At 34.2% G+C, this 72,089-nt stretch overlaps 1 protein-coding gene and 1 non-coding gene across 4 annotated transcripts; both read right to left on the bottom strand.

The window, feature by feature from the left end:
- Positions 1 to 26,442: 26,442 nt before the first annotated feature.
- Positions 26,443 to 30,909, bottom strand: LOC108483940 (protein FAR1-RELATED SEQUENCE 6-like). Of its 3 annotated transcripts, XM_053029970.1 has the most exons (4): positions 30,589 to 30,909; positions 29,104 to 29,300; positions 26,879 to 28,567; positions 26,586 to 26,789 (listed from the first exon to the last, which is right to left on the bottom strand). In XM_053029970.1, exons 3-4 carry the CDS (start codon positions 28,520 to 28,522, stop codon positions 26,769 to 26,771), a joined length of 1,665 nt encoding a protein of 554 aa, XP_052885930.1. In that variant the 5' UTR covers positions 28,523 to 28,567; positions 29,104 to 29,300; positions 30,589 to 30,909; the 3' UTR covers positions 26,586 to 26,768. The 3 variants fall into 3 exon arrangements, with proteins under 3 accessions (XP_017642983.1, XP_017642982.1, XP_052885930.1); XM_017787494.2 differs by having other exon boundaries at positions 26,443 to 28,567; positions 30,589 to 30,905; XM_017787493.2 differs by having other exon boundaries at positions 26,443 to 28,522; positions 30,589 to 30,904.
- A 27,697-nt stretch (positions 30,910 to 58,606) lies between these two features.
- On the bottom strand, positions 58,607 to 58,711 carry LOC128294713 (small nucleolar RNA R71). The gene has a single exon (XR_008285020.1). It is a non-coding gene; the product is annotated as a small nucleolar RNA R71 (small nucleolar RNA).
- Between the last annotated feature and the right edge of the window lie 13,378 nt (positions 58,712 to 72,089).

Here is a 72,089-nt window from a genome sequence, read left to right as displayed (position 1 = left end):
GGATAATATAGTAAAATATGTATTATGTATAATAAAATAAAATAAAACAAAGTCAAAAATTAGCTTTAATATCACCATCTTTGTCAAAATTGAAGTGGAAAGAAAATAATTCATGGCTATTTAGGATTCGACTACTATCAAGCTCAATTGTAAGTTCATTTTTATCGGTTTTTGATGATTTCTATGTTTTTGTGATCGTTGCTTCATATAATATCTAGCCCGTACCCTAATTTCTAAAATTGTTGATCATTTTGTGAAATGCCATTGATGAGTGCTTGAGCTCTTGAATGTTTGATGATGGAAAATGAATAATTGTTAACAGTTTTACATGTTTTGTAAAGTGATTTTTAGTGAAATTGCATAAAAATGACTAATTTGTGAAAAGTGTAAAATGTGTAGTTAAATTGTGAAACAAATGAAAGATATGGGCTTATATTAATTAAGGGAATATTCAGCCAAGCATGTGTATAAGAAAATTTTGTGTATTTTGTGTATTTATGAAATAGGGACTAAAATGAATAAATGTGTAACTTTAGGGGCTAAAGTGCAAAAATTCTCAAATATGTGTCTGTGGATGAAATTGAATGTGTTGATGAATAAAAGGGTTAATTTTGAATGTATTTAGATCAAGAAAAGAGGATATCAGATTTGAATCGAGGTAAATCAAAAGTTGTCGATTAGTCTTTTCGGTCCGTTCGTCTCTGTACGAAGTAAGTTCATATGAAAATAAATGTATTTTAATTGAATTATTCATAATTTTATGATATTGTAATGAATAGCCATGGAAGATGAATATGTGAAATTGAGAAAACATTGATTGAATTATGGCCTCTGAAAGCCCCGTATCGAACCATAGGAATAGTTAAGATTCATATGTCATGACATAGGATTCCGGTATGTGATTTTGTGTAAGACCACGTCTGGGATGTTGGCATCGATTTGAGATTTACGTGTAAAACCATGTTTGGGACATTGGCATCGTATTTGATTTCGTGTAAGACCCTGTCTGGGACAGTGGCATTGATATTTGATAACATGTAAGACCACGTCTGGGACGTTGGCATTGTACGAGTTTACGAGCTATCTGAGTATCCTTATCAATTCCAAACGGTTAAACAGGCAGTATCAAGAATGGAATAAAAATGTGAATGAGTGTCCGATTTAGGTACGTATGAAATGTATATGTTATTCAAGAATGAAATGTGAGTATGTGTATAAATAATGACATGTGAATTTCATATGAATGAATGGTGGTTAAAAGCAAGTGCATTAAGAACAAGTGAGTTAGATGTGAATTATGAAACTTGTTTATGAAATTTGCTATGGATTCCATGGATAAATTGGCTTATATTTATCTTATGTGTTAAGTTTATTTGTATATAGTTTACTAAGCTTTTGAAAGCTTACTTTGCGTGTGTTTTTCATTATTTTATAGATTATCAAAGCTACCATGAACTCGGGGATCGTCAAGGATTGTCGTCACACTATCGAACATTATTTTGGTACTTTTGAAGTTGTAAATGTTAATATATAACATGTATAGGCTAGTAATGTTATGATATGTGTTATGTGTTATGTGTATTTATTGCCATGTGATATGGTATAAATACGATTGAGACTATGGAATTGGTTTTGGTATAGACTTTGTGATGGAGAAAGGTTATAATTGATATATATATATATGGTATTGGGTGAATTGCCATCTTGATATGATTTGGTAGTTAAATTGGTATGCTTTGATATGAAATTGAGTATGAAATTCATTGGTGATATTGTGGATTGAATTATGCATGTTTGGGTATGGTTTTGGTTGCTATTTGGTCATGAATTATGCTTTGGATGATGCTTGTAGAGATGACCCTTTTTGGGTGGCATGTTGTCCTTATAAATGGCCTATTTTTGTCCGTACGGGCGTGTGTCTCAGCCGTGTGCGACGCACAGTTATGTTATACGACCGTGTCCCTTGGGGTACCCTTTGATTTAAAGTCAGTTTACCCTACAATTTTGACATGGCCTAGGCACATGGGCGTGTCTATTGGCTGTGTGTGGCACACGGGCTGGCACATGGGTGTGTGGCCGGCCGTGTGACCCAAGTCAGTAACCTCCCTAATTTTCCCACGGCCATGGCACACGAGCGTGTCCTCGGCCGTGTGGTGCAAGTCAGTATGTATGCCCTGTTTTCACATGGCTTGTGACATGGGTGTGTCTGGTAGCCTTGTGAAGCACACAGCCCGTTCACACGGGCGTGTGACCTTTATATCTTTGAAAATTTTCTATGTTTCCAAAAGTTTGTGAATGTTATTATTTTAGTCCTGAACCCCTTCTAAGCATGTTTTAAGGTCTCATAGGACCTTGCAAGGGACAATGTGATTGATATGAATAAATGTGTGATTATAATTGTATGAATGTAAGTGAATCGTGTGTGATTTCCAGTAATGCCTCGTAAGCTTATTTCGATATCGGATATGGGTTAGGGGTGTTACAATAAACATTTAAATAGCCTTAAATTAACTTAATTTTTAACGAGTTTTTCAAGTCTGAAGGACTTCTACCAATACTTAGGTGGACAATTATCGGTAGAACTCAAGATGGAAAACCTTGAAAAGGCTACATAATTCTACTGGTAGAACTCCCAGTTCTACCGATACAACCCGGACTTCTATTTGTGGAATGCATTCCAATGTGCAAGGTAGTTTTGGCTTGAAATCTCTACTGATACCCTGGTATGATCTATCGATATAACCAGAGTTCTATCGATACCTTAAGGACTTCTTCCGAGACAAGTCAAGGTAGTAGCAAAAGTTCATCCTCTTCTTCACTTCTATTGATACTCTGCTAGGTTTTACTGATACCAGTTGAATCTCTCAGATTTTTACTGGTACAAAAGGACCTCTACTGATACAACGAGCCCAACTATCATATATTAGAAGAATTTCTACCGATACAAGTCCCCTTCTACCGATACAACGAAGTTGCAAACTGTATTTAATGCTAGTTTTTATGGCTATAACGACTCTATTTTGTTTTTAACGGCTACAAATGTCCACAAGGTTGTTAGAGGATCTAAATACAAGGTCAAGGCTCCTCATTAAAAATATAAAACAAGTGCCTAAATTCCAATAACTTAATTTTCAATCTTTTTTAATCTTTTACTAAATATTTTTTTTACACACTTGTAGGTTAAGTTTTTTATCATTCTTTCAAGTTTTGTAACTTTATGTAAGAGTACTTAATTTTTTATTATATACCTTTTAGATTTATCATCTTATTCATCATTATTTCCTCTCATTTGTGAGGTGGTACTTAAGGTTTTAAGTAGAAAACCTTAAGGGGAAGTGATTCTATCTTACCTTTAAAAAGATAGGAATTTTTAAGGTTAAACTTTAAAGGTTCAAATCTAGTGGATTTAGGAAATCCTTAGTTGTGGAAAGCTAAGGTAGTGAAGGTAGGCCATTGAGGCCAAACCACTATAAATACTTGAGTCATTTTATTTTTCCCATTTCTCGAAAATGTTTTAATTCATCAATTCACCCTCTCTTGATGTATTTTAATCTCAACAATTAGTATCAGAGCTAGAACTCTAGAGACGATTTTACCATTAAGAGAAAAGATGTTCAAGATATCCAAGATGGAATCCATAAGTCAAGAAATTTACTTCATGGCATTAGAACAAAATTCCACCATAAGGGCATTCCACCATGAGACCTCTTTTATTCAATGGCACCAACTACTCATATTGAAGAATAAGAATGAAGCTATTCATCCAAGCTAACGACTATGAAGTTTTGAGGATAATTACAAATGTGTCATCTTTTCCAATAAAAAGGTTGAAGATGTTATTGTCCCAAAGGAAGAGAGTGAATGGGATGATAATGATATAAAAAGGTGCAATTAAATGCAAAATTCATGCACATTTTATTTTGTGCTCTTGGTCCAAGTGAGTACAATAGAGTCTCCTTATGTGACAATGTAAAAGAAATATAGGATAAGCTTTAAGTAACCCATGAAGGGACAAGTAGATTTAAGGATTCCAAGATAAGCGTTCTCACCCTTGAGTATGAGTTGTTTAAGGCAAAATCGAAAGAAGGAATCAAAAAGATGTCCAATCGCTTCACCCACATCATCAATGGTCTCAAAGTTCTTAGGGAGATATATCCCAACAATGAGATGGTGAATAAGATGTTGAATAGTCTCTCAAAGTCTTGGGAACCTAAAGTGACGATAATAGAAGAAACAAAGGATCTCAACTTACTCTTACTTGATGAGCTTATCAGTTCCTTGTTGACATATAAAATGAAGATCAACCACAATGCACAAGAAATCAAAGAAGCTCCAAAGAAAGTGGGAGTTCCCTTCAAATCAACAACTTGTGAGAAGGATGAAGGCTCTAGTAATGATGAGGAGGGGGAGGAGGAGATGACTATGTTTGCAAAGAAATTCAAAAAATTCATGAAGTTCAACAAAGCCGAAAGATTTCGAAGAAGAGACATCATCAAAGGTGAACCAAGCAAAAAAGAAAATAAGTCAATCATTTTCTATGAGTGCAAAAAGTCGAGTCACATTAAATTTGATTACCCACAATTGAAGAAAAAAGGGGCATTAAAACAAAATAAGAAAGCCATGATGGCAACTTGGAGCTATAACGATTCATCCGATAGTGATGAGGACAATGAAGTTGCTAACCTATGTTTTATGGTTATTGAAAAACCAAAGGTAATCCTAAATTCTAGTGAATTAAATGAATATACATTTGAAGAATTACAAGATGCCTTTAATGAATTAGCTATAGATTTTGAGACTATGATCTCCAAATATAAGAAAATGATTTCAAAATTAAATGAGGAAAATAACTCTCTAATCATAGCTAAAGAGGAAATAGAAAAGAAATTTAATGATATACAAGCTCAAATTGATGATTTGAACAAAAACTAAATGATATGCTTGAATATCAAAGAGCCTTCTTTGACAAGAGTGACTTAGGTTTTGTAAATCTACAAAAAAAAAAGAAATTTTAAAAATTTCTTTGAAAACCCAAGCTATATTTATGATGCCTCACTCTCATGCACAAATTGCCACAAAAAGGGGCATGATAAACAAGTATGTTATTTAAGGAAGCTCACATCTAGGAGCACACTCAATAAGAGTGTATGGATTCCAAAAGAATTAAACACATCTCACAACAAGGATGCTTTAAAAAAGTGGATTCCTAAGGGGAAAAAATTGTTAAGACTAATGCTAATGGACCCAAGAAAGTTTGGGTACCAAAATCCAAAGTTTAACTTTGTGTTTGTAGGAAGAAGAGCATTGCTTCAAGGCAAGCAACTCTAAGAACAACTCATGATACCTTGATAATGGATGCTTTAGACACATGACCAGTGACAAAAGCCATTTCATGGAACTAATGCTAAAGAATGGAGGAGAAGTTACATTTGAAGATAACTCCAAAGGGCTTATTGAAGGTATTGGTTCTATAGGTATAAATTCTTCCACTCTCATTAAAAATGTGCTTTATGTCAATGGTATTAAGCATAACCTCCTTAGTATTAGTCAGCTTTGTAACAAGGGAGTCAAAGTAATATTTAAGTCTAATAGGTGCAAAGCTGTAGATATTGTAAATAATAGGACTCTTTTTGTAGGCCATAGGGTAGGTAATATTTTTATGGTGCATCTTGATGACATATCTTCCTCTAATATTTACTTTATGGCTAATAATGAAAATGTATGTTGGCTATGGCATATAAGATTAGGCTATGCAAGCATGAGTGTTACTTCAAAGCTTATTAAAAATAAACTTGTTGGCATGCCTAACTTTCCTATTGACTTTGATAAAGTATGTGATGCATGTGCTAAAGGTAAACATAGGAGAGCATCTTTTAGATCTGAAAATATAGTTTCTACATCTAGAGTAATTCAACTTATTCATATTGAAATTTTTGGACCCACTAAAACTATGAGTTTAGGAGGTAAACAATATGGATTTGTTATTGTTGATGATTATTCTAGACAACATGGGTTTTCTTCTTGTTTTCAAATGATGAAGCTTTAGAAAAAATTATTACTTTTTGTAAAATGATTCAAAACCAAGTGGGATATTCAATTTCAAATGTAAGAAGTGATCATGGAAAAGAGTTTAAAAACCTTGGCTTTGATAATTTTTGTAATGAACATGATATTAGTCACAATTTTTTGACACCTAGAACCCCTCAACAAAATGGAGTTGTTAAGAGGAAAAATAGGACTTTAGAGGAAATGGTTAAATCATGTTATGTGAAAATAATTTACCAAGATATTTTTGGGCAGAAGCCATAAACAGTTCTTGTTATATTATAAATAGAGTTATGGTTAGACATATTTTAAAGAAAACTCCTTATGAACTTTTTAAAGGAATAAAATCTAACATAAGCCATTTTCATCCTTTTGGTTGCAAATGTTTTGTTTTGAATAATAGAAAATAAAATTTAGGAAAATTTGATGCCAAAAGTGATGAAGGTATTTTTCTTAGATATTCCACAAATTCTAAAGCTTATAGAATTTTTAACAAAAGAACCCTTGTTGTAGAAGAATGTATACATGTTATTTTTATGAATCTAAATCTCATTTTAGAAAAGAATCTATCGATTTTGACAATGTAGAAATATATCAAGTTGAGCAGAATCAAACATCACATAAAGTTTAAGGCATAAATGAGTTGGTTCAAGAACTTAAAATTGATGAACTTCAAGAACCAACTCGTGTTGAAAGAGAATCTAGACACCTAAGAGAGCTTTCATATGTTAAGGATGGACACATCATTGGTGATCCATCTAAAGGGGTAATTACTAGATCTTCTATTAGAAATACTTGTAATTATGTTTCCTTCATTTCTTGTATAGAACCTAAAAACATTGATGTTGCTTTAAATGATGAATTTTGGATAATGGCTATGCAAGAAGAATTAAATCAATTTGAAAAAAAGGATAATGGCTATGCAAGAAGAATTAAATCAATTTGAAAAAAAAATCAAGTATGGAATTTAGTTGATAGACCTAGAAAATCATCCAACTATAGGAACTAAATAAGGCTTTAGAAATAAAATTGATGAAAATGGTAACATTGTTAGAAACAAGGCTAGATTAGTTGCCAAAGGATATAGCCAAGAGGAAGGTATAGACTATGATGAAACTTATGCACTGATAGCTAGGTTAGAAGCCATTAGGACATTAATTGTTTTTGCATGTTCAAACAATTTCAAACTTTTTCAAATGAATGTCAAAACTGCATTTTTAAATGGTTTCATAAATGAAGAAGTTTATGTTGAACAACCTCCTAGTGTTGAAAATCCAGATTTTCCAAATCATGTTTTCAAATTTTCCAAAGCTCTATATGGTATGAAGCAAGCTCCTAGAGCTTGGTATGAAAGGCTTTCCAAATTTTTAATTGAAAATGGCTTTAGAAGAGGCAAAGTAGGCACCACATTGTTCATAAAAACTAAAGACAAAAACATTTTAGTAGTACAAATTTATGTTGATCATATTATATTTGGTGTTACTAATGAACTTCTTTGTCAAGAATTTTCTAAGATTATGCAAGGTGAAATTGAGATAAGCATATGGGTGAGCCCAACTTTTTTTGGGGTTCCAAATCAAGCAAACTAAAAATGGCATCTTCATCAATCAAGCCAAATACATCAAGGAAATACTCAAGAATTTTAAAATGGAGGACTTGAAGCCTCAATCAACACCAATGAGTATTCCTATGACAACCTATTTTTCAATGAAATCAGAATAGTGGTTTCAAGGCCACAAATCTGGCCCAAAAATAAAATTTATTTTTATTATATTATATGGTATGTATTATGATAGACATGTTGTGTGAAAAATTTGATACGAAAATTTTATCGATTAAGTGTTTAATTACGAGAAGGACTAAATCCCATATAATGTGAAAGTTGAATTATTAGTAGCTATAAGGATTAAATAGCTATGGAATTCAAATCTAGAGGTCCTTATATGGCAATTAGACCATTAAAGAAAAGTATGTAAATTTTTGGTGACTCATCCATGGAAAACTTAGAAAAGAGTATGGATTAAATTGGAAATTGAAATAGTTAATTAATTAAAAGATGATAAAAAGAAAATATCTTCTTATTTTTTCATCTTCAAACCCAAAATTTTATGGAAACCCTAGAAGAGAGAGAATAAACTCTCAAGGCTTAATTGGGTAAGTTTCCTTGTCCTTTTTTTAGTGATTTTGGTATTTTTGAAACCAAGATAACTTAATCTATCTATTTGGGGGATTAATTTGAAAAGTTATCAAAGTATGAAAAATAGGTCATGGATGCATATGCTAAAAATTAGAAATTTATGGTAGAAAATGAAAGGTTGTTGATAGATAAACAACTTTTACAAAGTAATTTTTGATGAAAACATGATTTAGAGACTAAAATGTAAACTTGTGAAATTGAAGAAAAATTTTGAATTTTTATGAATACATGTGCTGTAAATTTTGTAATAGGATTTTTGTTAGGCTTGGAAGAGGGAGTAAATTGCACAAGTTTCATTTTTCGAGCCTAGGGATGAAATTGGAATTTATGAAAAAATTAGGGGCAAAATGGTAATTTTGCCTAGGACATAAATTGAGTTCAAATAAATATGAAATATGTGAAATTGATGATTAAAGCTATTTATATAGATTCAAACAACACAAATTCGAGGTTAGACCGAGGAAAAAAAGGTTTCGAATTAGTAGATTTTATACGTGAACAAGTGTCGAGGTAAGTTCGTGTAACTTAATCAAGCATGTAAATATGTTAAATTGAATGTTGTGTTTGTATGGTATGTGACTTATATCGATGTACATTGTTTGAATGCTATAATGAAAAATTGAATACATGCTTGAAATGGTGAAAAAAGGTTAAGTCCCAATTGAATATTGAATTCCAATAAATACATGCGCTTTCCCGAAACAAATAAGGTCCTGCATTTGTTGCGGAAGGGATTTAGCTCAGACGAGTAATCTTATTGACCTTGTTATAGAAAATATTTAGCCCGATGGGTAATCCAGATATAATACCTCTCGAGTATACATTATGATTAGGGTTTAGCCTGGACTGGTAATCCTAATTGAACTCTTTTAAGCATACGTTATATAAAGGATTTAGCCTGGACTGGTAATCTTGTTATATGATATGTGGCTCGAGAGTGTATTGCTTAATTATGTGCCTTAATGGGTACCCTATAAGAATTAATGGATTATGGAACCGTACACCCTGAGTGTACTACTTGAGTATCCATCGAAATTTCAATGATTCAATGGACATAAAACTCTTGACATGGTATGAGAATTATGAGATGAAATGATAATGACTAGAAAAGAAATATTGCATGATGAGCTCATCTATGTTTACTTGATTATTATAAGGATTTTTTATGACTAACATGTTTGATTGAATGCATGTGTTTAGGCAATATTACTAATGGATGGTAAGCATGATGTTGTATGCTTAGATTTAATAAACGGGATTGGTAAGTTTAGTTTCCGTTATACGAACTTACTAAGCATGTAATGCTTACTCCATTTTATTTTTCCTTGTTTTATAGTGCTCGGAAGCTCGTGAAGGCTGGAAGATCATTGGAGCATCGTCACACTATCAACTAGTTATTTTGGGTATACTTAGTAAAATCATTTTGGTATAATGGCATGTATAGGACAACTTGGCAATTAATGGCATGAAAATGATGTTTTGTAACCTAGCCATTGGAATGGCTAGTAATGGCTTATTTTGGTATGATTAAGTAGGTTATTATGATATGTTCATATGTGATATGTTAAGGTTAATGCCTAAGTTAATCCAAGGTAAGTTTATAAACACATATGCATCAATGGTATGCCATGATGAATGATGGAATTGTTTAATTTGAATGCTTGGATTGGTTGGTATTGGAAGTGTGTTTTAAGTGCAGGTCTTGGGTGAAATTTTGGGTAAGAAATGAAGCTAGAAATGGTTTCATTTTGTCCATAAGGGCAGACACACGGGCGTGTGTCTAAATCGTGTGCGACACACGGCCTGGTAACATGGGCATGTGGTTAGGCCGTGTGTCCCCTGCACCTTAATTTTGAGAAGCAGAATGCTCAGAATTGAGCACACAGGTAGAGACACAGGCGTCTGTCTCAGCCGTGTGTGCTACATGGCCTAGAACACAGGCATGTGTCTTGGCCCTGTGAAACCTACACCTAATTTCGAATTAAATTAATTAACCACATGGTCTAGCACATGGGCGTGTGGCATGGCCATGTGCACAAGTCAGAGAGTTACACGGGGTTGAACACGGCTTCTAGCATGGGCGTGCCCTAGGGTCACACGGGCATCTCCCTTGGGCCACACACGCGTGTGAGCCCTACACCTTGGAAATTTTTTTGAAATTTTGCAAAAATTCTTACAGCTCCTGATTAAGTCCCGATTTGATTTTAATGCTCGTATTGGGCCTCAATGGTCTAATTAAGGGACGTTTTGAATGATCCCGATTAATAAATAGTAATTTACATAAATTATTTGTATAATATTCTGAAAGTTCCGTGTAACTGCCTGATTTGGGACTTAGTCAGAACAGTAGTTTCGAGAACACAAATCCAAAGTTAGAGAAACTATTTTATTATTTTTAATATTATTTTATATGTTATAGCATGATTATATAGGTGCATGAAAATTTTGGTGAATTAATTTTAGAGATTATGAGCCCAATTGTGAAAAAAGACTAAATCCCATAAAGTGCAAAAGTCCTATTTTGATAGCTAAATGTGTTAAATAGCTAGAGAACCAAAATTGGGGGTCTTTAAAGGGCAAATAGACCCTTGGATAAGTGATGGCCGGCCATAGGAGACAAAAGATAGAGAAAGTCAAAGTTAGGTAGAAATTTGGTAATTTATTTGAACAAAATGAAATAAAATAAAGAGGAAAAGATATCATCTTTTTCTTACCCTCTTCACCACTGAATATACTAGCAAAAATAGGGGTGTTACATTTAGTGGTATCAGAGCTATGGTTTAGTCGGTTCTAGGACTAACTTAACGTGAGTACGAGTCTAGCTATACATGCCATAATTGTATATTGATAGTATGACGGCTCCTGATGAGATAAATTGTGTTTTTATTTATATAGTAAATGGATCCTGACGTAGCTACGGCATATGATATGGAGAGTAATGTGTCAACTCCCGCTGAAGGGACCGCGCCATAGATAGTGGGCCCGTGACAATGAGTTAGGGCGGAGGAGCTAAAGAAGCTTACCTCCACATGATGGACGTGTGGTATTCGGAGTTCATTCATGTGAATTCGAATACTTCACCTCCCACACCTCCCCAAATTCCTCAATCCTTTCATATAGCTCCTCAAGGAGAAGAGATAGCTAGGAGAGAGAAACCTCTAGTGGACAACATCCGTAAACAAGGGGCCGAGAAATTCCAGGTGAATACTGATGATGACCTAGAGACAGCAGAGTTTTGGCTAGAAATTACCATTAGATTATTTGATGAGCTATCATGCACACTCGAAGAGTGCATGAAGTACATAGTGTCACTCCTGCGAGATTCAGCTTATCAATGGTGGAACACTCTCGTGTCAGTCGTACTGAGAGAGCGAGTAACTTGGGGATTCTTTCAGGAAGAATTCTGAAAGAAGTACATTAGTCAGAGGTTCATCGACCAAAAGAAAAAAAAATTCTCAAACTAAAGCAAGGCTAAATGACAGTAACAGAGTATGAGCATGAGTTCGTGAGGCTCAGCAAATATGCTAGGGAATGCATATCTATCGAAGTCATAATGTGCAAAATATTTGAAGACGGATTGAATAAAGACATCCGATTATTAGTTGGCATCTTAGAATTGAGGGAATTTGTGGTGCTCGTAGAGAGAGCATGTAAGGTCGAGGAATTGGCCAAAGAGAAGAGAAAAGCTGACATCGAGTCCTAAGACTCAAGGAAAAGACAGATGGGGAAATCATATCATTCCTCATCTAAAAGATCGAAGGAATTCACTACCTGATCGAATGCTTCAATGGAGTTCTCAGGTAGAAAGAAGAATAAGCAGCACACAGCGTCTAAGGCCCAAACCATTTCCATTGCAAGTGTTGGTAGTGCTTGGTCAAGTAGGCAGGAGTATTCACAGTATGGTAGGCGTCATTTCGGCGAGTGCCGAGGGAATGAAAGAGGTTACGTTAAATGTAGATCTTTAGACCACTTCATCCGAAACTGCCCTAATTTAGCTGAGAAAGAGAAAAAGCAGGATGAGAGAGCGAGTAATGCTCCTTCGAGGGGTAGACCATAAAAGAACTTGGGCAATAGGGCTAGCAGCAGAGGTGCTCCTAGAGATGCTGTTGTGAGGTCCGAGGGCCAAGCACCTGCAAGGACTTATGCCATTAGCACTCTCGAAGAGGCATTTTCACTAGATGTGATTACAGGTACTTTTTCTCTTCATGATATTTCTGTTGTTGCTTTAATTGATCCGGGGTCTACCCATTCTTATGTATGCATGAAATTAGTACCCAGTGTGAATATGTTTGTTGAGTCTACCGAATTTGTGATAAAAGTGTCAAACCCGTTAGATAGGCATGTGATAGTTGATAAAATGTGTAGAGATTGTCCTTTGATGATTAGAGGTCATTATTTTTTGAATAGACTCTACTACTACCGTTTGATGAATTTGATTTAATTCTTAGCATAGATTGGTTGATTGCTCATTACGTGATAGTGAATTATGGTAGCAAGTTTATTGAAATGAAATGTGAGGATGGGGATATCATTCGGGTTGAATCAGGTGAACCGAATAACTCATCAGTACTGATCTTGTCTTTGACTGCCAAGAAATATTTGAGAAAAGGGTATGAGTCCTACCTAGCATTTGTGTTGAGCACCAAAGAGTCTGAAGTGAAAATTGAGACAGTGCATGTGGTATGCGAGTACCCGGATGTATTTCCGGATGAGTTTCCCGGGTTGCCTCCAACCAAAGAAGTTGAGTTTGGTAACGAGTTGGCCACTGGTACGGCACCTATCTCGATCGCTCCGTATAGGTTGGCTCTGATGAAATTAAAAGAGTTGAAAGTACAGTTGCAAGAACTAACTGATAAGGGTTTTTCAAGATCGAGTTTTTCCCCATGGGGTGCTCGGTACTTTTTGTGGAGAAGAAAGACGGGTTGATGAGGTTATGTATAGATTACAGATAGCTCAACAAGGTGACTGTGAAGAACAAGCATCTTTTGCCAAGAATAGATGATCTGTTTGATTAGTTGAAGGGAGCTATTATGTCTTCTAAGATAGACTTAAGGTCAGGCTACTACCAGTTAAGGGTTAAGGAGCAAGATGTACTGAAAACTACTTTTCGGGCGAGGTATGGCCACTATGAGTTCCTCGTCGTGCCCTTTGGCTTAACAAATGCCCCGACGATTTTTATGGACTTAATGAATCGTATTTTTCGACTGTACTTAGATAAGTTCGTAGTCATCTTTATCGATGACATATTGATTTACTCACGTGATGAGAGTGAGCATGCGGAGCATTTGAGAACGGTTTTACAAACTTTGAAAGATAAGCAATTATACGTCAAGTTCAGTAAGAGTGAATTTTGGCTTAAAGAGGTCAGATTCCTCAAACACATTGTGTCAGGTGATCGGAATAGAGTTGACCCGAGTAAGATCTCGACTATCGTTGAGTGGAAACTGCCGAGGAATGTGACAGAGGTTCGAAGCTTTCTGGGTTTAGCTGGGTACTACAGAAGATTTATGAATGGATTCTTCATGATAGCTACTCTGATGACAAGGTTTTTACAAAAGGAGTCAAGTTTGAATTGACGGAAAAGTGCCAACAGAGTTTTAAGAAACTAAAGATCTTGTTGATCGAAGCCCCAGTTCTAATGCAACTAAAATCGGGAAAAGAGTTTGTGGTGTATAGTAATGCATCCTTGAATAGGTTAGGATGCGTGCTCATACAAAAAAGCAAGGTGATAGCCTACACCTCGAGACAGCTAAAACCATAAGAGAAAAACTACCCGACGCACGATTTAGAGTTGGCTGCCATTGTGTTCACGTTAAAGATTTGGAGACACCATTTGTATGGTGAGAGATGCCGAGTGTTCACCGACCATAAAGCCTCAAGTATTTGATGACTCAGAAAGAGTTGAATTTATGGCAACGAAGGTGGCTAGAGTTGATAAAGGATTACGAGTTGGTGATTGACTACCACCCCGAAAAGGCTAATGTAGTAGTCGATGCATCGAGTAGGAAATCATTGTTCGCCTTGAGGGCTATGAATACTCAATTGACCGTGATTGATGATGGCTCGATTCTAGCTGAGATGACATCTAGACTTACATTCCTTCAAGAGATTTGTGAGGCTCAGAAAGGTGATAGGGACTTGTAAGCTAAAATGACTCAGTGTGAGATGAGAAATGAATCAGAGTTTAGTATTGGTACCGACGGTTGTATGATGTACCGAGACAAAATTTGTGTACCCAAGGATAATGAGCTCATTTAGAAGGTTTTACGAAAGGCACATAGTGGCTGTTTGTCTATTCACTCGAGTAGTGTGAAAATGTACAATGACTTGAAGAAAATGTACTGGTGGTCAGGGATGAAAAGAGACATTTCACAGTTCGTTTCTAAGTGTTTAATTTGTCAACAAGTGAAAGCTGAACATCAAGGACCTTTGGGTTTGCTTCAACCCGTAATGGTTCCTGAGTGGAAATGGGACTGGGTAACCATGGATTTTGTATCGAGGTTACCTTTAACGCCAAAGAAAAAGGATACCGTTTGGGTTGTTGTCGATAGGCTTACAAAGTCGACACATTTTATACCAGTGCGTACTGACTATTCCCTTGAGAAATTGGTCGATATATATGTTTCTGAGTTCGTGAGACTTCATAGAATGCCCCTGTCAATTATTTTGGATAAGGACCCAATGTTTACCTTGAGGTTTTGAAAGAAGTTGCAAGAAGCTTTGGGGACAAAGTTGAATTTTAGCACAGCTTTCCACCAGTAAACCGACGGTTAGTCAGAAAGAGTAATTCAGATATTGGAAAACATGTTACGGTGTTGTGTTCTCGAGTTTCAAGGCAGTTAGGAAAGGTATTTACCACTGGTCGAATTCGCCTATAACAACAGTTATCAATCAAGTCTGAAAATGGCGCCTTATGAGGCATTGTATGGGCGTATGTGCCAAACGCCTTTATATTGGACTGAGATGAGAGAGAATCAGATTCACGAGGTCGATTTAGTCAGAGAGACCGAAGAGAAAGTTAAAGTGATTCATGACTGTTTGAAGGCCGCTTCAAATAGACAGAAACCCTACGCAGATTTGAAACAGAAAGAGATCAAGTTTCAAGTCGGGGATAAAGTGTTTTTGAAAGTATCCCCGTAGAAGAAGGTTCTCCGATTCGGAAGGAAAGGCAAATTAAGTCCACGATTTATTGGACCTTATGAGGTGACTGAGAGAATTAGACCAGAGCATACCGATTGGCTTTGCCCTCAGAGTTAGAAAAGATTCACGACGTATTTCATGTGTCCATGTTACGTCGATATAGATCGGATCCTTCGCATGTGATTTTGTCGACTAAGGTTGAGATTCAGCCAGATATGACTTATGGCGAAGAGTCGGTTAGGATTTTGGCTCGGGAGATTAAGTAATTGAAGAATAAAAGCATAACACTTGTTAAATTATTATGGCATAGACATGGGGTCGAAGAAGCCACATGGGAATTCGAGGAGACCATAAGAGATCAATACCCGAATCTATTCACTAGTAAGATTTTCAGGGATGAAAAATCCTTAAGGGAGGAGAATTGTAACAGCCTGATTTTGGGCTTAGTCAAAACAGTGGTTTTGAGACCACAAGTTCGAAGTTAGAGAAACTATTTTATTATTTTTAATATTATTTTATGTGTTATAGCATGATTATATGGGTGCATGAAAATTTTGGTGAATTAATTTGACCAAAATGAAATAAAATAAAGAGGAAAAAGATATCATCTTTTTCTCACCCTCTTCACCACTGAAAATACCAGCAAAAATAGGGGTTGAAGCTTGAAAAATTGTAGCCACTCTTTACCTTCACAAGTAAGTGATTTTGATAGTTTTTCTTGATGATTTTTGTATTTTTGGGACCCCTTATAGCATGAGCTTTCAAATGATGGAACTATGTTGCAAAATGGTTAAAATTTTAGGGTTTTTCCATGATAGTAAACATGTTGATTTCTAAAATTTTATGCAAGAAAATGAATCATGGTTTTAAATAAACAACTTTTGTGAAGTAGCTTTCATGAAAACCCTAGCCAGGGATCATTTTGCATAAGTTGTGAAATAGATGTTCCATGTATGTAATAATGAGAATTGTGGGCTGCTTCTAGTATAAAAAGTAGTCGGCTAGGCTTGGTTAGTGAGAAAATGTGATAAAAATCGATTTTCGGACCTAGGCGTAAAATGGTCATTTTGTGGAAGTTTAGGGGCGAAATGGTCATTTTGTCCAATTATGAATTTTCTAGTGTCTAGATTAATATGCTAATGAAATGAATGAATTTCTATAATTTTAGATCAAGAATTACAAAATCTGGGCCTAGACTGGGGAAAAACAAAGCTAGTGGACTAAGCCGAACTAGTCACCTACATTTTGTATACCGAGGTAAGTTGTATGTAAATAATACAACTACATTGTTATTATATATGTTTGAATTGATATAGCATAAATTGCTTGTTTGTGGAAATAATTATGTATGATGAATATTGAGATAGTAGAACTCCCATTTCAACCTTAGGAAATAAATCGGATATTCATGCCATGACATTCGGGTTATTTGTATGCTAGTGTAAGACATGTCTGGGACATGCATCGGCCACATTATGAGAGCCAATGTAAGACCATGTCTGGGACATGGCATTGGTGGGACATGCATCGGCCTCAAGATGTAAGCCAGTGTAAGACATATCTGGGACATGTATCGGCTACGAGATGTGTCAGTGTAAGACCATGTCTGGGATGTGGCATTGGCACCTATAGAGGTGCCAGTGTAAGACCATGTCTAGGACATGGCATCGGTATGGATATGTGAGAGCTAGTATAAGACCATGTCTAGGACATGGCGTCGGCCTCGATTTCGATAGTCAGTGTAAGACCATGTCTGGGACATGGCATCGACTTGATGGATGAACCAATATAAGACCATGTCTGGGACATGGCAACGGTATTATACCCTATGTTTGAGGCTTAGTGAATATCCGATAGCAATCCAAATGGTTTAATGGTGAGAGTTACAATTTAAGTTAAATGAGAAAAGCATAACCATGTTGTGAGTGGTACAGGTACATATTTGAAATGTATGAGATGTGAGCTCAATATATGCTATGTGAATTGTATTGGACAGTGATCAGTAAGTTGTGCTTATGCCTACTTTTGTATTATGAGCATGATGATGAATGGTAAAGTTGTTGTTATATTTATTTGCATGCAACTTTCTAAGCTTTATGCTTACTCCCTCTCTTTTCCATTTTCTTATAGTGCCACCTAATTAGCTCGAGGATCATTGGACGTCGGAGGCATCGATCACACTATCAACTGAAGCACTTGGTATAGTTGGATTTATTATTTTGGATATGGCATGTATAGGGCTTAGACTTTTGAGTTTTGTGTCAATGTTAATTTGGCCAAATGTGTTAGCTTGGGATGAATCCCTTCATTTTGTATAAAGCCTTGGATAATGGCTAATGTTCATTATTGATATATGCAAATGATGATATTTTCATGGATGAGTATATTGCACGAATGAGATAATGTCTTGTGCAGATTTGTCATGTTAGATGATATGTAGGTTAGTGCAAGTAAGGGTGGTAAAAAAGCTTGGTAAATAGCCTTATTTTATCCACATGGGTAGACATACGGGTATGTGTCTAGGCCGTCTATGACACACAGTTAGCCCCATGGGCGTGTTATCCGACCGTGTATCCCTTGCACGTTAAATTGACAAGTTAGTATGCATGGTAGTAAACAAACGGGCAGAGACACGGCCATGTGTCTCAGTCGTGTGAAGGGCAAAGCCTGGCACACGAGCGTGTGCCTTGGCCGTGTGACCTTTAAGGATTGCTAACGTTAGAATCAAAATGTCAAGATTTTCGAACACGGGCTAAGACACGAGCATGTCGAGGCCGTGTGAAGGACACGGGACATGGACACGGGTGTGTGCCAGGCCGTGTGGAAACCCCTATAGGTTTGAATTGAAAAATAAATTTACACGGGTAAGGGACACGAGCGTGTCCTTAGGTGCTTAGGCCGTGTGTGCCACACAGGCCAACAACACGACCATGTTCAAGTTCCATACGAGCATGTTGCCCTCTTACACGGGCGTGTGCCCTGTTTCAAAGGTCATTTTCTAAAGTTGGTTTAAGGACCCGAGTTGGTCCCGAATGGTTTTCCAATGGATGTTTAGGGCTCGTAGGCCATATTAAAGAAGTTTAGACCAAGTTTGAAAAAGTTTTAAATTTTAACGGGCTCGTATGATCTGACTTAGTACATGTGTATGTGATTTGTGAACGTTAATGCCTCGTACTTGGTATCGACGTCAAACGCGGGTAAGGGGTGTTGCATTTCAGAACATGTCAATTCTTAGGAAACATACTTATTTCTTGGTTCTCTAAGAAACAAAATAGTGTAGATTTGTCCACAACTGAAGCGGAATATGTTGCCGTAGGTAGCTATTGTACTCAAATTCTTGGATGAAGCAACAATTAGTTGACTATGGAATTGATATGGATCACATTCCTATAAGGTGTGATAACATTAGTACTATTTGCTTAACCAAAAATCTCATCCAACACTCTAGAACAAAGCACATAGAGATAAGACACCACTTCATTAGTGATCATGTTAAAAAAGGAGACATAGTTTTAGAGTTTGTAAATACTTTGCATCAACTAGCCGATATTTTTACAAAGCCTTTAGATAAGGAGAGATTTTGGACAATTAGGGGAGATTTAGGACTAATGAACATGCCTTCGTAATCTTCTTGTATAATCTTTTTGACATTCTTGGACACTCGTGTTGTTTTATGCATGCTTTGCGTACATTACTTGATTGTACTCGTAAACTTGTAAATTACTTATTTCTCTTTATTCTCACATGTTTGAAATGTTGTTAATATGTGATATAATTAAGTTATATAGTATTTTAAATCATAGATCAAAATTTGAGTATGTTAGTAAATGTATTTTCCACCTTTTGATTACTTTCAAGCATGTTTTTACTTGAATTTCTTGTAGATATCTGTTTGAACATAGTATTATATGATTTTACATGTGTTATCTATTTTTTTTTGTACCTTTTTCCATGTTTTTTTTTCATTTTCTGATTAGTTGTTTCAGTAGTACATAGGGATGTATCAGTAGAATTGTGCTTAAGTGGTAGTTTTGGGTTTGTGTTCATGAGATATTAGTAGAAGTCTTGTCGACTTCTATCGGCAGAAGTGGGAAAGTTTCGGTAAATGCAGGCATATATATACCCAGCAACATTTTTTTTACAATATTATCTTCTTCCTAAAGCCCCACCCCTAATTTTTAGTCCCCACCTCTCCAACACCCCACATTCTACCGTTTTTCCTCTTTTTTTTTCTTTACTTAATCTTGTCTCCCACGTGCTTCCACTTTATTTTCAACAAGATTTCCACCAAAGTCTCCACATTTCCCATATTTTTAAAGTAAACCCTAAAATTTCATTTTTTATTTCAAAATCATACTAGCTTTAGAATACAACTTTTTATAAATATATTGTTTTAAATTGAACATATATAACTTTTACATATATACATATTTTTGTTCTTGTACATATTTTAGATATATATACGTATCAAATAAAAAATTACTTTGATTTCCACCAAAGTCTCCACATTTCCCATATTTTTAAGGTAAACCCTAAAATCTCATTTTTATTTCAAAATCATACTAGCTTTAGAAGACAACTTTTATAAATATATTATTTTAAATTGAACATATATAACTTTTACATATATACATATTTTCAGTTCTTGTACATATTTTAGATCTATATACGTATCAAATAAAAAATTACTTTCAGTTTGCCCTTTTCTTTTTCATAATTCATCATATGCATCAAATTTTTTTCAAAATTGCATCTACTGTTATTAGGGATATAAATTGTTCGTATTACTGTTTTCTTCTGCAGGTACAGTTTTTAAACCAACCCTTTAACCCTTAGTCTACCCATCCTTTAGATAAAATGCCTCTCGTACATCCTGTAAGCGTCCCGCACCTATACGTGCTAGAGGTGAGTCATCTTCCGCTCCCTTAGATCATCCTTCGATAATTGAATGTTTAGAGGATAGTGATGCCCTCAAAAAATTTTAACACCTATTTTGCAACACGTGCTGTTCAAATATCTAGTCCCGTTGATCTAAACTCTTTAGCAAATACCCTTCAATTCAAATACCTCGACCAACTCCGCTATAGGGATTGGCTTGATTGTCTCCAAGTTAAGGGTCCTTGCTATGACAACCTTGTTTGGGCTTTTTACTCCAATACCAAACTTAAACACGACCCGAACACCTATCTAGTTCAATCTATTACTTCTTCTGTCATAGGCCAAGAGATTACTATCTCGGTCGAATCTCTCTCTATTTTTCTTTCTATCACCAATGAGGGTGAAGAACATCATAACGGCCCATACGATACTTCCTTAACTAGGCCCAATCTTTATGTAGGAAACAACATGGACCTTCATGATCGTATCCTCCATCTTATATTCACTTGGATCGTTGCCTCTACTAATAAACATTTCTGTTTTCGCCACACCGATTATTGGATGTGGCATTGCTTTAGAACCAACCATCCCCTTAACTTAGCCTCCACTATTTTTCTAAACCATCTCGAGATTGTTAGGCTACCATTGTCTAGCAAAAAAACCTTACGTTACGGTATGTTCCTCTCTCATATCTTTCGTACCCTTAGAATAAATGTAAGTACAGACCTCGATTGTGCCATAAACTCCTTTATCGATATATCGATCGTGCATAGTTGCAACTAGAAGCTTGATGATAAAGGGAAATTGGGTTCACAAGTTCGATCGACAATCCTCGGTGGCTCAAGCTTCGATGATTCCACCGGTCGCTTCACAAACATCCGATGATCCTACGTCTCTGTATGAGGCTTATCCAGCTCTCCTCGCTCCGTCATCCCAGTGCATAGCACGTTTACTCGAGGTGATCAATGGGCTGTCGTTGCAAGTCGATGCATGTTTTAATGCATTGACTACCCATTTCAATGATCGTTACAATCAATTAGACAAGCGCATCAATTAGTTGGCCTCTCAGTTTCCCCCGCCATCAGATGATTACGACTTCACTTCTTGGTTGATTTTTATATGCTTTTTGGTTGGATTATATCACTGTTTTGGGTTGTTTGGTTGTTTTTCTTTGGATATTTGTGATATTTATATTGGTTGCATATTTGGTTGCTTTGAGATGTTTTCTTTTTTCATTGCCTTTGGATGCTTTTATTTCAAATATACTGCCATTTTTTTTTGTTATTCTATCTACTTGTTTACATGCTTCATTTTTCTTTTGTTTCTATTTTTTTTTATTATTCTTATGTCTCCATATGTTTAGGTTGTGTGCACTTATTCCTTTATTTTTTCAACCATGCATTCTTTTTTATATTACAAAAAGAGGAAGAAAAATACAGAATTTGCATAATATAATTTTCAACTTAAACTCAAAAGCAAAATTCTCCTTAGTTGAAAATTAAAACAATTTCTTTCAACTTAATCTTAAAGCCAAATTCTTTAAGTTGGAAATTTAAATGAAATGATGTCTAAAAATTTTTTCAAAAAGGGAGCTTATTTTGAAAATAATGTTTAAGATAGGGGGAGTTAGCAAATTTTTTCAAAATATTTTTGTTATATCAAAAAGGGAGAGATTGTTAGCTCTAGTTTTTCAAGTATTTTGATATAACAAAAAGTATATTAAAAATCCCTTACTTAAATTTGCAAAAAATTATTTATAAGTCATTAAATTTGTTTTCAAAGTGTTGGGCAAGATAAACATTTAAAAACCCTAAACTTAACTTAAATTTTAATGATTTTTTCAAGTTTGAAGGACTTCTACTGATACTTAGGTGGACAAGTATAGGTAGAACTCAAGATGGAAAGACCTTGAAAAGACTACATAATTCTATTGGTAGAAATAGGAGTTCTATTGATACAACCCGGACTTTTATCGATAGAACGCACTCTAGTGTGCAAGGTAGTTTTGGTCTAGAATCTCTACTGATACCCTGGTCCAATCTATTGATACAAATAGAGTTCTACCGATACCTTAAGGACTACACCGAGACAAGCCCAGGTAGTAGCCAAAGTTTAGCCTCCCCTACACTTCTACCGATAATCTGTTGGGTTCTACCGATACCAGTAGAAACTCTTAGAGTTCTACTGGTACAAGAGGACCTCTACCAATACAATGAGCCCAACTGTCATATTTTGGAAGGACTTCTACCTATACAAGTCCCTTTCTACCGATACAACGAAGCTGCAGACTATATTTCATGCTAGTTTTTATGGTTGCAATGACTCTATTTTGTTTCTAACAACTACAAATGTCCATAAGGTTGTTAGATGATTTAAATATAATGTTAAGGCTCCTCATTAAAAATATAGAAACAAGTTCCTAAATTCCAAGAACTCAATTTTCAATCTTTCTTAATCTTTTGCTAAATATTTCTTGTACATACTTGTGGGTTAAGTTTTCTATCATTCTTTCAAGTGTTGTAACTTTGTGTGAGAGTGCTTAATTGTTGATTATCTACCTTTTAGAAATATCATCTTATCCATCATTATTTCCTCTCATTTATAAGGTGTTACTTAAGGTTTTGGGTAGAAATCCTTAAGGGGAAATGATTCTATCTTACTTTTGAAAAGATAGGAATTTGTAGGGTTAAACATTGTCCTTAAAGGTTCAAATCTAGTGGACTTGGGAAATCCTTAGTTGAGGAAAGCTAAGGTAGTTGATGTAGGTAATTGAGGCCAAACTACTATAAATACTTGAGTCGTTTTATTTTTGTCATTTCTCGAAAATGTTTTAATACACCAATTCACCCCCCTGTTGGTGTATTTTGATCTCAATAAGAACGATCTAGCAGCATTAATTAGTATTGACGAAATTAGGTTGATACATGGTTGGTACTCCAAGGATTGGCAAGTTAAGTTTTGATACATTCAAAGGGATAGCAATAAAGTTGCTAACTATTTAGCTAAAGTGGATGGAGACAAAGTTAATTGTTTGGTTATTCTTGAAGATCCACCTCATTCTGTGAGAGGTCTACTGGAAGAGGATATCTGTCAATCAATAATGGATGATGATAGAAGATGTTAAGTCTATTTATTTAGACATGATTTAATTTATTCTTGTACCAAAAAAAAAAAGTTACATGTAAAAGAAAATTGATGATTAATGTAACTGAATGTTTAAATCATTAAAACAAACCTTTAATGATTCTTAAAACTCAAAAAAAAAAAAACCTTCAAAAACAAATATTATATCCTATTAATCCTATTTACTTAAATAATAACACTCAAAATCATAACCTAGTTTTTACTTATTTGCCCCTATTTACTCACCTAAGGGTTGAAAATACCTTTGACTACTTAAATCATACTTTCTAATATTTGCACACAAGTAGCAAAAAAAATCCTAGGACAACCCACTTTCGTTTCTTTTGATATGGTGAAAGAAGCCTTTCATTTCTTTATACAGTTACAAAGCACTCATTCTTGATATAATAACAATATAGGTTTGCAAAGACCGGGTAAGAGATTTGCAACGATATGGATTGGGGGTTGAAAAGGGGTTCAGTGGAAAAGACGAGATTTTTTTTTTTTTAATATTTTTCAAAAGAATTTTGGATTACAAAAAAGATTTTATATTTTAAAAATTTCTAAATATTAATGATTTTTTTTTCAAAAAATATAAATGATTTAAAAATATTTTTTAAAATTAAAAGTTTTGGTCCTACCAGGTGTCAAATAATCATTGGGCAAGACTTTTTATAAAGAATTATAAAAAAGTTGTTAATTTTGTTTTAAAAAATGTTTGTCACGTATCAATCACGGGTTGATTGCGACATTAACATTCTGCAATGGAGTGGGGTAAATTAGTTGATAGAATGATTGTAAAGTTGCCAAAATGAAAAAAAAAAACATATTAACCTTAATATATATATATTATATACATATATACATCAATTATGTAATAACTTAAAATTTTTAATGTTAGAATTCATATCGTACGATTATCGAGTACTAAAATCTTGAATATGTTGGTTAAGATAAATTATTTATTAATTAAATACGATATCTAGAAAGACTTTGGGAATTGAATTGAAGTATTTTAATAATTTGATTTTTCATTATTATCTGAAAATTTGATTTCAAAATCAAATTACTTAAATTGAGTTGAACGAAAATTTTAAATTGAGAAGTTTACAAGGCAAATAGGATATTCATTGAGTAATTAATTAAATAAGTTGTTAAATATGGTAAAGGGACTACATTGGAAGATGATTAAACTAGAGAGAATTTGGAGGGAGGTTGGGCAAGTCCTTATTATGTTAATAAACCATGTCCCAATGAGTAAATTACCCACCATTAATTTATGCTAGTGGGTTAAGTCACCCTTTACCGTTGATTTCCATTAACATTTCCATGGAAGAAATGTAACCAATTTGATTGTGATAATTATTAGATTAAATTAATTAATACCTATTAAGGATTTATAAATAGAAATTTTCTTATCCAACGTTAATTAGATAAATATAATTTTTTATCTTATGTGTCATTAAATGGAATTTTCCACATGTCAACTAAGAAAACTATTATATGTAAGCGTAATTTGTTATACTTAATTCTTGAATGTAATTTATATTATTTTGTGATTTATATAAAAAATTAATTTTAAATTTAATTTATAATTTAAAATATTTTATTATTATTAAAAATTTTTAATGATTGATGAGATTTGAATCTAAGTCAATTACATTAATAAAATTTTGAATTTACTATTCAACCAAAGTTTTATTTTATTATATTTTATATATTTTTATTTTAATATGTATAATTTATTATCTCCATTAGTTGTATATCTACTATTTATGAAGCCTATAACTAAGTAGGTGTTACCCTCAACCGGTCATTAATAGTCGAAATTACAAAATATCCTTTCATAATTAAAAAAAGTTATAATATTTAAGAGTATTTTAGTATCTTCATTTTAACAAAAACTAATTAAAACATGCATATTATTGGATTTGAAATCGCACCAATTGAATTACTAAAACATTAAATTTACCACTCAATTAAAACTTTATTTTTATATATTTTATACGTTTTTGTTTTAGTATACAATTTATTATCTCCATCGAATTAGTTTCAAACCATATGTTTAATTATTTATTGAATGTTACTTTTAAACAAAAATTTGTGTTTTAAATATATGGTTTCCACACACATACAGTGTGATAGAATTTTAGTATTAATAATGTTATTAATTGATTTGATGTCATAAGTCTACTCCATAATAACTTACAATTGAATATAACACCATGATAAACAATTGTAGTACATTTAATATTATTAATCTAATATATTTTTGTGTTTAAATTTAGTTTTACTCACAATTGAATCTAATTTTTTATTTTAATATAATGCATATTTCATGTGCTATTATGATTAATTAGTTTTAAACTATATGTTTCATTATTTGTTGTATTTTATTTTTAACATTTATCTATATTTTAAATCTACTATTGTGTGTGATAGGATTTCTAATTATTATTAATAGTGATAAGAAAACCATATTTAAAATTTAATTTAAAAACAGAACTCAATTTAAATATATATAAAAAAAACAGAAAGTATTTTGTAACTTAAATAATTATCTCAAAACTGAAATTTTCATATATATATATATATATATATGCTCTTGTAGCATTTTTATATAATAAATATATATAATATATATAGTTACATTTGAACATAACACGAATACTCAATATTGTTTACCTCATATTTTCTAACTCTAATCAGTTTTCGAAAAGTTCAATTACCTTGCAAAATTTTAGTTTTAAAAATCAAATTGAATCTGAATAAAATATTAAATCGAATCTAATTCCATTGGATATCAATGTTTTTAAAATCTTTAGAACATAATTTTTAAGTTATTATTACTGATTTATATATAAATTTTTATTTTTATTTTATAACAATTTAAAAATTAAATTAAAAGAATAGATTTAACTAATTATCCAACAGAATGAACCGAACCGAACCGAACCAAACCAAATACTACTCGTTTGTGTAGGCTATTAGTAATCCAACTGCTTAGCCAAAATCTGTGCAAGGCATTATTTGGAGACTTACAATATACATACATAGAGTTTATAATTACAACAAAAAACTTGCATTTCTTGCTAATTAATAGTTTAAAACATTTGATGGTACACTTTGTTATACTAAGCTGTCATCTACAAGATTAAATTTGTTTAATAATTCCTGCAATTCATGCAGTGCGATCTTATACTGTTCCTCAGATTGTGCTCCACCTTCTACAATCGGTACTGCATAGTTATGAAAGTGACTTTGCCGATCAACCGGGCTATACACATCAATGTCAGTGGAGCCTCGATCGACATGCTGAAACTTGAAATCTTTACACCAACGACGCAGTATGTAGCGCGAGGGAACTTCTTCAACACCATTATAATTAAGAACGTTCAAAGCATGCCTGCATAAATAACCTTTGTAGTTGAATAAACTGCATATGCATCGGATATCGACCTGATTAGTCTCAAACAAAACTTCGTAACTCCTAACCTCCTTCTCATTTCCTTCGATTTCGACTCTTTCTTTAACAATGTATGTTACTATTGGCCCGTTTGCAGTCACCTGCCTTGTGTTGAAGCAAGAGTACATCCCCTCAACTTCGGATTGGAACTTATCGAAGATTTCTTTTGTGTACGCTTTAGAGAGCTGGACCTCGAAATTGCATCTTGTTTTTAATTCAAAGCTTGAGTTTTTTGACTGCACATCTGCTGTGGCTTCTTTTAGGTGTTTCCTATAAAGAGCTAAATCATACTTGTCAACAAATTCCTTGAAAGATGTATGCTTATGTACATAACCATCGAAAAATGCATTTAAACTCTCGTTTTCTCGAATTGGGATCATTCCGGAAAAAAATGTATCCTTTAGGTAAACCGGTACCCATTGCTTCCTTTCTTCGTACAAAGTTTGGAGCCACTTGTTATCGCCAAGTCCGTGCTTCTTGATCATTTCGGTCCAGGAAGTTTCGAACTCGATTATCTTTAAGGAGTTATAGACAGCTTTATTCAACTGCCTTTTGATTTCTTCAAATCCTCTCAATCCTCCCAACTTCTCTGGAACTCTCTGCATGATATACCACAAACAAAAACAATGACGAGCCTTCGGGAAAACCTCGGAAACAGCAATTTGCAAGGGTTTGCACTGGTCCGTAACAATAACCTGTGGTTGGTGCCCTAGCATGCATTTAAGCCATGCTCTAAAAATCCAGACAAAGTACTCCACTGACTTGTGTCCAAGGAAGCCACATCCCAATAACACTGATTGCCCGTGATGGTTCACTCCGACAAAAGAAATCAAGGGTAGTTCATATTTACTTGTCAAGCATGTTGTGTCAATTGCAACGGTGTCGGAAAAATAACCATAAGCGGCCCTGGACCTAGCATCTGCCCAGAAGACATTCTTCAACCGACTGTCGTCATCAAAATCCATCAAGTAAAAGAAATTCGGATTAGTCAACTTCATGCGACAGAAGAAATTATAAACAGCATATGCGTCGCCCTCTTTAAGTTCCAGATGTTTAGAGTGATCTGGTTGATGAATACCCTCTCTTTCAGAAACATTTGAGAATCCATTAGACACAGCATCCATGGCAGCAGTTCGATATAACTTGATGGTATGTATTTCTGTTACAGGTTCTGCTGGCGGTCGTGCCTTTCTGGCTGCAAGAATCATTTTCTTATGGGACTTGTAAAACCTTTTGATCTGTGGACTCACCTGGTGATTGTGTTCAAGCTCGACTTCAACTATTCTCCACCTTTTAGAGTCCACAAGCCTAATGACTACCATTGCAGGACAACCGGTTCTTGTTTCGGGTCTCGGGTTGTTGGCTTCACTCTTTTTCTTAAAACCTGCACTACTGCAGCTAAGTTTTGCTCTATAGCGCTCTTTCTTTTTGGTTCTAAACCACGAATTGCTAACTCTGATGCCAAAACCCTGTTCCTTAGCATAGATATTGTAATAGTCATAAGCTTCGTCGAAAGAATCGAACTCCAAACCAATGGTCGGCAGAGGTGGTTCTTTCTTTGAATGTTTTGAACCAGTTTCATCATCATGTTCCACGGCACTGCAGTCTCCCTCAACCTCATACTCATCAACCATATCAAATACCGGCTCGCTATTGAGGCAAACTTCTTCCATCTGGAAAGAAAATGTACAAAATTAAGAAGCTCAACACAGACGATCCTGTATTAAGCATCACAGAAAGCAAAAGCACAATAAAATCCCAGTTCATTCAGCAACATGTAAGAAAATAACTTAAAACGCAATGAAACGGTATTGTATGTGCTCACAAACTACAAAGAATAAATAATAAAGTACACAAAAAACACAAAGCTTAACACTATTACAATAAACATACTGATGAAAACATAATAAGAATATTAGACAAAGCTAACCAAGAAAATCAACTATATCTAACTGTTCTACTTGGACTGAACATGAAATAAAACTGAAAATCCAACTTAATCTTGGAGACTGGACCGATTTGAATGAGCTCGACTCATTGAAGAATATCATTTCCTTATCAATAAATGCTAAAATCCAGTCACGCGTAGAACTACAAGGAATGCTAAAGACTTAGATCCCAGCAAAGAAAGTGCTCAATGGTTCAGTGGAATACTCAATGGTTTCTTTTCAAGGTACATAACATACAGAACAAATAAGGAAGTGCTCAGGCTGAATGCAAACAAGGGAGGAAAAGCTAAACCATGTAATCATACCTTCAACTCAAACTATACTGCTGTTCTTCATATTGTCCATGACAAAGAATCACCTTCATCAGCTTTCCCATCAAACAATAATCGAGCAAATGATTCTGAAGCACTGAGAAGCCCATGGATTATCTACTTACAGGACAAGGTGACAAGCTTCCCCTCTAGCATAGTTTAACCCCTATAGCGCCTACAGCATCCTTTCACTGGAAAAAGAAAACGTAACCTTAACTCGTGCAGCAACCAATAAATCATAACAAACTAGCCACACCATAGGGTATTATAATCATATAGGTAAAATGCAAGACCTTATTAACGAGAAAATTTCACAAATGAAGTAGAATGGCCTTCCATAAGAGCAGCAACAAAAGAATAGAAAAATACAGAGCACTTAAATTTAGAAAAAATCCTTGCTACCAAAAAAAGAAGAAAGTAAGAGACTCCCCACATTCTAATTCCTTTAGAGGAAAAACTTTTGTCATGACCTGAACCAGCTTGATGATCGTGTCATGAGGACACAAACCAGAGTTCTGCAGAGTGCATTCCTTCGCGTGTGAGGACATGGGTTAGAATCTGCGGAGACACAAACCATGAAAGACCTATGCATATCCAGAGAAGATAATTCTGGATTATGCATCGCGGACCAACGAGACAAGTGGAATAATGACTTACGACTCAGTGGAATCGTGACAATTGGCAACCAAAATTCTGTAGAATGCTTTCCTTTGTGTGTGACGGTCTGGGTTTGAATCTAATAAATATACACCTAAGAGTGAAGGTACCCAAAGAGACAGTTCCGGAGCATACATCACAATGCAGACCAACGAGCTGGGTGGAATTGGTACTGAACTTAAAAGTCCGAAACTAGTATGAAAATGCATTTCCAAGAAATAAAACTACAGATGAATCCGAACATATAAATGGACCATAAAATCCATGCAATAATCCAGTAATACTATGTAAATTATCAGTAAGAAATCACCAAACAAGAACCTCGTTAATCTATAAAGCACAAAGGCGATCGCAACAAAACAAAAAGGAATTATGATCATTAAATACTTGATTATATAAAATTGTTACGACCCAAAGCAAGTAAACTGAATTTCCTGCACCTGTATTAATCTAATTTCTTTTTGTCAAAGATTAAATTACTAATTTTAATTATAAAGTTAAAAGAGTTTTGAGCATCATAAATGATTTATTTTCCGTTTGGTTGCTGAGAAAACGTCATTGTTTCGTACCTTTGCCACACTGTTAGTACTCAGTAGTAATTAAAAAAAATCCAAATTTTAAATTATAAAAAAAATGTATCGAAAATTTTCAAGCTTAATCGCTTGATTACTTATAAGTTTTTTACTTCATTTTAGAAACCAAACAAAAAAAAGAAGTTCCAAATCGCTGGAAACCCTAAGTCAACGTGATTGAAATTTTAAGCGAAAAGGAAAATCAAAATTGACGTTTTGATGAGTTGAAAATCGTAGATGATGATCTTACGATGATTCGTGGGGCTGAGGTGAGTCAGACGAGGAGACTCGGGGGGGCGAGGCGCTGAGTCCGCTCACTCACTGCTTTTAGAATTTGGCGTTGGGGAAAGGAAAATTGCGAGTCTCACACCGGGGATTACAGAGGTTTCGTAGATCTATCGGACTCGATGAGTTGACACGTGGGAACTTTCTCTTTTTCATGGTTAAGAAACTACAATGTATTGCGTGCACTGTGCTGCTGGGAGTTTGGTGACAACTTATGCTTAGATTAGATGGGCTACATGGCCGATATTTTTACATATGGTGAGATTGATTAATGAGATTAGAAACAATGGTTGTGTCTGTGCTTGGATTTAAACTTAGTTATAGCAATAAGGTGAGAATAAAAATAATTTATAAAAATATTTTATTAAAATTATATATAATAAAAAAATTTAAATTATTTTATTTTTACAAAATTATTAAAAATATGTGAATTTATAAATTTATTTAATAAAATATTAAAATGTATCTTCTAATATTTTATTATAAATATTTTAATGAATTATATAATCAATTTAAATTATTAATTAGATAAAATGATAATTTTTAAATTATTTTATAGTTAATAATTTTTTATAACAATGATAAATATTATTTTCACAAATAATAATATTATACTTGGATTAAATTTTAAAATATCGATCGGATGATTTTTAATACAAAAAGAATATAATAACATAAGACATAACAAGTTTCATTAATATTAGAAATTCGGTTACGATACAAAATGTATTTATAAAGACGAATTCATTAAACCAGTTACAATGGTTTCCCTTAACATCACGATTTTCAGGTCACCTTCACTATTAGAAGAACTCGATTCACCTCGATCAAAATGGCCTGAAGAGACAACATGTCAAATATATTCTCAAATTGTCAAAAATTCTCATCATTTGACCAAGCATGTCTTTGAATGCAATTATACAAAACCATTGTTGCAATAACTATTAAACTTACTTCTTGATTGAATAACTTGGAATATCTATTAATATTGGCTGTTTTTTTTCCACATCCAAATGTTTGTTCAATCATAGAGCATAATGAAGAATGAGCATGATTAAAGATTTCTTTTCTTTTTCTAAATACTCGACGAAAATCATATAAATTATATCGTTCCCCGTATATGGATCTAGAAAACCTGCCATTTGTGGATATCCTGAATCCACAAGATAATATCTTCCTACAAAAAGTAAAACATAATATTAAGTTTAAAAATAAATTAAAAATTTTAATATTATTTTATGTAAAGATTAATTAAAAAAAATTAAACTTGAACCCGATGGAGGGTGGAAATTTTTTAACTCTTGCTTTCTAAGTGCTTGTAGAAAAATTCTAGTGTCATGTGTTGTTCCTTCCCAACCAAGAAATGCAAAAATAAAGCACATATTAAAGTTACAACCTGCCATAATATTTTAAGTTGATTCACCTTTCCGTCCGATATAAGGTATTTAACAAGAAGGCGAAATGCATGCTTTTATGTGTGTTACATCTATGACCCTAATACAATCTTTTAAAATAAATACAAGTAATGAGATAAAAGTTAGAAATAATTTATATTTGAAAAATATAAAGACTGTGTAAATTTTACTTTAAAGTGAGACCAATATCTTATATCATGTCGAATATGATTCGGTACTTCTTCGAATTGACCTTCAGTGGGTTTAATCATATATATTTCCATTCGAGCAAATATATGCAACATATCAATAAAAATTCGACAACAATTTTCTCGAATCGTTGAAATCGCTCTGTTGCATTCGAATTTGATTCTCTATTTCCAAGAATGTACAATGATAATGTTAACTTCTCCATTGTTGATACTTTCCCATCCTTTAAGCCATAATTTGTTTGCAAATCATGCAATAAGCTGTGAAATATATTTTTTGGCATCCTAAACTATTCATGTAATCAACATAATGTCCATTTAATATTTGTCCACCCACATTTGACCTATATAATTTGAATTCGTACAAGGTTGTATAGTGAAATAAGTTTCATGGTGTACCAATACACTGCCTAACACATATTCTTCCTCTTCATGATAATTGTTGTGCTCAACTTGTGTAACAATTGTGGCTATTCTTTGTTGAGCTTCTTCACTTAATTCAAGGATATTATAATTCATATCAAAACTCTTATACATATTGTTAAATTCATCCATAACCTGAAAAAGTAATCAAATGAAAATAAATTAATATTTTGTGAGATTCTATACAACACAAAGAAACTTGAATAAAAACATAACATAAAAATACCAAACATAAAAAAATATCATACATTAGTTTTACACATAAAAAAATAGTATAGTCATATCACAGTAATAACCCTAAGGAGCTTATGGTAGAGGTGGTTTATAGAATGGTTGGAAGGGAAATGAGGATATTGCTACCAAGGATGAAAATGATGCAATTGGATTTTGTTCAACATACTCACCTTGAAGCCACCAAACCCCAACATCTAGATCTAAGTTCAAAACACCTCTAATTTCATCAACACTTGAAACATTTTGATGGCAAAATAGTACAATTCATCTTTTTTTTTTAATTTCATCTTCCAAAGCACACAAAGCATCTATTGCATTTGAAATAGTATATTGAGAGTGAGGAAAAATATTTTCATTCACTGAATTCCTTGGACTAGCCATACTCTCACATAACTTCTCAATCTGAGTAGTTAATGTATTTCTTGATGATTTTCTACTTGAACTTGATTTTTTTTCCTTTATCGTATTCAACCCCAAGTGTCTACTTTCTCCAATTAGGAGTTTCATGAGAAGGGTTTTATGGTGCCTCATTAGAAAGAATACCCTCATTCTCATTACTATGTTCATCTGAATCACCAAATCCCTCATTAGGTGTATCATCTCCCATAGGAGCCCTGCTTGGAAGAACACCAAACGAAGGTGCCTATGCATGCTCTCTAGTGGCTACAATGTCACCAAACATTTGCCACATCAGCTCATTCAAATATAACTCAATTCATTTTTTCTTAAATCCTTTAAAATCAGGATTTTCCTACATAATATGTTAAATGTTATACTAAGATTTTTATATCTGTAAATTATTAATTTCAAAAAACTTTATGCATCAAAGCATTGATAAAGTTAATACTAACCTGTGTTTTTCAACCCACCATTCTTCAGTAGCATCCACAATCTTTTTAGATGGGCACCATCCTATACTTGTAGATTCCTTAAGAAACTCCATCCACTTATTTTTCAATTGAGCTTTTCCATAATTTTTTTTTTGTGTTCTTGCTTGAAAAAGAGTAATAACATTTTCCCATCTTTTTGAATTTAGATGAGTTGTCGATCTATTACTAGCATTAACTTTATTCATGTAAATTTCACAAAATATCAACACCTGCTCATCATCCCAAACAGCTTTTGTTGTTGAGGTACTATCTCCCTCCACAAAATTTTGTGTTTTTATTATCTATTATTTTTTCGATTTTAAATATCAACTAACATAAAACCATAAATATATATCATAATAAGTAATATTTAAAGATCACTATTATAATAAATATACACAAACATATGTCTTAAGATATCATGGTATATATACACCCACGCATTTGTAAAGCACTCTCAATGTTTCTCACAAAAACTCTTTGACAATATGATGTATTGGGCTAAACAAAATAATATAATATAAGCATTTTATTTTCACTCATTGGATTATTATCTTGGCATTAAATTGCAAACACTAAGAATTAAATGAACTAATATTATCTCCATTGTTGCAGGTAAGAATGCCATGTCATGACAGAGGAATATAACTAAGCTACGTGGAATTGCAAAGACAATAGTTGTATCATACTTCTTAATAAACAGCAAAAACATGCCAAAATATTTGGGACTTCTGAAATATGGCTTCATATTTCAACAAGAGAAAATGATGGGGGGAAAGAAAAAAATAAGAACTAAGCTTCACAGTTTTCCAACTTCTAAAGAATTGGCATAAAGACAAGCCCTCGAACATAATTTACTTGCAGCATGGATTTAAAGCTACAGGACAAGTAAGCTAATTTATAATCAAGTAACTTTATCACTTTTAGTCAAAATCTTCTGGAGCATTAAACATATGAATAAGTCCGAAGTCAGACTCATCTACATTCAAGTGATTTAAAAATAAATGATATATGAATTTTTATCTTTCAATTACAAGACATGTTCAAAAACTATAAGCATTTATGGTTGCAAGATTAGGAAATCAACATAGAACCTTAGCTTCATAACAAACTAAGAATTCATTTAATCCACAAAATAACATCTAATTTATGCCAAAAATATCTAGTGCTTATTGTAGTTTCATGCCAGGATACAATTTGCATAAGGCCACAACTAATGCTAGAGAATTTAATTGTTAAACGGTTGAATAAGAATCTAAAAGTTTAGTAACAACCTTCAGAACTTTAAACCCTTGTTTCTTTTCACAAGTATAAATAGCTGCAGACTTCCCACTCTGCAACATGAGAATAAGTACCTTTAACTACAATATACAGAATGCTCTCCAAAAGTACAATCTTATAAGAAAAAAATGGAAATGGGTTCCAATAATATATAAGCAAGAGATTTCCCTAAAACCTTGTACAGTCTCTATACCGAAACCTTTGCAGGTGTAGCTACTTTTGCTGTTGTGAGTAAATCAATTTAATTTCAAGTTACTAGTTCTATTTTCATGAAAAGAAATCTTAAAGCTTCCTATAATACTTAAATTGTAACAACCTGTTTTTTAATAGTGTCGGAAAAGTAGTATTGGGGCCACAAATCCGATGGGTAAGTCCATAAATATTATCAATTGATATTTACGAGTTGAATATAGAGTATTTATAAATTTTGATTTAATAATTTATGTTAAATGAAAGAATAATTAGGTTTAAGTGGTATGTCCTTAAAGTCAAGTGGTTTTAGGAAATGAGGTATTGGAACCTTGTTTCTATAAACTTAGCCGTAAATATTTTATTAAATATTTATGGAGCGTTATTAAGATCGTATTAAAGTTTCGTTGAGAAATTTTGACCTTTAAATAGTTAATTAAATAAAAGAACTAAATTGTAAAAGTTACAAAATTTACTTTCTATTAGTTTTAATTAATTAATTGGTTTATTTAATTAATGTGAGAGGACTTATTTAATAATTAAACCATTAATGTTAAATTCGGACAGTAAGTGGAAGAATTTGATTAAAATTTAAGTGTTTTATAATAATATTATTATATTAATTAAATGTTAAAATAGTAAAAAGGCATAAAAGAAAGCATCATCTCCTTCATCTTTTATTTTTCTTTCACCGAACCTCCATGGCAATGAAGCTTGAATTCTGCCTTGGTTTTTTTCATGCATGGTAAGCTTTTGTTAATCTATTTTTAGTAAATTTTATATTTTGAAATTGTTATAGCTTAATTTAGTTAACCCAAGTTAATTTGTTAAATTGTTAAGTGTATAGAATTTTACCATGGATGAATTTGTAATGTTCTTGAAATTTTATGATAGATTATTAAATTTAGTTGTTAAGTATAAGTATTTTGTTAAATAATTTTGATGATTTTCAAGTTTAGGGACTTATTTATGAAATGGTAAAATTTAAGGAAAATATTGCAAATTATGGATAAACATGGGTTGTTATAAGACTAGGTAAAAATCAGTTAGCATGAGTTTTAATTAAAAGTGGTTAAATTGCAAGTTTCAGATTTAGGGACTAAATTATAAAAAAATATAAAATTTGAGGACAATTTTGTAAATTTTTATTGTGAAGGGTTATATGTTAATAATTGAATAAAATATTTATCTAGTGATAAGTTATAAAAGTAGCCTATTTTAATCTTATTTTTAATGTATTTTTGGATGATTAATTATGCAATTAGTGAATTTGATGCTCCAAATCCTTTAAATTCATGTTTATATACTTAGGAGAGCATTTAGGAGCGAAAGGAGCGAAAGATGAGTAAAAATCAGACAAATAAAGTTGTTTTCAAGAGCAACATGGCCTGGGCATTTCCACACGGGCTAGACACATGCCCATGTGAGCCATAGAATTTGAGTAGGCAAGAGAAAATTGAATCAAAATAATTCCTTTTTTTTAAGTAAAGTTCTATTTCTGTCAGAGGGTAATATGAATGGTATATCAAACGCACTAAACGGGTTATACGATATCTCTGGTGTGGAAGTAGGCCAACATTTCTATTGGCAAATAGCAGGTTTCCAAGTCCATGCCCAAGTACTTATTACTTCTTGGGTTGTCACATGGGCTAGACATACGCTCATGTGCCAGCCCGTGTCGATTTCGCACCCTGCTTCCCAAATATGCGGAAAATCCCAATTTTTAGGTTTTCTGAGCATTTTAAAGTCTATAAATACCAATTAGAAAAAGACATAAGGGAGTATCAAAGAAGATTGAAGAAAACACTCGAAGAACACCATCAGAATCAACTCGGAAGTGGATCTCCATCAAGATAAAAGATCTCCTTTTAATTTCTTTCGAAGTTTTTATGAGTTTCTTTATATTTTGTGGTTCTTCTGATTTTGAGATGTTTTCATTCGGGATTATAAACTAATTCCCTAGATACCTAGGGAGGATGAAACCTATGATGAATTCTTTTATTTAAATTCTATTTTTACGCGATAAATATTTGATTATTGTTCTCTATTATGTATGCTTATTTCTTTTTTTAATATTTCCTGGATATTAATTCATGTTTCATGTTCTTAATTCAGTGGAGAAAAAGACCCTGTTTAAGAGTAGATATACCATAATTGAGTGGAGCTGCATGCAATCCTAGAAATATGATGACATAAATCTACAGATTAGAGTCAAATCTAATAGGGGAATCCATATATCGAATTAATGAGACGATAGGGGTTTTAATTAGAAAGAGATTTCAATTAATCAACCTAGAGTCAGTTGCTTTGACTCTCGAAAGAGATATTAACATAATTTAGGGATTTCTATGGTCAGTTGCTTTTACTCTCGAAAGAGATATTAACATAATTTAGGGATTTCTATGGATCAAGACACAAGTGAATAATAATTTAGGGATTTCTATGGATCAGGACACAAGTGAATAAATCGTTTAATTCAGATTCATAATAAAAGATAAAGTCTAGATGGATTCTTTCTTGGGTATTGTCTATCTCATTGGTTAATATTTGATTATTTTTTGATTCATTCTCTGTTGCGTTCTTAGTTAAATTAGTTTAGTAAATTTAAATTAAAAGAAACCACTCCAAATTGTTAGCTAAATAATAAAAAAACGATAATTACTAATACTTTTAGTCCTCGTGGATACTTCTTTGCTCACCATAGCTATACTATTGTTTGATAAGTGTGTTGCCTTTGTCGTATTTATAGTTATTTTAGTGACCATCATCTAGATCAAGAAACGACTCAAATGAACATAATCATGGGAAAACTAAAATAGCAAATTAGTCATTGGATCACTTTAGGACATCATTTTGGTACAAGTAAGTTTGTATGAACTGTAATCGCTTAAATGTTGTTTAAATTGAATGTTTATTATGTTGATTTGATATAAATGAATCAATATACAAATGTATCAATGCTATGATGAATTGATGGAAATCGAGTCCTGGTTGAACCTTAGGAATTCTTAGGATACAAATAACATGTCATTAGGGATTTCATGTTTCGGGTGCTGGTCTTGAATGTCCTACCGATGATTGAGGTTTTGCATTTGTTGTGGATTCTCCACAGCTCATGTGAGCAGCATCGTGTAGCTTACATTCCGACCCACAGCTCATGTGGGCAGATTTATTTCACCTCATATGCACATTGATATAAAGGAAATGTTACAGTTATATGTAAAGGCACACTTCTTGTGAGCTTTCTCGAGTATCCGATGTAATTCCAGATGGTTCAATGGGTATGAAAAGGAAACGAAGTGGTAAGTATTCAAGTGAAATGAATCATGAAATTATGAAAATGATTTATGATCTAAATGATGTGATTACATGTGTAAGTCTACTTATTTTATGGATGAATGCATTTATATTATGGACAAATGCACTAACTTGTGAATTGATGATGTTGTTTAGGCTTATACTAAGCTTTTGGAATGGAATGGTTCATAATCTTATGAATAGGTTGATGAATATATGATGTATCTTATGAAACCACTTATGTTATAAATGAACATATATATGATGTTAACGAACTTACTAACTTGTGAGTTTGATGGTGTTTCAATAGGCTTATGCTAAGCTTCTGGCATTGGTAATGATTTATGTTTAATCTATGAATTGTATTAATGAAATGGTAAGTTATGTTTAAATTTATACGAGGTTACTAAGCACTCGTTGCTTACGTAGTTTCTTTTCTTTGTTTTATAGGTCATAGAAAGCTCGATTTGGTTGGAAGTTCATCAAAGACCTATCACACTATCTAGTAGTCAAATTCATTAGTTTTTGAGTATTTTGGCCAAGGTTTATAATGGCATGTATAGGGTGATTTGTAATGGTATTTTGATGTATGTGTTAATGGAGTTTTGGCATGTATAATCTTTGGAAAGCTATGTTGGTTTGGTACACTTTAATGCTTTACCAAGTTATGTTGTTTTGGTTACTTTAAAGTGCTTATTTATAAGGTTCTCTTGGCATGTTGATGATGGTTTGAAAATGGATACTTGTGACATGTTTTAGTTCATATTTGAACTAGGTTATTATGTATGGAAATGACATTATTAACATGTATAGGTTATTTTGTAATGGTATTTAGTAAACATGTAAATGGTAATATGGTAGGTTTGTGCTTAAAGTTTATATATGGTTGATGTACTTGTAATGCTTGTTAAGTCCCTTTGATCACTTTTAGGTAATTGATGTGTAAGGCCTTTTGTCATTTTGATGTTGGCTTGGAAATGATCATTCACGATGTGTTTTAGGCACATAGTAGAATTAAGTTTTTATGCATGAAATGAAGCAATGTTAACATGTTTTGTTAAATGGTGTTTGGATATATTTGTGGTGCCTTTGAATGACATATTGGTTAGGTGATGTAGGATGTATGAAATGACATATTTATGCATAATGTTCGAAACCTTTGAATGTGTGCTTAAATGGTTTGAGTAGTTATGCATGAATTAGGTATGGAATGGTTTTATTTTAGGTAAATTTTGGGTTCACACAGCTTGGGACACGAGTTGTAACACGACCGTGACACATACGACCGTATGTCATCTGTAAATTTCTTAGTGTTTCAAGTCAATAAGTTACGCGGCCTAGCACATGGACATGTGGGGCATCTTAGTGAGTTACATGGGTGAGGACACGGTTAGGACACAACCATGTGTCCCTTGTTCGAAAGTTACACGGCTTGGCCACACGACCGTGTGACCCCTATTTCCAATTTTTGCAACTTTTTCTTAAACTTGCCACAAAGCTATTTTTAGGGTCTCGATGACTTGGTTTAGAGATAGAATGCTTGTGATTGAATGGATTATGATATGTTTAATTTATTTATTTATTACAATGTTAAATGTTTTCGATTGTATGGTAAAGCTCCATAACCTTAATCCGGTGACGGAGACGGGTTAGGGGTGTTACACAAAAATTATGTAATCAACACAAATATATGAAAAACTAACCTTTAGGCAAAGAAACAAGTAGCAGTCACAACCAAGAACTAAAGTAAAAAAGTAGGGAGAAACCAACAATAATGACTGTTTTGGTTCCCAAATCTGGAAAGAAATAAGGTTGGAATAGAAGTTAGTTTAACTTTCAAGGATAAAAAGTAAAATAACAAATAAAAGTATGGTATTTTTGTCTGTTAAAGATATTTTTTGTTTTATTATGCTAAACTGGTGGTAAAACCTCTGGTCAATTTTAAGGTTGCCAGTGTGATTGAAATCGGTTTCATCGCACTATTGATGCTCATCCAAACATTGTATCAGTGAGGTTGATAGCAGATTTTTACACCAAATGCACCACACTAGTGTTAATCTCCAAACCAAAGGAAGCCTTAGAGTTACTTATGGGCCAGTGAGTTTGATAAATATGTTTCAATTCAATATGATTTATTTTATTATTTAAAATAATATGATTTTTTAATAATTTTACAGTTAATTAAATAAAAATTATTATTTTTCAAATGACAAAATGTATCAGTTGAGTGGGATGTATTAAGGCTCAAACCTAAAAATTGTTTTGAAATCGATTTCAACTCGGTCATCCATGAACAACAACTTCGTCTTTTTCTTTTCCATTTTTAGCAAATTTAATTTTTCAAACATCAAATTCATAATTTACTCTTGATGATACTTGTATGTATCATTTTAACCATTTCGATCTATTTCGACAAATGTCTGTTTCAGATTCTTATGTATTCGTATCAATTGATATAATATTTTAATATTTTAAATCAATTTTTATAATTTCATTGTCTTAATTCTTTTTACTTTGTATTAATAATTATCCTCAACTGAGATAGCAAAAAAAAGTGTACACAAATTCCGAGTGGAATATTATCTTAAAAATTTATTTGAAAATATGTTATAATCTTTGAATTTCTTAAATACAAAGAGAACTCATTTGATTTTTCTCTTATATTTGGCTTCAAAAATTTAAGAATAGACTAAATTTGATCTTAGAAGGATGTGGTTTACTTTAAAGGTTGTTGAGTCTTGGTCTTGAAGTTGAGTTTAATGAGATGTTTGCTTGAGAATTTGATTTGATTTTGGATTCAAGGGTCGTTGAGACTTAATATTGAATAAATGATGTATGCTTCAAGGGTCATTGAGACTTGATATTGAAATCGAGTTGGGAGAGAGTTTGAATCTAAGGGTCTTTGAGACTTAATCTTGAATGGTTGAATCTGCTTCAAGTGTCATGGTGATTTGCTTTTACAACAACTTTTACCTCAATTCTTCAGTTGAGTTGGATCGATAGGCAGCTTTCTTCGAAAATAACTTTTGGCTTCCTCTCCTTAGTTAAATTGGATCAGGAGGTGACTTTTCTTTGGAACTGATTTGGTGTTCGTCAGAATTTCTTCATGATCTTTAAAGACTTTTTGACTTCTGAACTTGTGATGTGTTGAATGACTTGTAAGTGACCTTTATAGTAGGGTCGGTCAATCAAGTAAAAAGAATTCTTATAAAATTTAACTTCTTCATTTGTGTGTTCTACAAGAATTAAATTTATTTATTTATTACTTATCTCTTATTAATTTAATTAATTAAATATAAAAACTAATAAATATTATCACTTAATTATTTTATTTTAATTAGTGATAATATTCTTTATTTTTATTTGTTAATTAATCTAAATTAATTAGAAAAACTAATTTGATGCAATATATGATGTCATCTTTTTTAGATATGATAATTTCGGCTTAGCCATAGTAACTTTAACTTAATATGTGATATTTTATCATTGGTTCAAAATGTTTTTTATGTATAAATACTTTCTCTATAACATCCAGAATTACAGCCTAATCAGAACAGTGGTTTTGGGACCACAAATCTAACGTAAGAAATTTTATTTTTATGGTCTACAATTTCACAGAATGATTTCTTGAAAATCTCATTCGAAAATTTTGACGCTTGGGCGCTCAATTTAGTCAAAAGGACTAAATTGTAAAAAATATAAAAGTGGAGTTCTACATGTTAGAAGTGTCTAATTGTTATGAAATTTTAAATTGGAGGTCTTTAAATGGTAATTAGACCATTGGATAATTTGTTGGACAAAAATGGATATGGAAGGGTAAAATTTCAAAGATGAGTAAAAAGGGCATTTTGGTAAATTGGTAATTAAATGGAGTAAAAGACAAAATAAAAGCCAAAAACCCTTGTCCATCATCTTGTTTTGGCCGAATGTAGCAAGGAGGAAGCCATGGTTAGGGTTTTCAAGCTTACAAGCTCAATAGTAAGTGATCCCGAGCCCCGTTTTTAATGTTCTTTGCATTTTTGAAATCCTTGTAACATGATCTACTCATTTCTACCCATATTTTAAGCTAGGGTTCATATTTAAAAATTGAACCATGCATGACATGTTAGTATTTTGAAGATTAATGGAAGAATATGAAAGATTAAGGCATGTTTAGCAACTTTTACTAAGTGATTTTACATGAAAATGCATAAAAAGGGACTAAAATGTAAAAGCTGTAAAATGGGTAGTAATCATGTGAATAAATGATAAATGTGGGCTGCTATAAGAGCAATAAAGGTTCAACTAGGCTTAAAGTACTAGAAAATCGAGCACATTTCATTTTACGAGTCTAGGGACCAAAGTACAAATATGTGAAAGTTTAGGGGTCAAAATATAAATTTACAAAAGTATGATTTATGGACCCATTTGAATAATGTAAGTAATAAATAAGTTATATTTGAAATGTTAGATCAAGAAAATAAGATTCGGCCTTAGAATGAGGTTGAACGAGGTTAAGCACTAATTCGAAATAAATAGTCATACTCGAACCCGAAGTAAGTTCGTGTGATAATAATAATGCAATGTTATACTTGAATTGTAATATTAAATTACTATTACATGAGTTGTGTGAATTGCTACACGGTTGTACCCGACGAGGATTCAACAAGTAAGTTCGTGTAACTTGAATGTATACTTTTAATTCTTATAATGTTTGCTCTTTGATGATATGAGATTTTGATAGTCATGGTATAATAATTCATGTTATATGAATGTAATGATGAAAAGAGGACTAAAAGTCACTATTGAATGAAAAGGATGTCCAATGGATTTTCCTAAAAAGGAATTGACAGAAAAAAAAAGGATCTAGCCGAGACGAGTGTTCCTTATGTGATCTAGCCTCCTGAAGAATATGTGTTTAAATGGATTTAGCCTAGACGGGTAATCCGAACTAGGATCCAAATTTAGCTTGGACTGGTAATTTAGATCCGAGCTCATTAGAGTAATTGTTATTGTAGGGGATTTAGCTTGGACTGGTAATCCCGCCGTAAGGATTGAGGTTCACGGGAGTGCATTCGTTGAAAAGGTCACTAACATGAATTGACGATAAATGAGTTGGTATGCTATAAGTGTACTATGGAATATTCATTGAGAATCCAAGGAAAATTCAACGGGACTAATATGAGAAATGGAATTGGAATGCTTGTAATGGTGTGATCATCTGAGATAATTATTATCATGTATTGTTATGTGAGTAACTTGTATGATTAAGTATGCCATGAGAATTAACGACATTTATATTAAGCTCTATTGTGTAATCGAGTATGGAATCCATGAAATGGTGAGTTCATGGTTAGTTGAAAATGATCTTATGATAGTAATCATTATATTACACTAAAACAGTTTTAGACAGCAGTAGTAGTCCAAATTTGAAAATCCACAAAAAATTGCGGAAATCGAATTAGAGATTGAATGAAATATGAAAATAAAGCTTATTGAAACTAGTTTCACATAGAGGAAACGATGTAAGCAAAAAAGTTTCATATTATGAGATGTTTGAAATTTTGAGAGATAGAGTCAGAGTGATTTTGGGCTCCCCTATTTCAACTTTGGAAAATCATTAAAAATTGTTCAAAAATGATTGTGGATTAGAATTTATATGAATAAATTTTTAATGAGTCTAATTTCAAGAGAAACATATAGGAACATCATCTGAATCCCGTACTAAGAGATAATTAATTTTTAGTAAAGAAAGGTCGCAGCTGTCAAACAGAAGAATAGGGGAAACTTTAAAGAATAAACTGTACTGATTGGCTAGACAAAAAATTCTAAAAATTTTATGGTAAGAAGATATGTGAGTCTAGTTTCAGGAAAAATTAGCAGATCTTAATTTGAAGTTCTATAGCTCCAGATATAAATAAATTGGTAAGTATAACTCGAGAAAATAGTATGACCAGAATACAAGTAAAAGTATAATTATGGTTGTATTATCTTGAGAAGCATGTTGGTATATTGCTTATTATTTTTCATATGGACTTACTAAGCATAAAGCTTACTCCCTCATTTTCATTTCCTTAGTGTTCTCAGGTCGGCTCGGGGTTGGAGATCATCGGAGGCAGCATCACACTATCAAGCCATCACCTTTGGAGTGTTAACATGTATAAGTTAAGCGTACACAAGTGAGTGGTATGTATAGGGACTTATTTTTTATGATAGATGTTATTATGATTAGCCAAATGTATTGGCATATATTGATTCATTTTATATAGCCATGAGATGTGACTTATAATGATTATGGCTTGTAAGCCTATTTATCCATGCTATGAGTTAATACCTTGTGATGTGATTATGTGTATTACTATGAATGGGTAGTGTATGACATATGTACATGATGAATGCCCTAGGACCATTCGAGGTGGTCATGGCCATGAAATAAATGTGTGGTATGGTAATAAGTTGATAATGACTGAACATGAACATTGTTGAATAAGTAGAGATTAAGTGTTGGGTAAAATATTATGGTTAATTGGTAAAAATGGTCATTTATATGATAAGACTATTGAGTGTGAATTGGTAAGCCCAACTTGGTGTAACATGAGCATATGTGATAAACACTTGTATGAAAACATGCAAATGCTTTAATTGAATTTTACTAAAGGATGATTAACCACTAAATTGATGTTATAATTGTGCATATGATGTGTTTAAGTATGGGAGAGAATTAAGGACAACAAAAGGCTTGGAAAATAACCTAAGTGTTGGCCACACGGGCTGAGACACATGGTGTTGGCCACACGGGCAGAGACACGACCATGTGTCTCAGCCGTGTGGAGGACACGGCCTAGCACACCGGCGTGTGGCTTGACCGTGTGGTTCATTTTACATGATGACGTCATAGTCAGAGAGTTACACGGCTTGAGGATACGGGTGTGCCCCTATGTCCATACGGACATGTGACCCTGTTTCATGGGGAAATTTCCTAAGTTCTCCTGAAACTTCCCAAAGTTCTCGGTTTAGTTACGTATCATTTTTAATGCATGTTTTGGGCCCATAATAGGGACACTATGAATATGTTTGATTGGTTTTAATTTGGAACGAAATTTTATTGCCCAATTTGCATGATTGTTGCATTTTAGTTCAGTAATGCCTCGTACCTTGTCCCAGTCTCGGGTACGGGTAAGGGGTGTTACATTCTCAAGACTTAGTCACGCGCATAAATTTTTTAAAGTGTATAAGTGAATTGGTAAAACTGGGACACACTCTCACATCTGTGTCATTTTTCTGACTTCAGCTTACCATAAAAAAATGCACGGTGCATTAATCATTGGCCATATATAAGCAATGCAATTAATATGACAAGATCATGGCCAATTCTCCAATCACCATGTCATGTTTCTTTATGCAACATATTTTACCCACCAATTCACTTTTCAGGAAAATTAAGTATATATGTTAGTTTTAGAAAATATTTAAAGTTCAAAGTTTTTTTTTTAAATTTAAAGAAGGGAAAAGTGTGCCCCGCAATTGATTTATTTTAAAAAATAAAAAATGTAAATGTTAATTGTTTTATCACCAAGTCCCTGATTTTCTAATCGTTGGGACCAACGATTATTGAAAAAAATCCCCAATGTTGAAATTTTTTTTTTATATATATCCTCTACACTTCCAATTTTTTTTCACTCAATCTTATTCATCTATTCTCTTAATTCTTTTATTCTTAATTTCTATCCTAATCTCTCAAATTCTTCTTCTTTCAATTTTCTATCTTAACTATTTGTAAATTCTTAGATTTTATTCGATTATCATCTTTTAAAGATTTTAAAATGTCAATACCTCTAAATCGTTTGGATTACAAACATATTTCCAATGTCTAATTACAAATGGCAAGAAAATATTATTATATTTTCTATTTTAATTAATATCATTATTAAATTTTAATATTATTATTTTTTTAGTTTTTATGTTTATATAATCAGGACAAAAATTGGATTATTGAAACATATATACACAATTTAAATGCAAGAGCATCGTCTGTTATTGAATAACACTTGAAAGAGGGGAGATTCTTACACGTGCCCGTATGCTCGGCGGGACTAAATTGGGGCCTGCACTTATCAGTGCTTTGTTGGAAAGATGAAGACCTGAGACACATACATTACATCTTCTATGTGGTGAGTGTACGAATACACTCAAGGATGTGACATTACAACTCAGCCTACCAGTTGATGGGCTAGTCGTTATGTGGGTAGTGCGTGTTGGTGATTGGAGTGCAATTTGCCGCCAAGTATTAGGAAAGCTGCCGGACAAGTTTAGTGGTAATTGGATACATATGAAATGGTTAGAAGATAATTTCTAACATGTCGAAAATTTTTCTAGTGAGGTTGAAAGACAACAATTTGCTTGAGCATTCATACTGTAAGGTGGCTTTAATCTAAAAATCTGGTACATTTAAGGTGACTCCTACAACTAATTGACCTAAAATAAGCCGAGCGACCAGTTGGGGATCCACTGTCTAGGCTATATTGTTCTGAGAGATATGTCAGAGAACTGAAGCACAGAAAATTAAAATCAGTTGTAGTTTACTCCTTTAGTCATGGGCATGGTACCATTTACCATTTTTATATCACCAAGTAAACTATCCTTATCAATTGCCACTTGTAATAAGGTAAGATTCATTCAATACTATAGTTATCATATTATTTTTTATTATTATATTTTTGGAATAACGTATTATTTGAACAGGTGGAATAATGACACGAGTCATGTGGGTACATTGGTTATTTTTAGATTAATGGTTAGAAGTCGATGTTTGTTTTTGAAATTTTCAATTACATAATAATTACATAAGGATTTGAAATTTAATATTAGGTATGTGATAAAAGTTATAATTTCATATTGCAATTTGCATGAATGTCATACTCTGGTTCGTGAATTCAAGAATGCATCTTAGTCGAATTTTTGACGAATTGAAATATCTGGCATGTCAAAGTGCCATTGATAGTTTTTACAATGGTTGAGATGCATGAATCTGATCCAGTGATGTGCCAGTTTAGGCTTGTGCAAAATTTCCACCCTCACCTCAGAACCTCGATGAACTTCACAAGATTGACTTGTAGGGGAAAAGTGGAGAAGATTGGCCTAAATTCCATGCCAATTATGCAAACATATGTATGATTTCATATGTATGCACGAACCAATTGTTAGATCAGATTTAGCGATGTCTTCATATTACATGCCATGATTAAGACTTCATGATAAGTTATATCTATTTTCGAAGGAGGAAAGGAGTAGAAAAATTCATTGTAAGAGGCTAACACCATCCATATGAGGCCGTGATCGTTAGTACATGCATCGAGTTCATTATCATCAACTCTAACCCTGAATTTTATACCGATGGGTGCACTTCCCTGTCAGTATGGTTTATATTTTTCTAGTGCATCTATTAACCTATGTTTTTCACATAAGAACCAAATTATGCACCATCATACCATGTGTTATCACTTTCTCCAAGAATATTTTTTGCACCACCTCCATTCGCAGGAGCATATTACACGCCACTGCTGTAAACAACACCAATATATCTATCATCGCCTACAATTCTGACATTCTATGCAAAATCGGGTTATTCAACACCAAATATTTTTCCGTCGATAATGTCCCAAAACTACCAAAATCATTGTTCTTTAGAGGTCGGTCATCTTCGCAGCCACCTACTAATACAACCAGCATTATATGATGGCAACCTAATATCCAAATGCTGTCTAGCATGAAAGACCAAGATGAAGATGAATATAATTTTGGAGATGAAGATTAAGATGGACATGGAGATGAAGATGAAGATGAAGAAGATGAGTCAAAACCCTAACCACGAAAAAATCCTTCTCGTAATCGACACCCATCGAGTTGTGACACACATTTGGCCCATCGACAGAGATGATTTTTTTATTTTAAATTATTTTCATGTACATCATCATTTAGTTTGTTAACTTTTATTTTTTATATATGTAATGCTTCCATTAATATTTGTATTGTATTTTTGAAATGATGGAAATGTGCAAGTGTACACAATCGTATCAAGTAATAAAGTGACGAGTAATGTTGAGTTATCATACCCACAAGGACTATGCAAGAAAATATTTATGAAATGCAAATTTAAACAATTTGTTGATGAAAAATTTGAAGCGATGTTGTAAAACTAAAATTAACTAAGTAATTTAAATAAGAAAAATAAAAAGTAAAAAATATTCCAATGCACGATTTCTAAAAATGAGTTTAATCAATATGACATAAATGTGTTAGATAAATTTTATTCTTTAACTAAGAATAATTAAATTTGTGTTCATGTTGTTACGAATAATTTTACAACAACTTGGTAAATTGCTAACTAATGCATATACTTACCTATTAGAACCTATTAATCTCTTGACCATATCCCTATGTCAATTCAACCGATTAATCAAATTTTAATAAGAAAATAAAATATTACGTGAAATAACAATATATCGTTATATTGAAACAATTTAATCACAATAATCTTGCAAGTTATGCAAGGGTAATGTATTGTTTAATACTGTCGCTAATTTAACCCTCAGCTACCTTAGAAGATTAAACATGCACCGATTAAATATTGTGTCTATTAATTAAAATTTCAATCTGTTTAAATAATTAATTCAATTGTTACCTTACAATTAAAATGCAAGTATAACATAAACATGATTTTATTTAATTGAACGATTTACTAAGACCTAACAACAACACAAACACATTTTTAATAATCTAAGCAGATAGAATGCAATTAATCTAACACGAAAGGAATTTAAGTCATTTTAATTTATTAAATAACAACAACACAAATATTCATGTTCATGATCGAAATAAAAGTAAAACAAAGATTAAGAGAAGGGGACTAGAAAAACACATCTCTGTGGTTTTCCGAAGCCAGACTAGTGTGCCTCTCTCTTCTCTTCTTGTTCTACTGATCCAAGGTCTTCATGAACATTTGATTGCTGCTACTCCAAAAGGTGTGCAAACTCTTTTTCAATAGGGGAAATTGGCAAAGGGAGGAAGAATTTTGGAAAACAACTAGAAGGAAAAAGAGAGAAAATGTATGTGTGAGATACGTGTGAAGTGATGGATCAAAAATAATGGAGTGAAGGGGAATTATTAGAATGAGAGATGGAAGCTAAAATTAGCTAAAAATAGCAGCCAATCCCCCTTTCCATGTCCGACCATGCTAGGCGGAAGGAATGGTTGACTCAAATTTGCTATTTTTAGCTTGTGGCTAAAAATAGAAAGCATGAACAGGGGAGAGGTTTGAATGGCATTTAGGAGGAGTTCAAGGGAAATTTTGCAAGTGTAAAAGTTAACATAAGCTGATTGGGTCAGCTATATGGGATGGTTTAGGTTGCTCTTTCGGGCTTGTCCATCCTCCCTCTTTACTTGCTCAATTTAGGACCTTTCCTTTACTTCGAGTTGCTGTTTTTTCTCGATAAATATCAAATCAGACCTATTGATTTGAAGAAGTAAAAAAACATAAATCTAAGTCCTCTTGGTTGTTAATTCATCATCTTGTGCTACCAAGGAGCCTTGTAAATTAATTCTTCTGAGGTGACCGCTGATCTGATTTTTCACTCTTTGTGCAAACTATCGAAAATAGATCAAAATGTGCAAATTTATTATAAAAATAATTAAAATTAAATATGCTTCATAAATTGAGTGCTATTTGATTTTTTTATAATTAAATTATGAAATTTGACAAAAAATACTTAGAAACTACATGAATTAGTGCTAAAAAGGTACTAAAAAGTCTATATATTCTTGTGCTTCCACAACCCCAAACTTAATTCATTACTTGTCCCGAGTAATGCACAAACTGCGAAAGGAATTTTAAGAAAATCACCTTTGAAACTTCTTCAAAAATCATTTCTTCCCACAATTATGTGTTTAGTGTAATTATGCTCAAGAATAAGAATTTTGAAATTATGCAAATCAAGCATACACATTGTTCAAATTATTCTCAATTATTATCATGATGGCAATAATAGACTAAATGCTTTCTCAATAAAGATATGCTAAATTCTTTCTCAATAAAAATATGCTAAATTCTTACCAATTAATTTTTATTTCCTAATTTAAGGCTAAACTGCAATTACTAAGTTTAATTTATGCCTTCATATGTTGAACTTAGCAATTTCTCTCCACTAATATAGTCGGCATAGAAATATGAATTAATAGATCTTTTAAATAGGTTGTAACGTGGCTTGACTAAAGGTTGGTAAAAGATAGATAATTCTAAGTTAAAAACCCTAGATTTAGCTTCCATTGGACCTTCGGAATAAGTACCTTCAAATTCACCACTCATTTTGCATTTGAGTACCCAAGCTCTTTGTACATCTATTTGTTTGAGTATGACCGTCTCCGGACATAATAACGTTCAGAATGTGAATACTACACTAAAATATAGAATTACGAGGTGGTATCCACAAGTATACAGGTCTAGTTGTAATATAGTTTTGCAACTAAGTTGGTGAGTACTCCGAGGATCGTACCCAAAGGAGGCGAGCGCTAGATCAATTCTAACTAAAATATTAAAAGATCTAATTAGTACTTTCCATTCAGTTATAGTACGAAAAATATAAAATAATGGACTTTTGGGGTTTTTATAATAATAAAAACAAAATAACATAAAAAGATAATATTCAAGAGATTAAAAAGGAAGAATAAATCAAATCTGATAATGGATGATTAGCTCACTTCAGTAATCCCTATCAACTGTCATCTCGGGTTCCTCGTCATTCAAATAGTTGTTACCCTAGCTGTAATAGCCCGGTTTTGAGCCTAGTTGGAACAGTGACTTTATTTTCCTTACATTTTTATGGTCTACAGTTTTATGGAATGATTCTGTGAAAATTTCGTTCGAAAATTTTGACGTTTGAGCACTCAATTTAGAAAAAGGGATTGAATTACAAAAAGTACAAAACTTGAGTTCTATAAGCTAGAGGTGTCTAATTGCTATAAAATTTTAAATTAGAGGTCCTTAGATGGAATTAGACCATTACTTAAGTTGGTGGACAAAAATGGGGCATTTTGGTCATTTGGTTAATAAATGAATTAATAAGTAAAATAAAAGCCAATTTTTGCTCATCTTCTACCCCTTAGCCGAAATTTACAAGAGGAAGACATAACTAGGGTTTGTCAAGCTTTCACGCTTGATTGTAAGTCTGTTCTAGCCTCGTTTTTAACGATTTTCATGTTTTTGAGATCCTGACAACTTAATCTAGCTTATTCAAGGACTAATTTGAAAGAAAGATGAAGTTTAAAATTTTATCCATGTTAGATATTTTTTTATTTTGATGTCTAATGGTAGAAAATGCATGCTCGGTGTTAGATAAACAACTTTTACTAGGTGATTGTTTATGAAAATGTCAAAAATGACCTATTTGTAAAATTTATAAAATAAGTAGTAAAAATGTGATTAAGTGGAAAATGTGGGCTTTTATGAGTATGATAAAGATTCAACTAGGCTTAGTTAATGAAGAAATTGGATGAAAATCATTTTACGAGCATAGGGACTAAATTGTAAAAATGTGACACATTAGGGGCAAAAATGTAATTTTGCCATAATATGATTTTTGGGCTAAATTAATAATGTGAGTATTAAATAAGTTAAATTTGTTCTTATAGATCAAGAAAAATGAGGTTTAGACCTAGATCAGGGGAAAAACATAGTGTTTGACGATTAGGTCCCATTCCTACTATTTTTGTACCGAGATAAGTTCATATGTAAATAATGCATCATTATATTTATGTTTTAAGTGCTTTAATATTGTATGAATTATGATTCACTCTTGCATGTATTCAACAAAGTTTTGATAAGCGAGAATTCCCGTTTGAGCCTTAAGATAAAATAGGATACGAGTGACATGTCACTAGGAACCCTTGTGTTTATGTGATCCGGGTGCTAGTCTCGTACGTCCTACCAGTGGCTGGGTAGTTTGGCATGTGTTGTGAATACCTGACAGCTTGTGGGAACAATACTGTGTTGCTACGTCCTGACTGACAGCTTGTGTGAATAGACCCGTGAATAGCTCGAAAATGAGCATATATGTATTATGAGATGTGAGGTAGCTTTGGCTATATATATGGCACTTATGTGCAAAACTTCCAAGTATTCGTTAATATTCCGAGTGCTCAACGGTAATGTCAAAGTTATGAAAAACTATGGTTATGTTGCGAGTTGGTATAGGTATGTACGTAAAACTCATGCGTAATGAGTTTGATATGTGATGAAACCTTGGTAAGATTGTGATTGAGCAAGTTATGACTAAAAGAATTTATTGACATTCATGCCATATTTCATCACGTTAATTGTATGTTAAATGTGTAGTTATGATGCTTATTATTTGCACAAGAACTTACTAAGCTTTATAGCTTACTCCCCTTCCTTTCCCTTGTCTTATAGTGTCACCAAGCTAGCTCAGGGATTCGGAGACTGTTAGAGATCCACTGACACTATCAACAATTATTTTGGTACCAATGATTTCACCATTTTGAGTTATGGCATCTATAGGGGACTTGGTAATTTTTTTATGTTTCATAATTGATTTGGCCAAATGTGTTGGCTTATATTGGTTGAAATTTCATTTTGTATAAGGCTATTTGAAATTGGCTACTATTGGTATAAGTAATTTATATGATGATAGATTTCATGGATGTGGAATTTTACTTGATTTGAAATGATAAGTATGTGATGTTTGTGTATGATAGATGGTAGCATGTGAATGATGTGTTGATGTCTTGGTTGTGGCTGATTTGGTTGTATATATGTGCTTGGATTGGTGCTATGTTGTGTTATAAATGTGTGTGCAATAAAGGGTGTCAAAATGGCTTGGTAAATGGCCTTATTTTTGTCCACATGGGTAGACACAGGTGTGTCTACGCCGTGTGTCACACACGGCTTGCCCCACCGGCATGTGTTTAGGCCGTGTGTCCCCTGTACCTAAATTTTGAGAAACAGAATACTCAGAGTTGAGCACACGGGTAGAGACAAGGGCGTGAATCTCAGTCATGTGGATGACACGGCATAAGGCACAGGCATGTTTCTTGGACGTGTGAAGTCTGCACCTATTTTATGAAAAATCATAAATTTTAAATCGACCACACGGCCTGGCACACAAGCATGTAACTTGGCTGTGTGTTTTTAATTTGTTCTTGGGTTGACAAATAGAGAGTTACACGGGTTAGGGACACGGGCGTGTGTGACCACACGGCCTGCCTACACAGGCGTGCCCCATATCCACGCGGGAGTGTGACCCCTGTTTGGTAAAAAAATTTGTAAGTGTTATAAAATTTTCTAAGGTTCTTGGTTTAGTCCCGAACAGCCTCCAAAGCATGTTTTGGGCCTCGTAGGCTCGTATTAGAGATTTTATGATTAAATACAAGGTTTTAATTTAGAGGAGAATTCATGGCTCGAAAATGTACGTTTGCTTGTGTTTAAGTCCGGTAATGCCTCGTACCCTGTTCTGGTGTCGAATATAGGTAAGGGGTGTTACATTTAGTGGTATCAGAACTATGATTTACTCGAGTCTTGGACTAGCGTAACGTGTGTAAGAGTCTAGCTATACATGCCATATATGAATTGTGATAGTGTGGTGACTCTTGACAATTTTAAACTGTGTTTTTATGTAGTAAATGGATCTCGACAGAGCTGTAGTTGATGATTTAGAAAGTAATGCACTGGCTCCCGCTCAAGGGCATCGTCATTTGAAAATAGACATCCCACGGTCAGTCAGAGAGGAGGGGCTAGGGAAGCCTTCCTCCACATGATGAATGAGTGGCATTCGGAGTTTGTTCAAACAAATCCAAATGCTCAACTTCCTCCACCCCTCCTTATCCCCAACCGATTCCTATAGTTCCTCAAGGTGTGGATTTGGTAAGACAGAATAAGTCTTCAGTTGATAAGATTCAAAAGTAAGAAGCTGAGGAATTCAGGGCTAATGTAGATGATGACCTCGAGAGAGCCGAATTCTGGCTTGAGAATACTATCAGGGTATTTGATGAGTTATCATGTATACTCGATGAATGCTTGAAATGTGCTATATCATTATTTAGGGACACAACATATCACTGGTGGAAGACACTAGTATTTGTGGTATCGAGAGAGAGGGTTACATGAGAATTCTTTCAAGAGGAGTTCCGAAAAAAATATATCAGTCAACGGTTCATCAATCAGAAACATAGAGAATTTATTGAGCTAAAATAGGGCCGAATGTTAGTGGCAGAATATGAAGGTGAATTTGTCAGGCTCAGTAAGTATGCCCGAGAGTGTGTTTCCTCCGAGGCTATCATGTATAAAAGGTTCGAAGATGGGCTTAATGAGGACATCCGACTCTTAGCTGGAATTTTAAAACTAAAAGAATTTGTTGTATTGGTTGAACGAGCTTGCAAATCTGAAGAGCTAAGCAAAGAGAAAAGAAAAGCTGAGAGTGAAGCTTGATATGCAAGAAAAAGGCCAATGAGTAAGCCATTTCAATTTCAGTCAAAGAGATCTAGAGAAATGAATTCTAGTTTGAATGTATCAGTTGGGTATTCGCGCCTAGACATAGGGTGACAAGATTTTGCTGGATTAGGGTGAAACCTAATAAGGGGATCCATAGATCGAGTTAATGCAACCCTAGGGTGTTAATTCGAGAAAGGTCTCAATTATTCAATCTAGGGATTAGACGTTAATAGTCTTGAATAGGGATAATAACGTAACTTAGGGATCTCTACGAAACAAGTTAAATGAATAAATCATCCGATTCGGAGCCAGAATAACAAGTACAGTTTAGGTGGATTTTTCCTTAGGTATTTTCTTAATTCAATCGATTTTCCCAAAAGCAATTCCCCAATTCTATTCTCTGTGAGTTCTTAGTTTAGATAATTAGTTAGTTAAAAAAAAACCCCATTATTCTTAGGCTAGATAATAAAAAGACAGTCATTACTAGTACTTTTAGTTCTTTTGGGTTCGACAATCTGGTCTTGCTAAAACTATACTACTGTTCGATAGGTACACTTGCCTACATCGCGATAATAGTTAGTCTCAAGAACGATTAATTTTAAATATTTAAAACCTATCATGAAATCCCGCAATCATTAGGTCTAGCAGACTCGAATGTCAGTATTGTGGAAGAAGACATCCTGGCGAGTGTAGGATGAATGACTGAGCTTTTTTCAAATATGGTTCCCAAGAGCATTTTATCCGAGATTGCCCTAAGATGGCTGAGAAAGAACAATTTTAGAGTGCAAGGCCGAGCAATACTATCAATAGGGGTAGGCCATCGAGAAATACCGGGAATGGAACTAACAGTAAAGGTGTGACAAAAGATACAGCCATGAGATCTGAGGCCAGAGTACCTTATGAAGCCTATGCCATTCATGTTCGTGAGGATTTATCATCTCCTAATGTGATTACTAGTACATTTTCTCTTTATGATACTAATGTTATTGCATTGATTGATCTTGGATCGACTCATTCTTATGTTTGTGTGACTTTGGTATCTAGTAAGAATTTTCCTGTTGAGTTTACTGAGTTTGTGATTAATGCGTCAAACCCCTTAGAAAAATATGTGCTAGTTGATAAAGTTTGCAAGAATTGTCCTTTGATGATTCGAGGTTACTATTTTTCGGCTGACTTAATGTTGTTTCCATTTGATGAATTCGATGTTATTTTGGGTATGGACTGGTTGACTTTGCATGATGCCATAGTAAATTGTAGATAGAAAACTATTGAATTGAAATCTAAAAATGGTGAGGTTCTTTGGGTTGAAACCGGTGAATCAAGTGAATTGCCTATGGTGATTTCGTCTATGTCTGCTTAGAGGTATGTCAAGAAAGGTTGTGAAGCTTTTCTTGCTTATGTGTTGAATACAAAGATTTATGAATTGAAAGTTGAATCAGTGCCAATAGTCTGTGAATATCCAGATGTGTTCCCGAAAGAGTTGTCAGGGTTACCATCAGTCAAAGAAGTAGAGTTTGCTATTGATTTAGTACCTGATAAGTCGTAATTTATACATATTTTTATCCCATCCTTAGCATATTTTTGGATGAATTATCATCAGATTTGTGGATTTCGATGCTCCTAATCCTTTAATTTCATATTTTATACTTAGGTGAGCATATGAGAGTAAAAAAAGTGAGAAACGGGCCAAAAACAGAGAAATTGGGTCAACGTGGGAAATCGACACGGCCTGGAATTCCTCATACTGGTAGTTCACACATCCATGTCTATTTAACATATTGCAACACGACCTAATCCATACCACACAGCCGTGTCTATTTAGCAGACTTTAAACACAGCTTAAGCCACCTCACACGGGCGTGTCCCTGTCGAGCCCAAGTCTAGTTCTACTCGAAAAAGACCACTTTTGAGGGTTTTGAAGCATTCTAAACTCTATATAAATAGCCGAGGAGGCACCTAAGAGACACACAGAGTAGGAGGCAAGGAGTTACTCGAAGAAAGCCGATTGATCCATCTTAGAAGCCGGATTCTCCTTTAAGACTGAAGATCTCCCTTCAATTTCCTTCAGGGGTTTTTGGGTTTTCTTTATGTTTTGTTATTATTATTCTTCTGATATGTTTCCTTTTACACTTATGAACTAAGTCCCCTAAATAACTAAGGGGAATGAAACCTAAGATGGATCTTGTTATTATTTTCTGAATTATATGATAAAAACTTGTTTTGTTCTTAATTATGTGTTCTTAATTCTTGTTTTAATATTCCAGGATATTGATTCAAGTTTTGATGTGCTTATTTAGAGGAGCAAAAGTCCCTGTCTAAGAGTAAATCTAGCATAATTAAGCGGAGTTGGTTGCACCTCTAGACATAGGGCGACATAAAACTGCCAGATTAGGGTCAAACCTAATAAGGGAATCTATAGATCGAGTTAATGCAACACTAGGGGTTTTAATTAGAAAGAGATTTCAATTAATCAACCTAGGGTTAGATGTTGTTAGTCTCGAGAGAGATAATAATATAAATTTGGGATTTCTACGGATCAAGTCAAGTGAATAAATCGTCTAATTTAAAGTCAAGTAACAAGTGAAGTCTAGGTGGATTTTTCCTTGGGTATTGTCCAAATCAATCAGTTTTCCCAAAAGTATTTCCCCAATTTTCTTCCTGTGCATTCTTCGTTTAATTAATTAGTTTAGATAAAGTAAATCCCCTTATTTTTAGGCTAGATAATAAAAAGAAAGTTAATACTAGTACTTTTAGTTCCTGTGGGTTCGACATTCCGGTCTTGCTATGAACTATACTACTGTTCGATAGGTGCGCTTGCCTTCATCGTTATAATACGATCAATCATAAATATAAAACTTGTCACGCATACATCAAGTTTTTGGCGCCGTTTCCGGGGAACTAAAATATTTGGAACGCTTAATTTTTATTACTTTAGCCATTTATTTTTTTTGCAATTTAAATTTTATCTTAGTTTTGTTAATTTTACTAAATTTTCTTTTATTTTCTTCTGACAGGTTTTTACAGTTTGTGACTAGAAGAAACCCGTTAGGAACATTACTTTTTGACAGTGAGATTGAAAGCATAGCTTGTAGAAACCGAAGAGAAATAAGGCAAAACCTAAGAAACATAGAGGAAGGACAAGAGGAAGATATCTATAATACAACCGAGGAGATGACTGAAAATCAAAATAATCAGCTTCCTCTTGTGGTTGCTGCAGATCCAATAAATCAGAATCCTGCTCCTCGTACTATGTATGATTATGCTAAACTTATTTTAACAGGAGCCGAATCGAGTATAGTTAGACCTATTATTACTGCAAATAATTTTGAACTGAAACCTAACACAATTCAAATGATACAACAGTTTGTTCAATTTGATTGTTTGTAGGACGAGGATCCAAACACTCATTTGGAAAATTTTCTAGAGCTTTGCGACACCTTTAAGATCAACGGTGTTTCTGACAATACCATTTGCCTTCGGTTGTTTCCCTTTTCGTTGAGGAACAAAGCTAAACAGTGGTTGAACTCGTTACCATGAGGGTCAATCACAACTTGGGAACAAATGACTGAAAAAATTTTTACTTAAATGTTTTCTGCTAGCTAAAACGACGAAGTTGAGGAATGATATCTCTTTTTTTGTGCAGATGGATCTAGAAATACTATGATGCATGGGAGAGATACAAGGACCTATTACGAAGGTGCCCTCACCATGGGTTACCTCTATGGCTGTAGGTTCAGACTTTTTACAACGGTGTGAACCCCTCAACAAGGCAACTTATTGACGCAGCCGCTGGTGGAACTTTAAACAACAAAACACTTGAAGAGGCTTACGAATTTGTTAAAGAGATGTCACTGAATAACTGCCAATGGCAAGTCATGAGAACAAAGCCAACAAAAGCAGCTAATGTTTTCAACCTCGACGCGGTTACTATGCTATATAACCACATAGAACTTTTAAATAAAAAAAGTGATAGTTTATATGGTTCTACTTAGGTACATCCAGTGATGAGGTGCGATGCAAATGGAGGAGAAGTGCACACAGAATATCAATCTTTCAACTCTAGCACCGAGGAGGAACAAGTCCAATATATGGGTAATAATAATTCTAGAGCTCAAAATAACCCATACAGTAACACTTATAATGCAGGTTGGAGGAACCATCCCAACTTCTCGTAGGGTGGCCAAGGAAATCAAAGGCCACAACATCCCCCAAGCTTTTAACAACCACCTTACCAGTAGGAAAAGAAACTGAACCTTGAGGAGATGCTAACAAAATTTATCTCGATGTTAGAAACTCATTTTCAAAATACCAAGACAGCACTTAAGAAGCAACAAGCATTGATCCAAGGGCTAGAGCCCAGATAGGCCAACTTTCCAAACTGATCTCTGAATGACCACAAGGTAGCTTGTCGAGTAATACTGAATCAAACTCAAGGAAACAACTCAATGCGATTACCGTTCGAAATAAGGAAGGGTTAGTCGAACCTGAACCAGAACCGAGGCAAGAAATTATGGTAAGTAAAGGTAAAGGTGAGGTGGACCACAATGAGCAAAAACTGGTAAGTAGAGAGTACAACCTCGTGTGCCATACCCCAGTACGACAAAGAAAGACCACACGAATGAACAATTTGGTAAATTCCTTAAATTATTAAAGAAACTACATATTAACTTACCGCTTATTGAAGCTCTTTCGCAGATGCTGAATGCAGTTAAATTTTTAAAGGAGCTTTTAGTAAATAAGTGGAAGTTGGATGAGGCGCCACATGTAGAGTTGAACGTAGTTTGCTCAGCCATTCTGCAGAATAAGCTACCCAACAAGCTGAAAGATCCAGGGAGTTTTACGATTCCTTGTTTAATTGGTAGTTTAAACGTTAACAATGCTTTGGCTGATTTAGGGGCTAGTATTAATGTTATGCCCTATAAAATGTTTAAACAACTAGGTCTTGGGAAACCCAAACAAACAAGGATGAGCATTCAATTGGAAGATAAAACAATCAGATTTCCTAAGGGTATTATTGAAGATGTACTTGTTAAAATTGACAAATTTATATTTCCCATTGATTTTGTTGTTCTAAAATAGAAGAGGATGATGACGTGCCTTTAATTTTAGAAAAACCCTTTTTAGCAACTGCTAGAACTGTTATTGATGTTGGTACAGGTGAACTCACACTTCGTGTGGGTGATGAAACAATCACTCTTCAATCTTGTAATTCGAGTAACACATCGAATATCGAGGGTGGTTGTATAAATTATGCTACTAATACTAATCATGTGGTGCAACCTTCTTTGCAGGAAACACGTTCGAGGAGCATACATGAGCCATGTTCAAGTAACAACAAAGGACCCATCTATGAAGAGCGAAGGCTACAAATTGAGGAACTAGATGAATGGTGTGCACAGAAACCAAGAACACACGATAAACCAAAACCACGCCATAACGGACTCAATGTTTCACCAAATCAACTTAAGGTTGGAGACAAAGTACTATTAGATGCAGCAGACCCTCGTATTACCACTTCTGAACCTAATGGAGCAACCCCTTTTACGGTACTTAACATTTTCCCATACGGTACAGTCGAGGTCACTTATTCCAAATTCGGCATGTTTAAGGTAAATAGTACTCTTCTAAAAACTTATTTTGATAAAATTGATAGCAGGAATGAGGAGTGTAAACTCCTCACACCATCATGACCACGCAACAGAGAGGTAAGTCTAGCTTAGACTATAAATAAGCGCTTCTCGAGAGGCAACTCGAGCACTAACGATGTCGATTTCTTTAAATTTTAGTTTTTAACATCTAAATTACTAACTGAAGCCTTGAACACAGGTTTTTCAAATCCACATAGCAAGGCACAAGGGCGTGCCTTAGCTGTGCTCATACCACGGGCGGTGACACTACCGTGCTATACAACCGTATGAAAACAAAGAAAAATTTTTCCCCAACACGGGATTCAATACGTTGCCACGACCGTGGACAATCCTACCAAATCAACACGGGCGTGCGACACACCCGTCTCTATAAGCCGTGGTAGAAATTGAGAAATTAACACGGGCACACGACACTCCCGTGCCCAACACCCATGGTCGAAACTATCAACATAACATGGGCGTGCGCACATATATACGGGAGTGAGAGAAGCGAATAAAGTAGGACACAGCCGTGCGACACAGCCGTGTGCACCAACACGCCCAAGGAACACGAGGCGTGGGCTGAATTCCAGATGAGCCCAAATTTGAAAATCACGAAAACACGGGCTGAAATAAGGGCACACGGGCGTGCCCCACGGCCCTGTGCCCCAAAATCTATATAAACCCCCACTATTCATCATCCCCTTGCCCAAAAAAACCCTAAACCTAGCCACCGCAATCTTTTTCCCCAACGACCAGCCACCCTTAACTCTCATTTCTTCTTCCATTTTCTCCCTTCTCTTGTCTCACTTTCCCCTCTTCTCACCCTTGCGCGCCTTCACTGCGAATCACACGACCTCACTACCCAAGCCCGTGCAAATCGCATCAGCACCACCGTCGCTGCCATCTGCTGCACATCGACGCCACACTCCTCCTCCGTCAAACACCACTATCGTTCATTAGTCATATACCATGTCAAATCCACATGGTAAGAAAACCACCGTCCCAGGCTCGAAGAAGTAAAAAGGAGTAGCATCCTCCTCGGATCCTACCACTGAGATCCGACACCTATTCCTCTAATTTCCATCGGGACCACAGGAGGAACTATTTCAGATACTACGGGCCCGACCCCTAGGTGTGGGCCGTTGTATTGATTGGAACTCTCTAGAGTAGATTTAACTTGCTGACGTAGTCTGAGCTCACCTAACTACTGACCCGTGAGGGCTCTTCTTCAAGATCATTGAGCCGACGTACCTTGAGCTCACACTCAAACTTTGTTCGACCTTCCACCTTCAAGTCGTTATGAAAAAGTTCGATGATCCCAGAACGGTCCAGTTCCATCTTGGTGGTTTAGTTCGCCAATTGAGCGTGCCTGAGTTCGGTGTCGCCTTAGGACTATACACGGAGGAGTTCATGGACGACGACGAATTCGACAACCTCCATCGCCACATCCACTATTCGCCTTCAAATTGCTAGAAGGCCTTAGTCCCTGGTTTGGCCACTTATGACGCTAGCTGGTCCAAGGCATCAGCTCTCACCCCATCCCTGAGATACCTACACGCCATCTTAGCCCACACCCTGACAGGACAGCGAGAGAACACCGGCGTCGTCAACACTGACGACGCCTATTTTTTATGGAGCATAGCACATGGGCACATATTCGACCTTGCTTATTTCATCGCCCTTCCATTCGACATCAGACACAGTGGCATAGGAATGAGTCATTTCCATTGGCCCTTATGTGACTCACCTGATGCAGTACTTTGGTCTCCTCAACACGGCAACTCAAACATCCTCCCTCACCCTCATCGGTCAGATGTCCTCACCCTCTTGAGTATGCTCTATATGAGGATGATCGAGCGACGACGTGGATTTGATCCTCCTCAGTACTGCCTCGTCTAGTCAGCCAAGTAGAAGGACTTAGAGGACATTACTAATGATGTCCCACCACCTCACGAGGATCCACCCTCTTAGCCACCACCTATTCATTGTCCAGTTCATGTGGCTGCTTCACTCTCTGACATCTCTGAGTGTCCCACTTGATTCGAATAGTAATGTTTTCAGCTCTTTGATCACATTAATACAACCTTACATCAGATTTGTCAGCACCTTCACATCTCATCACCACCCCCACCTCGCGAACCATCTGGCGATGATGATTTTTGAAGATTTTTATTTATTATCTTTATGTTTTTACTTTTATTTTTTTAAAACTACTTTTTATTTTATTTATCTTTAATTTTATTTTTACTTCATCCTTAGGTTTTAAAATTTATATTAAGCAATTTATGTTTCGGCTATTTCTTTACGAGTAATCATGCTACTTTATATTTCCTAAAGAGTTATTGATTCTAGCGGAGTTATAAAGAGCTCCAAAGCTCACTATTACTTAGGAATTTGCAACTTCACGGGAAAAGGTCCTCCACGACTGCCATGTCTTGCTCGACCACCACGATAACCTCTTTGCTGGACACTGTGGTTGTGAGACCCAACCTCTACCACCACCGGAGTATTCTCTTCCAATCTCACCCTTCCCTTACCCGATTACTTTCCATAACTCCAATTCAAGGATTCCATCTAACATTTAGGAAGTTTCACATCTCCCCCTATCTTATGATCTTATATTGATATTTTTTAGTAAGTCTATCTTTGTACATTGAGGATAATGTACATCTTAAGTGTGGGGGGTTATTTATATTATTATCAGAAAAATCCTTGAATTTTGTCTTATTCTCACGTAACTCACTCATATCACTATTAGAATGAATTTTTATTAATTTATGATTTTTATTAATATGTCTTGAATTAAAACATAGGCATTTATGCATTGATTATTTAAACTTTAAAGAATTAAAGAATCAAGCATGATAAGTTGATTTTTGAGAATTAAAAATTTTTAGGTTGTTTCCCCAAGTTTAGGTATTATCTTGAGTTGAAATTCACAGGTTTAACATTAAAAAGCCATAATTTTTGTGAGATCTTAAGCCTTTACAGCATATATTATTTCTTTCATGCTCACTTTTATTGTTGCTATGAGTGCGTCAATATTGATTTGTTATTCTAGAACTTGCTTCGATTATGCATGTCAAGACCACACCATTTGATTTGATAAGTCGAGATGATAAAGGCACTTAGGTTTAACCCACTTACTCCATAAAAGTCTACCCTCATAATTAACCCTTAATGAACCCCCTTGAGCCTAATAAGCCATTCATTGATTTACCTTCAATATTAACCCATAACCCATTATGGTTGAAATCCTTTCATTTGATCCCTATTTTTATCGAGATTTGATTTGAATAAATTGCTTAGCTATATTTTATTTTTGATAGTTAGCAAAGTTCTATGTTATCTTGATTTGTTCTTAAAAATATATATATGTTATCTTTATTTTTAAGCTTAAATATTTAATTCCATATTCCATGAAGAAAAGCTCAATTCTAGGATTTTCTAATTAGGAATGTAATTTGTCAGTTTTAGTATTTTTTCTAGTTAGGTAATTTTTCAATTCAATTTCGATTCTAACCTTTTCTTTCAGCTTGTGACCACACCCCCAACCAAAGCCACGTTACAACCCTCTAAAGACCTTTTGATTGATGTACCATCTCAATATATAGTGGTGGAGATTTGATTTTCACGCAAGCCTATGGTAATAACTTTTCATATTGACTGTTGAGTGCTAAATTTCTTGTCCTTAAACACCTCGAGTGATTTGAGTGACTCTTTACTGAGGATGTGAAACTCTGTGATATTTTGAATCAAAGGTGATTACTTGATGAGGGGAGACACCTATGTTTTCGTGATAAAATGCTCAACTTGGAATGTTTGAAACTTTGATGTTCTTCAAGTTGAATTTTCAATGTATGCTTACTTATGGATTATTTTGAGATACTATTGATGAGAATTATAAGTTGAGAAGAATTTATTTTGATTGTGAGTTGAGGATTTTGCTTTAGGACAAGCAAACGCTTAAGTGTGGGGGTATTTGATAAGTCATAATTTATACATATTTTTATCCCATGCTTAGCATATTTTTGGATGAATTATCCTCAGATTTGTGGAATTCGATACTCCTAATCCTTTAATTTAATGTTTTATACTTAGGTGAGCATAGGAGAGTAAAAAGAGCGAGAAACGGGCCAAAAACAGAGAAAATGGGTCAACGTGGGAAATCAATACGGCCTGGACTTCCTCACACTAGTAGTTCACACGCCCGTGTCTATTTAACATATTGCAAAACGACCTAAGCCACACCACACAGTCGTGTCTATTTAGCAGACTTTAAACACAGCTAAAGCCACCTCACACAGGCGTGTCCCTGTTGAGCCCAAGTCTAGTTCTACTCAGAAAATGCCACTTTTGAGGGTTTTGAAGCATTCTAAAGTCTATATAAACACCCGAGGAGGCACCTAAGAAACACACGGAGTAGGAGGTAAGGAATTACTCGAAGAAAGTCGATTGATCCATCTTAGAAGTCGAATTCTCATTTAAGACTAAAGATCTCCCTTCAATTTCCTTCAGGGGTTTTTGGGTTTTCTTTATGTTTTGTTATTATTATTCTTCTGAGATGTTTCCTTTTACACTTATGAACTAAGTCCCCTAAATACCTAAGGGGAATGAAACCTAATACGAATCTTGTTATTATGTTCTGAATTATATGATAAATACTTGATTTGTTCTTAATTATGTATTCTTAATTCATGTTTTAATATTCCAGGATATTGATTCAAGTTTTGATGTGCTTATTTAGAGGAGTAAAAGTCCCTGTCTAAGAGTAGATCTAGCATAATTAAGCGGAGTTGATTGCACCCCTAGACATAGGGTGACATAAATCTACCTGATTAGGGCCAAACCTAATAAGGGAATCCATAGATTGAGTTAATGCAACACTAGAGTTTTTAATTAGAATGAGATTTCAATCAATCAACCTAGGGTTAGATGTTGTTAGTCTCGAGAGAGATAATAATATAAATTAGGGATTTCTACGGATCAGGTCAAGTGAATAAATCATCTAATTCAGAGTCAAGTAACAGGTGAAGTCTAGGGGATTTTTCCTTGGGTATTGTCCAAATCAATCAATTTTCCCAAAAATATTTCCCTAATTTTCTTCCTATGCATTCTTAGTTTAGTTAATTAGTTTAGATAAAGTAAATTCCCTTATTTTTTAGGGTAGATAATAAAAAAAAAGTTAATACTAGTACTTTTAGTTCTTGTAGGTTTGACATTCCAGTCTTGCTATAAACTATACTACTGTTCGATAGGTGCGCTTGCCTTCATCGTGATAATAGTTAGTTTTCAAGTACGATCAATCATAAATATAAAACTTATCACACATACATCAGTACCTAGGACTTCACCAATATCGATTGCTCCATATAGGATGGCTCCGACTGAATTGAAAGAATTGAAAACTCAGTTGCAAGAATTGACAGATAAGGGTTTTGTGAGACCGAGGTTTTCTCTTTAGGGTGCTCCAGTGTTATTTGTAAAGAAGAAAGACGGATATTTGAGGCTTTGTATTGATTGCCGACAACTCAACAAGGTGACTATAAAGAATAAGTATCATTTGTTGAGGATTCATGACTTATTTGATCAGTTAAAAGGAGCAACAATATTCTTAAAGATTGATATGAGATTTGGCTATTATCAGTTGAGAGTTAAAGAGTCAGATGTGCCAAAAATCGCTTTTAAGACAAGGTATGGGCATTATGAATTTCTTGTTATGCCTTTTGGATTAACTAATACACCTGCTGTTTTTATGGACTTAATGAATAGAATTTTTCAACCGCATTTAGATAAGTTTGTAGTTGTATTCATTGATAACATTTTGATTTATTCTCGAGATGAGTTCAAGCATGCTGAGCACTTGAGAACTGTATAGCAGACTTTAAGAGATAAGAAATTGTTTTCTAAATTGAGTAAAAGTAAGTTTTGGTTTCGAGAAGTCAGATTTTTGGGATATATTATTTCAGGTGATGGTATTCGGGTTGATCCAAGTAAGATTTTGGCAATTGTTGATTGGAAACCACCAAGGAATATATCTGAAGTTAGAAGCTTTTTGGGCTTAGCTGGTTATTATCGACACTTTGTCAAAGGATTTTTGATGATTGCTACTCCTATGACCAAGTTGTTGCAAAAATATGTTAAATTTGAATGGTCTGAAAAATGTCAACAAAGTTTTGAGAAATTGAAAGTATTACTAACTGAGGCACTGATTTTAGTACAACCTGAATCGAGAAAAGAATTTGTAATCTTTAGCGATGCTTCATTAAATGGTTTGGGTTGTGTGTTGATGGAAGAGGGCAAAGTGGTAGCTTATGCCTCGAGACAGTTGAAACCACACGAGAAGAATTATTTGACGCACGATTTGGAATTGGCCGCCATCGTTTTTGCTTTGAAAATTTGTCGTCATCATTTATATGGTGAGAAATGCCTGATAATAAGCGTCTAAAGTACTTGATGACTTAGAAAGATCTGAACTTGCAAAAACAAAGATGGCTCGAGTTACTAAAGGATTTGACTATCATCCGGGAAAGGCAAATATAGTCGCAGATGCTTTGAGCAGAAAGTATTTGTTTGCTTTGAGGGCTATGAATACGAGATTGAATTTACCTAATGATGGTTCAATTTTGGCTGAGTTGAGAGCTAGACCGGTATTTATTCAACAAATTTGTGAAGCTCAGAGAAATGATAGTGAGTTGCAAGCTAAAAGAGCTCAGTGTGAATCGAGTAGTGACACAAATTTTTGGATCGGTTCATATGATTGTTTGATGTTTTGGGATAGAGTATATGTATCGAAAAATGAACTTATATGTAACGAAAAATGAACTTATTCAGAAAATTCTACACGAAGCACATAGTGGTTGTTTATCAGTTCATTCAGGTAGTACAAAAATGTATAATGATTTGAAGAAATTGTATTGGTGGTCAGGTATGAAAAGAGATATTTCTGATTTCGTATTGAGATGTTTGATTTTTCAGCAAGTTAAAGCCGAAAACCAAGTGCCTTCGGGTTTACTTTAGCCAGTGATGGTATCCGAGTGGAAATGGAATAGAATTATGATGGACTTTGTAATGGGTTTACCTTTGACTCCAAAAAAGAAAGATGCCGTCTGGGTTGTTGTTGATAGATTAACAAAATCGACTCATTTTATTCCGGTACGTACTGACTACTCACTTGATAAGTTAGTTGAATTGTATGTTTCTGAGATTGTGATATTACATGGAGTGCCTATTTCTATTATTTCGGATAGAGATCCGAGGTTTACTTCAAGATTTTGGAAGAAATTACAAGAAGCTTTGGGTACGAAGTTAAATTTTAATACCGCGTTTCATCCTCAAACTGATGGTCAATCCGAAAGGGTAATTCAGATTCTTGAAAATATGTTCCAATGTTGTGTTCTAGAGTTCGAAGATAGTTGGAAGAAATATCTACCATTGGTCGAATTTGCTTATAATAACAGCTTTCAATCGAGAATAAAGATGGCATTGTACAAAACTTTGTATGGTCGCAAGTGTCAAACTGCATTGTATTGGACTGAGCTTAGTGAGAAACAGATTCATGGTGTTGATTTGGTTAGAGAAACCGAAGAAAAGGTAAAGGTAATCCGTGATTGCTTGAAAGCCTCTTCAGATTGACAAAAGTCGTACGCAGATTTGAAAAGAAAAGAAATCAAAATTTAGATTGGTGATAAAGTATTTCTGAAAGTGTCTTCGTGGAAGAAGATTCTGAGATTTGGCCATAAAGGCAAGTTGAGTCCACGTTTCATTTGGCTGTATGAGGTTATTGAAGGAATAGGGCCAGTGGCATATCAGTTAGCTTTATCAACAGAGTTAGAAAGGATTCATAATATGTTCCATGTGTCAATGTTGCGACGATACTGTTCTGATCCCTCACATGTGATTTCTCCGAAAGAGATTGAGATATAACCTGATATGACTTACGGTGAGGAACAGATCAAAATTTTAGCTTGGGAAGTTAAACAATTGAGAAATAAAAGAATAACCCTAGTGAAAGTTTTGTGGCAAGGACATGGGGTCGAAGAGGCTACGTGGGAACCTGAGGAAGCTATGAGAAAATAGTACTCAAACCTATTTTCTGGTAAGATTTTCGAGGATGAAAATCCCTAAAAGGTGAGAGTTGTAACAGGCAGATTTTGGGCCTAGTCGGAATAGTGGTTTTGGGACAAAAAATTTGACGTAAAAAAATTTATTTTCCTTATATTTTTATGGCCTACAGTTTTATGGAATGATTCTGAGAAAATTTCGTTAAAAAATTTTGATGTTTGAGCACTCAATTTTGCAAAAAGGACTAAATTGCAAAAAGTACAAAACTTGAGTTCTATAAGCTAGAGGTGTCTAATTGCTATGAAATTTTAAATTAGAGGTCCTTAGACGGTAATTAGACCATTACTTAAGTTAGTGGACAAAAATGGGGCATTTTGGTCATTTGGTTAATAAATGAATTAATAAGCAAACTAAAGGCCAATTTTTGCTCATCTTCTACCTCTTGGACGAAATTTACAAGCGGAAGACATAGCTAGGGTTTGTCAAGCTTCCAAGCTCGATTGTAAGTCTGTTCTAGCCCCGTTTTTAATAATTTTCATGTTTTTGAGATCCTTGCAACCTAATCTAGCTTATTCAAGGACTAATTTGAAAGAAAGATAAAGTTTAAAATTTTACCCATGTTAGATATTTGTGAATTTTGATTTCTAATGGTAGAAAATGCATGTTCGGTGTTAGATTAACAACTTTTGCTAGGTGATTTTTTATAGGAATGTCAAAAAGGACCTATCTGTAAAAGTTATGAAATAAGTAGTAAATATGTGATTAAGTGGAAAATGTGGGCTTGTATGAGTATGATAAAGATTCAGCTAGGCTTGGGTAATGAAGAAATTTGATGAAAATCATTTTATGAGAGGAACTAAATTGTAAAAATGTGACACATTAGGGGTAAAAATGTAATTTTTCTATAATATGATTTTTGGGCTAAATTGAATAATGTGAGTATGAAATGAGATAAATTTGTTATTATAGATCAAGAAAAATGAGGTTGGGACCTAAATCGGGGGAAAAACAAAGTGTTTGACGATTAGGTCTCATTCCTACTATTTTTGAATCGAGGTAAGTTCGTATGTAAATAATGCATCATTATATTTATGGTTTAAATGCTTTAATATTGTATGAATTATGATTGACTCTTGGACATATTTGACAAAGTTTCGAAAAGCGAGAATTCCTGTTTGAGCCTTAGGAATAGAATAGGATACGAGTGACATGTCACTAGGAACCCTTGTGTTTATGTGATCTGGGTGCTTGTCTTGTACGTCCTACCAGTGGCTGGGTAGTTCAGCATGTGTTGCGGATACCTGGAAACTTGTGTGAACAGCACTGTGTACGTCTTGACTGACAGCTTGTGTGAGCAGACCCATGAATAGCTCGAAAATGAGCATATATGTATTATGAGATGTGAGGTAGCTTTGGCTACATGTATAGCACTTATGTGCAAAACTTTCGAGTATCTGTTAATATTCCGAGTGTTCAACGCGAATGTCAAAGTTGTGAAAGACTATGGTTATGTTGCGAGTTGGTACAAATATGTACGTAAAACTCATGCGTAATAAGCTTGATATGTGATGAAACCTTGGTAAATGTGTAGTTATGATGCTTATTATTTGCATAGGAACTTATTAAGCTTTATAGCTTACTCCACTTCCTTTCCCTTGTCTTATAGTGTCACCAAGCTGGCTCAGGGATTCGAAGACTGTCGAAGATCCACTGACACTATTAAGGATTATTTTGGTACCAATGATTTCAACATTTTGAGTTATGGCATCTATAAGGGACTTGGTCATTTTGTTATATGTAATAATTGATTTGGCCAAATGTGTTGGGTTATATTGGTTCAAAGTTCATTTTGTATAAGGCCATTTGAAATTGGCTACTATTGGTATAAGTAATTTATATGATGATGCATTTCATGGATGTGGAATTTTACTTGATTTGAAACGATAAGTATGTGATGTTTGTGTATGATAGATGGTAGCATGTGAATGATGTGTTGATGTCTTGGTTGTGGCTGATTTGGTTGTATATATGTGCTTGGATTAGTGCTATGTTGTGTTGTGAAGGTGTGTGCAACAAAGGGTGGCAAAATGGCTTGGTAAATGGCCTTGTTTTTGTCCACACAAGTAGACACATGGGGTGTGTGTCTAAGCCGTGTGTGACACACGGCTTGCCCCACGGGCATGTGTTTAGGCTGTGTGTCCCTTGCACCTAAATTTGGAGAGACAGAATGCTCAGTATTGAGAACACTAATAGAGACATGGGCATGTGTCTCAACCGTGTGGATGATACGGCCTAAGGCACGGGTGTGTGTCCTGGGCGTGTGAAGCCTACACCTATTTCATGAAAAATCATAAATTTTAAATCGACCACACGGCCTGGTACACGGGTGTGTGACTTGGCCTTGTGTCTTTAATTTGTTCTTGGGTGACAAACAGAGAGTTACAAGGGTTAGGGACACGAGCGTGTGTGACCACACGGTCTGCCTACACGGGCGTGTCCCATATCCACACGAGCGTGTGACCCCTGTTTGGTGAAAAATTTTCTAAGTGTTGTGAAATTTTCTAAGGTTCTCGGTTTAGTCCTGAACTACCTCTAAAGCATGTTATTGGCCTTGTAGGCTCGTATTAGGGGCTTTATGGTTAAATACAAAAACTTTTAATTTGGATGAGAATTTGTGGATCGAAAATGCACATTTGCTTGTGTTTAATTCTGGTAATGCCTCGTACCATATTCTGGAGTCGAATACGGGTAAGGGGTGTTACACTAGTAGGATCTTCCTATCTTCCACTAAGATAACAAGTCAACAAGAACTACTTATCTTTTGACCTCATAGTCCAGTCTTATTTGGGGTTAAAGTTTTCACGGATGGACAATACCAATTTTGGGTTAATTCGCACCTTGATGACTTCCCCAGGTTTTAGGCCTAGGGTTTGTTTCACGTTCTTCCTTTCCCAAATAGCTAATTCATTGAATAACCTTACAAAATAATTAACATATCTTATCTCCACTAGCTAATCCTTCATAGAAGGAATAGTTCCTCATGGTTTTCATAATAAATATATAATCGATGTAAAGAGAAAACATACTAATTAAATCGACAAGATAGAGCAAATGGAAGAGCTTGATTGTATTGATATTAAGTGTAAATCCACAGAGTTGAATGATTCCAAAATCCAGATCTCTTGAAAGGAAACAATAAACAAATAAACTAAACTCTAGAAACCTAAAAAAAAAAAACAAAACTAAATCTATAGAAAGAATCTAGGTTAATGGAAAGTATCTGTAACATGTTCCAAAGAAGCTTATTTATAGCCTTAAGGTGACCGTCGTCCTTAACCCTAGGTCAGCTAACATTCTCGAGCTTTAAGTTCGATTGTGCAGACCAAAATGTCCCTGCTT

This window comes from Gossypium arboreum, chromosome 6, assembly GCF_025698485.1.
Source record: "Gossypium arboreum isolate Shixiya-1 chromosome 6, ASM2569848v2, whole genome shotgun sequence".
Lineage (NCBI taxonomy): Eukaryota > Viridiplantae > Streptophyta > Magnoliopsida > Malvales > Malvaceae > Gossypium > Gossypium arboreum.
This window is presented reverse-complemented; position numbering and strand designations above follow the sequence as displayed.

What these genes read in the sequence shown, in the direction of transcription:
- LOC108483940 (XM_017787494.2), bottom strand. Translation starts at nt 28,522, where the DNA reads ATGGAAGAAGTTTGCCTCAATAGCGAGCCGGTATTTGATATGGTTGAT.